Source organism: Impatiens glandulifera, chromosome 1, assembly GCF_907164915.1.
Source record: "Impatiens glandulifera chromosome 1, dImpGla2.1, whole genome shotgun sequence".
Lineage (NCBI taxonomy): Eukaryota > Viridiplantae > Streptophyta > Magnoliopsida > Ericales > Balsaminaceae > Impatiens > Impatiens glandulifera.
The window spans coordinates 158,778,674-158,830,864 of NC_061862.1; the positions used below are offsets into that span (position 1 = coordinate 158,778,674).

Sequence of the window (52,191 nt, forward strand, 5' to 3'; positions counted from 1 at the left end):
ATCGAAACACAATCAGATATTTTTAGTCTAAGGTTGAATAATAGTACTACACTATCAACTTAATAGTACTGAGAGTCTAAATCAGAAAGCATAAAAAGACAAAAGAAACAGACGCAATACTGGCAGGTTGGTAATAAAATACTCCTCCCGAAGATTTTTATTATCTCATTCCAGAAGGAAGACAGAAGCAAATGATTTTTTATTATCTCATTCCAGAAGGAAGACATAAGCAGTTATGGAAGATCAAGTTAAATACTATGAACAAGATAATCATGTTAATAAACATAAAAAAAACATCAGCAGATCTAGAATCATGAATAAACAGAACTAACCAGCGATGGTGCGAACAAGTGTTACTCGTCTAGACAAATCTGTTACATGCTGAAATTTACATATGGAACATATGAGTTTCTATTAAGAGAATCAACATATAAGTACAGAGAAACAAATAGAACTGTACTCACAATGAAGGTATCATTAAAAGATTCGAAGATGTGTGCGACACCCTCACGAATAGCCAAGAGTCACAGTTTCTTCATTGCCCGTTCTTCCTCTTCGACTACACAAATGGGTAATCAAATGAATCATTAAACCTAACAATAATAAGAAAACACAACAAACGGTGAAGTGAAGGATGAAGTAAAAAAAGCACCAAATGGCCAAGCGAAACTGGATGCGGGAGGAGGTCGACATTATTGAAGGATAAGAGGAGGACGGAGGTACACATTGAAAAATCTCTGCGGCAGCACAAAATCGCAAGTTACAAACCCTACACTTTATGCGGCAGCACAAAATCAAGACAGAACTAAGCAGTAGGAGGGAATATAACAGATCCAGAACCCTATAAACTAGGAAGCATGTGTGCTTCGTTTCTATAGCGAACTGCACACCGGGTGCTTTGGGGGTGCGGGGGTGCGGCTAGGAGTGCGTACGGGGTGCACCACGTGGCGTATCCCAGAATCGAAGGTGAGGGGAGCGGGGGGTGCGGGAATGACATTTTCAGTAAATATGAGTTCCAAAATATTAAAAAAAACCCCAAATTAAAAACCCTCCCAAATATTAAATATGACTATGAGCCCCCAACCCCCAAATTAAAAAACCTAATCTCTACGGTGCTTCTCTCTCGGCTGCCTGTCTTCCACTACCATTCTTCCCCTATCAGGTTAGTTCTTCTTCTTCTTCTATGTGAGAGAGAGAGAGAGAGATTATATAAGATGGAATCAATGGCTTCCTCTAACTCAGCTTCAAGTACGACAGTCACTCCAAGCCAACAAAGTTCAGGCGATCTAAATCCTAACAATATATGTATGGAGCAGAATGTTATATTCTTTACTAGAGTCCGAAGTGATGTTGAGCACATTTGGAAGGATATCATTTTTTATGGTAATGCACTCATTCGAACATGGAAGCGAAAACCCACTTGTGAAAAGAAATGGTCGATATATCATCTTAGGGATGCGATTAGATAAATGTAGAACTCATAGCAAGATTTTTTCCTCAATCACGGGCTAAACCATAAACCTAGCTTGTTGTTTTTCCTATGAATCGGGTGTCTATTTTCCCTTAACTGATCTTTTCAAATAAGTGTATGTATGGAGGTTTTATAAAGATTAAGAAAATGCATAAAATTTGAATAAAGAAAGGCATGTGTTGATTGTTTAGAGAGCACGAGTAAAAAAAAGGGCCTACACCAATTGGTAACCAATTGGTTTACCAATTGGTGCTATCATGGTTACCAATCGGTATTACCCTATACCGATTTGGTAATTTAACCAACCGGTATAGACCTTTTATCTTAAAAAAATGGAGATTGGATACTAACCTCTCTTATAACCGGCGACAATAACAACTTCCTTCTTACAACCCAAAGAGTTCTTCTCACTCAGCACACCATCAACCTCACCAACATAATCTGACCTGATAACAGAAGAACAATTTCATCAATTATTTTTAAACTGATTCGAGTTTAGAAAAATAAAATAGATCCAACCTTAATAACTTTGTCACTAGTTCAATATTAAAATTATGTATATCTGCATTCTGGTGCATATTAACCTGTGAAACAAATGTATAAATTGGTAGAAGTAAAATAAATGTAAGGAAAAAGAATCATCATTATATTGAGAAAGTTTCTTAATGAAAGAAAGTTTCACTTTTTCACAAAATGGCAATGCTCAAAATGAACTCTTAACCAACTGCATAATTTGGGAGACTACAAGGCACGGAGAAATACAAAGGCATAAACATGATTAGCAATTACAGGATTGACCGAGAATTGGTACTCCCAAGAAGTCAGCGATTCACAAATGGTCATCAAAGGTAAAAAATGACGAAGATGACAAACTCTTCCAAGCATTGAAACTCTATCTAAAGAAACAATTTTGAATGACGACAAGTTTAATAACAATCTTCACAAGGTTAAATAACGATCTTCACAAGGTTAAAGTTTGAACATTCCATCGAAACACAATCATATATTTTTAGTCTAAGGTTGAATAATAGTACTACACTATCAACTTAACAGTACTGAGAGTCTAAATCAGAAAGCATAAAAAGACAGAAGAAGCAGACGCAATACTGACAGGTTGCTAATAAAATCCTCCTCCCGAAGATTTTTATTATCTCATTCCAGAAGGAAGACAGAAGCAAATGATTTTTTATTATCTCATTCCAGATAGAAGACAGAAGCAGTTATGGAAGATCAAGTTAAATACTATGAACAAGATAATCATGTTAATAAACATAAAACAAACATCAGCAGATTTAGAATCATGAATAAACAGAACTAACCAGCGATGGTGCGAACAAGTGTTACTCGTTCAGACAAATCTGTTACATGCTGAAATTTACATATGGAACTTATGAGTTTCTATTAAGAGAATCAGCATACAAGTACAGAGAAACAAATAGAACTGTACTCATAATGAAGGTATCATTAAAAGATTCGAAGATGTGTGCGACACCTTCACGAATAGCCAAGAGTCACAGTTTCTTCATTGCATGTTCTTCCTCTTCGACTACACAAACTGGGAATCAAATGAATTATTAAACCTAACAATACTAAGAAAACACAATAAACGGTGAAGTGAAGGATGAAGTAAAAAAAGCACCAAATGGCCAAGCGAACCTGGATGTGGGAGGAGATCGACATTATTGAAGGATAAGCGGAGGACGGAGGTACACATTAAAAGATCTCTGCGGCAGCACAAAATCGCAAGTTACAAACCCTACACTTTATGCGACAACACAAAATCAAGACAGAACTAAGCAGTAGGAGGGAATATAATAGATCCAGAACCCTATAAACTAGGAATCATGGGTGCTTCGTTTCTGTAGCGCACTACGCACCGGGTGCTTTGGGGGTGCGGGGGTGCGGCTGTGAGTGCGTACGGGGTGCACCACGTGGCGTATCCCAGAATCGAAGATGAGGGGTGCGGGGGGTGCGGGAATGGCATTTTCAGTAAATATGAGTTCCAAAATATTTAAAAAAACCCCAAATTAAAAAACCCCCCAAATATTAAATATGACTATGAGCCCCAACCCCCAAATTAAAAAACCTAATCTCTACGGTGCTTCTCTCTCGGCTGCCTGTCTTCCACTACCATTCTTCCACTATCAGGTTAGTTCTTCTTCTTCTATGTGAGAGAGAGAGATATTATAGCAGATGGAATCAATGGCTTCCTCTAACTCAGCTTCAATTACGACAGTCACTCCAAGCCAACAAAGTTCAGGCGATCTAAATCCTAACAATATATGTATGGAGCAGAATGTTATAATCTTTACTAGAGTCCGAAGTGATGTTGAGCACATTTGGAAGGATATCATTTTTTATGGTAATGCACTCATTCGAACATGGAAGCGAAAATCCACTTGTGAAAAGAAATGGTCGATATATCATCTTGGGGATGCGACTAGATAAATGTAGAACTCATAGCAAGATTTTTTCCTCAATCACGGGCTAAACCATAAAACTAGCTTGTTGTTTTTCCTATGAATCGGGTGTCTATTTTCCCTTAACTGATCTTTTCAAATAAGTGTAAGTATGAAGGTTTTAGAAAGATTAAGAAAATGCATAAAATTGGAATAAAGAAAGGCATGTGTTGATTGTTTAGAGAGCACTAGTAAAAAAAAAAGGGCCTACACCAATTGGTTTACCAATTGGTTTACCAATTGGTACTGTCATGGTTACCAATCGGTATTACCTTATACCGATTTGGTAATTTAACCAACCGGCATAGACCTTTTATATTAAAAAAATGGAGATTGGATACTAACCTCTCTTATAACCAGCGGCAATAACAACTTCCTTCTTACAACTCAAAGAGTTCTTCTCAGTCAACACACCATCAACCTCACCAACATAATCTGACCTGATAACAGAAGAACAATTTCATCAATTATTTTTAAATTGATTCGAGTTTAGAAAAATAAAATAGATCCAACCTTAATAACTTTTTCACTGGTTCATTATTAAAATTATGTATATCTGCATTCTGGTGCATACTAACCTGTTAAACAAATGTATAAATTGGTAGAAGTAAAATAAATGTAAGGAAAAAGAATCATCATTCTATTGAGAAAGTTTCTTAATGGAAGAAAGTTTCACTTTTTTACAAAATGGCAATGCTCAAAATGAACTCTTAACCAACTGCATAATTTGGGAGACTACAAGGCACAGAGAAATACAAAGGCATAAACATGATTAGCAATTACAGAATTGACCGAGAATTGGTACTCTGAAGAAGTCAGCGATTCACAAATGGTCGTCAAAGGTAAAAAATGACGAAGATGGTAGACTCTTCCAAGCATTGAAACTCTATCTAAATAAACAATTTAGAATGACGACAAGTTTAATAACAATCTTCACAAGGTTAAATAACGATCTTCACAAGGTTAAAGGTTGAACATTCCATCGAAACACAATCATATATTTTTAGTCTAAGGTTGAATAATAGTACTACACTATCAACTTAACAGTACTGAGAGTCTAAATCAGAAAGCATTAAAAGACAGAAGAAACAGACGCAATACTGACAGGTTGCTAATAAAATCCTCCTCCCGAAGATTTTTATTATCTCATTCCAGAAGGAAGACAGAAGCAAATGATTTTTTATTATCTCATTCCAGAAGGAAGACAGAAGCAGTTATGGAAGATAAAGTTAAATACTATGAACAAGATAATCATGTTAATAAACATAAAAAAAACATCAGCAGATCTAGAATCATGAATAAACAGAACTAACCAGCGATGGTGCGAACAAGTGTTACTCGTCCAGACAAATCTGTTACATGCTGAAATTTACATATGGAACTTATGAGTTTCTGTTAAGAGAATCAGCATACAAGTACAGAGAAACAAATAGAACTGTACTCATAATGAAGGTATCATTAAAAGATTCGAAGATGTGTGCGACACCCTCACGAATAGCCAAGAGTCACAGTTTCTTCATTGCATGTTCTTCCTCTTTGACTACACAAACGGGGAATCAAATGAATCATTAAACCTAACAATACTAAGAAAACACAATAAACGGTGAAGTGAAGGATGAAGTAAAAAAAGCACCAAATGGCCAAGCGAACCTGGATGCGGGAGGAGGTCGACATTATTGAAGGATAAGCGGAGGACGGAGGTACACATTAAAAGATCTCTGCGGCAGCACAAAATCGCAAGTTACAAACCCTACACTTTATGCGACAACACAAAATCAAGACAGAACTAAGCAGCATGAGGGAATATAACAGATCCAGAACCCTATAAACTAGGAAGCATGGGTGCTTCGTTTCTGTAGCGCACTACGCACCGGGTGCTTTGGGGGTGCGGGGGTGCGGGGTGCGGCTGGGAGTGCGTACGGGGTGCACCACGTGGCGTATCCCAGAATCGAAGATGAGGGGTGCGGGGGGTGCGGGAATGACATTTTCAGTAAATATGAGTTCCAAAATATTTAAAAAAAACCCAAATTAAAAAACCCCCCAAATATTAAATATGACTATGAGCCCCCAGCCCCCAAATTAAAAAACCTAATCTCTACGGTGCTTCTCTCTCGGCTGTCTGTCTTCCACTACCATTCTTCCACTATTAGGTTAGTTCTTCTTCTTCTATGTGAAAGAGAGAGAGATATTATAGCAGATGGAATCAATAGCTTCCTCTAACTCAACTTCAATTACGACAGTCACTCCAAGCCAACAAAGTTCAGGCGATCTAAATCCTAACAATATATGTTTGGAGCAGAATATTATAATCTTTACTAGAGTCCGAAGTGATGTTGAGCACATTTGGAAGGATATCATTTTTTATGGTAATGCACTCATTCGAACATGGAAGCGAAAATCCACTTGTGAAAAGAAATGGTCGATATATCATCTTGGGGATGCGATTAGATAAATGTAGAACTCATAGAAAGATTTTTTCCTCAATCACGGGCTAAATCATAAACCTAGCTTGTTGTTTTTCCTATGAATCGGGTGTCTATTTTCCCTTAACTGATCTTTTCAAATAAGTGCAAGTATGGAGGTTTTAGAAAGATTAAGAAAATTCATAAAATAGGAATAAAGAAAAGCATGTGTTGATTGTTTAGAGAGCACTAGTAAAAAAAAGGGCCTACACCAATTGGTTTACCAATTGGTACTATCATGGTTACCAATCGGTATTACCCTATACTGATTTGGTAATTTAACCAACCGGTATTGAAAAATGGAGATTGAATACTAACCTCTCTTATAACCAGCGACAATAATAACTTCCTTCTTACAACCCAAAGAGTTCTTCTCAGTCAGCACACCATCAACCTCACCAACATAATCTGACCTGATAATAGAAGAACAATTTCATCAATTATTTTTAAATTGATTCGAGTTTAGAAAAATAAAATAGATCCAACCTTAATAACTTTGTCACTAGTTCATTATTAAAATTATGTATATCTGCCTTCTAGTGCATATTAACTTGTTAAACACATGTATAAATTGGTAGAAGTAAAATAAATGTAAGGAAAAAGAATCATCATTATATTGAGAAAGTTTCTTAATGGAAGAAAGTTTCACTTTTTCACAAAATGGCAATGCTCAAAATGAACTCTTAACCAACTGCATAATTTGGGAGACTACAAGGCACAGAGAAATACAAAGGCATAAACATGATTAGAAATTACAAGATTGACCGAGAATTGGTACTCTAAAGAAGTCAGCGATTCACAAATGGTCGTCAAAGGTAAAAAATGACGAAGATGGCAGACTCTTCAAAGCATTGAAACTCTATCTAAAAAACAATTTAGAATGACGACAAGTTTAATAACAATCTTCACAAGGTTAAATAACGGTCTTCACAAGGTTAAAGGCTGAACATTCCATCGAAACACAATCATATATTTTTTGTCTAAGGTTGAATAATAGTACTACACTATCAACTTAACAGTACTGAGAGTCTAAATCAGAAAGCATAAAAAGACAGAAGAAACAGACGCAATACTGACATGTTGCTAATAAAATCCTCCTCCCGAAGATTTTTATTATCTCATTCCAGAAGGAAGACATAAGCAAATGATTTTTTATTATCTCATTCCAGAAGGAAGACAGAAGCAGTTATGGAAGATCAAGTTAAATACTATGAACAAGATAATCATGTTAATAAACATAAAAAAAACATCAGCAGATCTAGAATCATGAATAAACAGAACTAACCAGCGATGGTGCGAACAAGTGTTACTCGTCTAGACAAATCTGTTACATGCTGAAATTTACATATGGAACATATGAGTTTCTATTAAGAGAATCAACATATAAGTACAGAGAAACAAATAGAACTGTACTCACAATGAAGGTGTCATTAAAAGATTCGAAGATGTGTGCGACACCTTCACGAATAGCCAAGAGTCACAGTTTCTTCATTGCATGTTCTTCCTCTTCGACTACACAAACGGGGAATCAAATTAATCATTAAACCTAACAATATTAAGAAAACACAACAAACGGTGAAGTGAAGGATGAAGTAAAAAAAGCACCAAATGGCCAAGCAAACCTGGATGCGGGAGGAGGTCGACATTATTGAAGGATAATCGGAGGACGGAGGTACACATTGAAAGATCTCTACGGCAGCACAAAATCGCAAGTTACAAACCCTACACTCTATGCGGCAGCACAAAATCAAGACAGAACTAAGTAGCAGGAGGGAATATAACAGATCCAGAACCGTATAAACTAAGAAGCATGGGTGCTTCATTTCTATAGCGCACTACGTACCGGGTGCTTTGGGGGTGCGTGGGTGCGGCTGGGAGTGCGTACGAGGTGCACCACGTGGCGTATCCCAGAATCGAAGGTGTGGGGTGCGGGGGGTGCGGGAATGGTATTTTCAGTAAATATGAGTTCCAAAATATTAAAAAAAACTCCAAATTAAAAAATCCCCCAAATATTAAATATGACTATGAGCCCCCAGCCCCCAAATTAAAAAACCTAATCTCTACGATGCTTCTCTCTCGGCTGTCTGTCTTCCACTACCATTCTTCCACTCTCAGGTTAGTTCTTTTTCTTCTATGTGAGAGAGGGAGAGAGATTATAGCAGATGGAATCAATGGCTTCCTCTAACTCAGCTTCAAGTACAACAGTCACTCCAAGCCAACAAAGTTCAGGCGATCTAAATCCTAACAATATATGTATGGAGCAGAATGTTATAGTCTTTACTAGAGTCCGAAGTGATGTTGAGCACATTTGGAAGGATATCATTTTTTATGGTAATGCACTCATTCGAACATGGAAGCGAAAATCCACTTGTGAAAAGAAATGGTCGATATATCATCTTGGGGATGCGATTAGATAAATGTAGAACTCATAGCAAGATTTTTTCCTCAATCACGGGCTAAACCATAAACCTAGCTTGTTGTTTTTCCTATGAATCGGGTGTCTATTTTCCCTTAACTGATCTTTTCAAATAAGTGTAAGTATGGAGGTTTTAGAAAGATTAAGAAAATGCATAAAATTGGAATAAAGAAAGGCATGTGTTGATTGTTTAGAGAGCACTAGTAAAAAAAGGGCCTACACCAATTGGTTTACCAATTGGTACTGTCATGGTTACCAATCGGTATTACCCTATACCGATTTGGTAATTTAACCAACCGGCATAGACCTTTTATCTTAAAAAAATGGAGATTGGATACTAACCTCTCTTATAACCAGCGGCAATATCAATTTCCTTCTTACAACCCAAAGAGTTCTTCTCAGTCAGCACACCATCAACCTCACCAACATAATCTGACCTGATAACAGAAGAACAATTTCATCAATTATTTTTAAATTGATTCGAGTTTAGAAAAATAAAATAGATCCAACCTTAATAACTTTGTCACTAGTTCATTATTAAAATTATGTATATCTGCCTTCTAGTGCATATTAACTTGTTAAACACATGTATAAATTGGTAGAAGTAAAATAAATGTAAGGAAAAAGAATCATCATTCTATTGAGAAAGTTTCTTAATGGAAGAAAGTTTCACTTTTTCACAAAATGGCAATGCTCAAAATGAACTTTTAACCAACTGCATAATTTGGGAGACTACAAGGCACAGAGAAATACAAAGGCATAAACATGATTAGCAATTACAAGATTGACCGAGAATTGGTACTCTAAAGAAGTCAGCGATTCACAAATGGTCGTCAAAGGTAAAAAATGACGAAGATGGCAGACTCTTCAAAGCATTGAAACTCTATCTAAAAAACAATTTAGAATGACGACAAGTTTAATAACAATCTTCACAAGGTTAAATAACGGTCTTCACAAGGTTAAAGGCTGAACATTCCATCAAAACACAATCATATATTTTTTGTCTAAGGTTGAATAATAGTACTACACTATCAACTTAACAGTACTGAGAGTCTAAATCAGAAAGCATAAAAAGACAAAAGAAACAGACGCAATACTGACATGTTGCTAATAAAATCCTCCTCCCGAAGATTTTTATTATCTCATTCCAGAAGGAAGACATAAGCAAATGATTTTTTATTATCTCATTCCAGAAGGAAGACAGAAGCAGTTATGGAAGATCAAGTTAAATACTATGAACAAGATAATCATGTTAATAAACATAAAAAAAACATCAGCAGATCTAGAATCATGAATAAACAGAACTAACCAGCGATGGTGCGAACAAGTGTTACTCGTCTAGACAAATCTGTTACATGCTGAAATTTACATATGGAACATATGAGTTTCTATTAAGAGAATCAACATATAAGTACAGAGAAACAAATAGAACTGTACTCACAATGAAGGTGTCATTAATAGATTCGAAGATGTGTGCGACACCTTCACGAATAGCCAAGAGTCACAGTTTCTTCATTGCATGTTCTTCCTCTTCGACTACACAAACGGGGAATCAAATGAATCATTAAACCTAACAATATTAAGAAAACACAACAAACGGTGAAGTGAAGGATGAAGTAAAAAAAGCACCAAATGGCCAAGCAAACCTGGATGCGGGAGGAGGTCGACATTATTGAAGGATAATCGGAGGACGGAGGTACACATTGAAAGATCTCTGCGGCAGCACAAAATCGCAAGTTACAAACCCTACACTCTATGCGGCAGCACAAAATCAAGACAGAACTAAGTAGCAGGAGGGAATATAACAGATCCAGAACCGTATAAACTAAGAAGCATGGGTGCTTCGTTTCTGTAGCGCACTGCGTACCGGGTGCTTTGGGGGTGCGTGGGTGCGGCTGGGAGTGCGTACGGGGTGCACCACGTGGCGTATCCCAGAATCGAAGGTGTGGGGTGCGGGAATGGTATTTTCAGTAAATATGAGTTCCAAAATATTAAAAAAAACTCCAAATTAAAAAATCCCCCAAATATTAAATATGACTATGAGCCCCCAGCCCCCAAATTAAAAAACCTAATCTCTACGATGCTTCTCTCTCGGCTGTCTGTCTTCCACTACCATTCTTCCACTCTCAGGTTAGTTCTTCTTCTTCTATGTGAGAGAGGGAGAGAGATTATAGCAGATGGAATCAATGGCTTCCTCTAACTCAGCTTCAAGTACAACAGTCACTCCAAGCCAACAAAGTTCAGGCGATCTAAATCCTAACAATATATGTATGGAGCAGAATGTTATAGTCTTTACTAGAGTCCGAAGTGATGTTGAGCACATTTGGAAGGATATCATTTTTATGGTAATGCACTCATTCGAACATGGAAGCGAAAATCCACTTGTGAAAAGAAATGGTCGATATATCATCTTGGGGATGCGAATAGATAAATGTAGAACTCATAGCAAGATTTTTTCCTCAATCACGGGCTAAACCATAAACCTAGCTTGTTGTTTTTCCTATGAATCGGGTGTCTATTTTCCCTTAACTGATCTTTTCAAATAAGTGTAAGTATGGAGGTTTTAGAAAGATTAAGAAAATGCATAAAATTGGAATAAAGAAAGGCATGTGTTGATTGTTTAGAGAGCACTAGTAAAAAAAAGGGCCTACAACAATTGGTTTACCAATTGGTACTGTCATGGTTACCAATCGGTATTACCCTATACCGATTTGGTAATTTAACCAACCGGCATAGGCCTTTTATCTTAAAAAAATGGAGATTGGATACTAACCTCTCTTATAACCAGCGGCAATAACAATTTCCTTCTTACAACCCAAAGAGTTCTTCTCAGTCAGCACACCATCAACCTCACCAACATAATCTGACCTGATAACAGAAGAACAATTTCATCAATTATTTTTAAACTAATTCGAGTTTAGAAAAATAAAATAGATCCAACCTTAATAACTTTGTCACTGGTTTATTATTAAAATTATGTATATCTGCCTTCTGGTGCATATTAACCTGTGAAACAAATGTATAAATTGGTAGAAGTAAAATAAATGTAAGGAAAAAGAATCATCATTCTATTGAGAAAGTTTCTTAATGGAAGAAAGTTTCACTTTTTCACAAAATGGCAATGCTCAAAATGAACTCTTAACCAACTGCATAATTTGGGAGACTACAAGGCACAGAGAAATACAAAGGCATAAACATGATTAGCAATTACAGGATTGACCGAGAATTGGTACTCCCAAGAAGTCAGCGATTCACAAATGGCTGTCAAAGGTAAAAAATGACGAAGATAGCAGACTCTTCCAAGCATTGAAACTCTATCTAAAGAAACAATTTAGAATGACGACAAGTTTAATAACAATCTTCATAAGGTTAAATAACGATCTTCACAGGGTTAAAGGCTGAACATTCCATCGAAACACAATCAGATATTTTTAGTCTAAGGTTGAATAATAGTACTACACTATCAACTTAACAGTACTGAGAGTCTAAATCAGAAAGCATAAAAAGACAGAAGAAACAGACGCAATACTGACAGGTTGCTAATAGAATCCTCCTCCCGAAGATTTTTATTATCTCATTCCAGAAGGAAGACAGAAGCAAATGATTTTTTATTATCTCATTCCAGAAGGAAGACAGAAGCAGTTATGAAAGATCAAGTTAAATACTATGAACAAGATAATCATTTTAATAAACATAAAAAAAACATCAGCAGATCTAGAATCATGAATAAACAGAACTAACCAGCGATGATGCGAACAAGTGTTACTCGTCCAGACAAATCTGTTACATGCTGAAATTTACATATGAAACTTATGAGTTTCTGTTAAGAGAATCAGCATACAAGTACAGAGAAACAAATAGAACTATACTCACAATGAAGGTATCATTAAAAGATTCGAAGATGTGTGCGACACCCTCACGAATAGCCAAGAGTCATAGTTTCTTCATTGCCTGTTCTTCCTCTTCGACTACACAAATGGGAAATCAAATGAATCATTAAACCTAACAATACCAAGAAAACACAACAAACGGTGAAGTGAAGGATGAAGTAAAAAAAGCACCAAATGGCCAAGCAAACCTGGATGCGGGAGGAGGTCGACATTATTGAAGGATAAGCGGAGGATGGAGGTACACATTGAAAGATCTCTGCGGCAGCACAAAATCGCAAGTTACAAAACCTACACTCTATGCGGCAACACAAAATCAAGACAGAACTAAGCATCAGGAGGGAATATAACAGATCCAGAACCCTATAAACTAGGAAGCATGGGTGCTTCGTTTTTGTAGCGCACTGCGCACCGGGTGCTTTGGGGGTGCGGGGGTGCGGCTGGGAGTGCGTACGGGGTGCACCACGTGGCGTATCCCAGAATCGAAGGTGAGGGGTGCGGGGGGTGCGGGAATGGCATTTTCAGTAAATATGAGTTCCAAAATATTAAAAAAACCCCAAATTAAAAAACCCCCCAAATATTAAATATGACTATGAGCCCCCAACCCCCAAATTAAAAAACCTAATCTCTACGGTGCTTCTCTCTCGGCTGCCTGTCTTCCACTACCATTCTTTCACTATCAGGTTAGTTCTTCTTCTTCCATGTGAGAGAGAGATTATAGCAGATGGAATCAATGGCTTCCTCTAACTCAGCTTCAAGTACGACAGTCACTCCAAGCCAACAAAGTTCAGTAGATAAGGACCCGCTGTGGAAACATGTGACAAAATTAGTGAAAATGAAAGAGAGAGGTGGAAATACGAAAATTAAATGCAACTTTTGTAATCTGGAATTTACGGGTTCGTATTCAAGGGTTAAAGCACACCTGTTGCAGATCAAGGGAGAAAGAGTTTCAGTGTGTCCTAGAGTCACTACTGATATTTTGTTGCAACTTCGAAGGGAGATGGCAGATGCAGAAGAAAGAAAAAGGCAGGTTATGATTCCACTCCCACCATTGAGTTATGCTTCATCAGATTCTGCCTGGGGAGGAGCTGAAATGCTGCAAAACAAGGTTTCAAAAGAAAAGCAGTTGACAAGAACAGTCCTATAAATAAAGCTTTTAATCAGGAGGTGAGAGCACAAGTGGATGGTGAAATTGCAAGAGCATTTTATTCAGGGGGTTACCTTTCCATTTTGCTAGAAATCCCCACTACATCAAGTCGTATACACTTGCTGCCAACAGCAACATTCCGAGCTATGTTCCTCCTTATTATAATGCACTACGAACTACGTTATTAGAAAAGGAGATGGCACATATTGAAAGATTATTGGAACCAATCAAGACGACTTGGAAAGAGAAAGGGGTGACCATAGTATCAGATGGTTGGACTGACAGTTAGAGAAGACCGTTGATTAATTTCATGGTTGTTACTGAGAGTGGCCCTATGTTTTTTAAGGCAGTAAACTGTGAGGGTGAATACAAAGACAAGTTCTATATATCCAGCTTAATTAAAGAAGTTATAATGCAAGTAGGACCACAAAATGTAGTTCAAGTTATCACGGACAATGCACCCGTTTGCAAGGCAGCAGGTATGCTCATTGAGACTATGTATTCTCACATATTTTGGACTCCATGTGTTGTGCACACACTTAATTTGGCTTTGAAGAATATATGTGCTCCTAAGAATATCGAGTCTAATGAGGATGTATATGTTGAGTGTCACTGGATTACAGAGGTTGGAGACAAAGCACTAATGATTAAGAATTATATTCTTAATCATAATATGGTTTTAGCAATGTTTAATCAATTTTCTCCTTTAAAACTTATTTCTATTGCTCAAACGATATTTGCTTCAATACTTGTCATTCTCAAAAGATTTAAATTAGTGAAACGAGCACTTGAATCAATGGTTCTTTGTAATGAGTGGAGTACTTACCGAGAATGTGATCCCTCGAAAGCTCAAACTATTAGGAGCACGATGCTTGATGATTTATGGTGGGATAAACTTGATTATATTATAGAATTCATTGCTCCTATTTATGATATGCTTCGTTTTGCAGATACCGATAGACCTTCACTTCATTTGATATATGATATGTGGGACGATATGATAGAGAAGGTAAAAAATATCATATATAGGCATGAAGAGAAAGAGCTCACGGAGGGTTCTGAATTTTATGATATAGTCTATGCAATACTAACAGATAGATGGACTAAAAGCTCTTCACCGCTTCATTGCTTGGCTCATTCACTAAATCCGAGGTGAACTTTTATTTTATAATATAATACCATACTTCTTAAGATCATTTTTGTCATCTTTGAGCTTTAATTTAATTTTTTTACTTGTTTTTGTTTAGGTATTATAGTGACACATGGCTTAGTGCCGCTCCGAATCGTATTCCTCCTCATCTTGATATTAAGCTATCGGAAGAAAGATATAAGTGCCTCAAACGATACTTTCCATCAAGTGAAGCAATAACAACGGTAAATATTGAATTTGCTCGCTTTTCGGGGCAAATGGATATTTTTGGTTGTCCCGATTCCGTGGAAGAAAGAGGCATTATGGAACCACTAATGTGGTGGATTGTTCGTGGAGCTTCAGCACCAAATCTCCAAAAAATAGCTTTGAAACTATTATGCCAACCTTGTTCTTCTTCTTGTTGTGAGCGAAATTGGAGCACATATTCCTTTATTCACTCAATTCAAAGGAATAAGATACTACCAAAACGAGCGGAAAATTTAGTTTTTGTGCACAACAATCTTAGTCTTCTTTCAAGAACATATGAACATTACAAGCAAGGGCAATCAAGGTTGTGGAATGTAGGAGGTGACCGATTTGATCCGCTTGATGGTGCCGAAGAATTTGAAATATCTAGCCTTTCACTAGATGAGCCGGAGTTTGAAGCAATGTTTTTACAAGATGATTAAGACTGTTGGCAATATGGAAGTCAGATTATAACTTTGTGTACTTATAATTTATATAATTATATAATTATATTTTATATGACGTATCCCCGCACCCGAATCCTTGTTTTTTAAATTTTGCCGAATCGGCGTATCCCCGCACTGCGCACCCGCACTCACGCACCCGTACCCGTGCTTCCTAGCCTATAAATCAATTTACTGAATTTGTGGTTATACCATCTCCAACGGCACCCATAATGGGTTTGGGGTGCCCTTTTTTCCTCCAACCGTACTGTAAAAAAACTCAAAATGAGTTTTTGTACTTTCTCTCCTCCAACCAAACGCATGCGTTTGGACGGTTCATACTGCATTTTGGTCATTTTAAAAAAATGGCCCTTAGGTTATATTTTTTTTAACTTTTAATTTTTTTACATTTAAATTAATCCTTCAACTTATATTTTTTTTATTTTTAAGATAAAAAGTTAAATTATTTTCTAAATATATAATTAAATCATTAAATTTATTATATTTGAAATTTAATCTAATTTATTTTATATTTTATAATTTACTTTATATTTTTAACTTATATTTTATAATTATAATTTTATAAATTATCTTATAATATGTTAACAAGGTTTGTTTTAATATAATATGTTTGTTTATTTAAATGTATTAGAATTATTTTGTTGTTTATGAATTATTGATATATAATTAATTTTATTTTAATTTTATTAAATGAAAGAGAAAAGATTGTGGTTTAATATCTCACGTATTTAGAATAACTAACTAGTCAAATTTAGATAAATTAGTTAAACTAGCATGTATTTTGTGCATTTGCACGAATAATTATATAAAAAATTGTGAAAAAAATATTACGATAAAAATGTGATAGCATTTTAAATTTTATTTTTAACCGTTTTAAGTTTATGGACGGGGTCAACCCATAATCCGACTCAAATAACCATTTACTCTCACATATATATTCAAATTAACCACAGCTCTCGACCCGGCAATCCGGACACTTTAAAAATTAAGCATCATTATATATATATAGATTAGTTAGTTAGAGAGTTGAATTTATATTGTTAAAATGTCTCACGTTCATCAAATTTGGTGTTAAATTTAAAATATAAAGTTTTATTAGCCTAGTTGGTTAAAAAGTAGTACTTGTTTTTGTTAGGTTGCAAGTTTGAACCATACTTATAAGTTTTTTAAATTTTATTTTTAACCGTTTTAAGTTTATGGGCGGGTCAACCCACAATCCGACTCAAGTATCCATTTACTCTCACATATATATCCAAATTAACCACAGATCTCGATCCGACAATCCGAACACTTTAAAAATTAAACATCATTTTATATATATATATATATATATATATATATATATATATATATATATATATATATATATATATATATATATATATATATTAGTTAGTTAAATAGTTAAACTTATATTATTAAAATGTCTCGCGTTCATCAAATTTGGTGTTGAATTTTAAATATAAAGTGTTATTAGCCTAGTTGGTTAAATGGTTGTATTTGTTTTGTTAGTTTGCAAGTTCGAACCATACTTATAACTTTTTTTAATTTTATTTTTAACCGTTTTATGTTTATGGGTGGGTTAACCCACAATCCGACCAAAATATCTATTTACACTCACATATAAATCCAAATTAATCACAACTCTCGATCCAGCAATCCGGACATTTTAAAAATTAAGCATCATTATATATATATATATATATATATATATATATATATATATATATATATATATATATATATATATATATATATATATATATTTTAACGATTTTAAGATTTTACAAATTAATTAATTATTTTGATTAAAATAAAATAATATTTTGTAAAATCGCAAATTTGAATTACATATTAAAACAAAATTATTATTTCATTAAATTGATTATAGTGTAAATTATTTATTTATTATTATTAAATATTAATAATATATAACTATTTTTTAAAAAATAATCTATTATTATTATTATTATTATTATTTGATATAAACCTTTAATTTTAGTAATTTATATTTAAATGTTTTTTTAAAAAAAAAATAATACGTTTGGATTTTGGAGAGACTTAGAGCTTGTTTGATAATGCGGTTAATGGTTTTTTTTTTTTTTGTTTTTTTTTTAAATCATGTTTGATTAAATTTTAAAAAAAATCTGTTTTTTATGTTTAAAATTAAAAAATATCTTTTATTTTTTAAAGATAAATTAATTTTTAATAGTTAAATAAAGGGTCATTTTGGTATTTATATATATAAAGAGTTATTAATTAGATGATGGAAATGATTGATGTAAGGATAGTTTAGTTTTGAATAAAATCTTAATAAACACTACATAAAATGAGCCATTAATAAAGTTTTGAAAATATTTCAAATGTTGTGAAAGAAAAATAAAAAATATCAAACGAGGGCTTGGTTAGTTATTAATCTTACTTTTTTTAGTTACAATATTTTGCATTATGCACCTTAAAAAATAATTTAAAAATAAACTATCAATTATTCATATTTTCTCAATTGTAGGAAGGTGCTTGGTTACCGTGAGGAGTAGATAAGGTACACTAAAATATTATACTTGTTAAAATATATATAAAAATATGACTCAAACAAATATCTACTGATTAATTTTGTTAGAACTCAAGGTTTGTATATCTCTTAAACAAAAGTACACAAATTAGCATTTATAAGAGTCTAAGACTAAACATATAGTACATATGTCCAGATCAAATAAGTTAGATATCCTTAAATTATTTTAAATAACTTATATTTTTTTATGAAATAAAGATTTTAGTAAAAATATATTTGAAAAAAAGCCCTTAAAACAAGCTTCAATATTCCTTAAATTATTGAACTATTTGAAAAAATATTATTTTTTTTCACTAACCATTAGACTTTGCTTGAACAGTTAAGTTAACCCACATGTCTTCATATAAATATTTAATGTTCCGTAGTAATTATTACTTTTTTCTTTAATCCATGTTAGGTATAAAAATTAAGAGGGAAGCGAAAAATTTATAGCAATGGTGCAGCGAAAGAAATGGAGAGGGCTGATTAGATTGCTGACTAGACTAAGTATATATTTATTTTTATCTTTTATTTTCATCAATAATTTTCGTTCCATTCTTACCACTTACATTTTCTCACTCTATCTTAAATAAGACTCATTCAATAAAATAAATTCAATTTTTATTATTAAAAAACACTTAATAATTTATCTCTTTAATTTTATTATTATAATTTTTTTAATTATTATAAACACATTTTAATTATTTCACTCTCTCAATAATTTATTTTCTTTTATTTTTTGAAAAAATTAAAATCAATAATAAAAATAACTAAAATTAAAATAAATAATAATTAATTGTGTTATATTTAATTAAAAACATTTAATTGAGCTAATTTATTATTTTATACTAATAATTGCACAATTTAATTTAAAAAATATCAATAAAATAAATTTACCAAAAAAATATGATCCAAAATATATCATAACATCTACTTTTAAAAATTCAAACAATCTAATATAATCGATAAATTATCTTTAATCATCAACGAGTTTTCTATTCGTCCAACATAGTGAAATGGAAAATTTCATATCTACAAAACAAATTATAAACAATATATAATTTATAATAAAAATATTTGTCTAAAACATAATAAATCAAACCTTTTAATTCATCTTGTACAAGAAACAACTGAAGACCATTGTGTATAACTCCCTTATAGTTGATGAATGTGATGAGAATTGACAGATGAATTAAGATGATTTGAAGTAGTTGAGACTATGTTGGGACAAATTGAGAACCCTTACAAAAAAGTTTGTTTTGTGGTACATTACACTAGATTAGACTGTCAAGTTAAGTGTTTATGCCAACTATTTGAGTTTCGAGGAATTTTATGTAGACATGTGATCTCCGTATTGATAATGAATGAGGTGTTTGAGGTTCCTATGAACTATATTATGGAGAGATGGTGCAAAAATATAAAGCGTGAATATCAAAGTAATGATCATAGTTGTGATGATGTCAGTTATCGACGCAAAATTATCACTCCATTGATATATGAGATTCAACAACTTCGGGAGAAAAATGACGAAAGTTGTTCTGTTTTAGTGGATATTTTGAAAGATGTAAAAGACAAACTAATTGCAATTGATTTTGAGCATTCAAGGGCTGAAAATGATTGTAATTTGATACCAATTACCAACGATTGTGAAAGGCTTAAAGGAGTGACAATATCTAGTGTAAAAATAATACACTCTCCACTAAAAGTACAAGCGCGAGGTCGTCCACCCACAAAGAGAAAACAATTTGTTATTGAACAAATTGTTAAGAAATCGATTACAAAGGCTCGAAAAAATGTTTGATTTATTATGTTTTAGACAATTATTTTTAGTATTAAATTATATTATTTTTATTCTAAATTATATATTGTTTCAAATTTGTCTAGTAGATATGAAGTTTTTGATGTCACTATTTTGACACTATATTGACGATAGAAGACTCGTGAAAACTACTATTGTGTGATGATTAAAGACAATTTATAGATTATATTATGTTGTTTGATTTTGTAAAAGTAGATGTTATGATATATTTTGGATCATGTTTTTTTAGTAAGTTTATTTTATTTATACTCTTTAAATTAGATTGTGCAATTTATTAATATAAAATAGTAAATTAATTCAAGTAAATGTTTTTAATTAAATATAACCCAATTAATTATTATTTATTTTAATTTGAGTCATTTTTATTATTGATTTTAATTTTTTCAAAAAAATAAAAGAAAATAAATGATTGAGAGAGAGAAATAATTAAAATGTGTTTATAATAATTTTTAAAAAATTATAATAATAAAAATTTAAAAGATTAATTATTAAGTATTTTTTAATAATAATGAAAATTGAATTTGTTTTATTAAATAAGTCTTATTTAAGATAGAGAGAAGATGTAAATAGTAAAAAGAAAGAAAAAAATATTAACTAAAATAAAAGATAAAAATAAATATATACCTAATATTACTAGTGATTAGGGTTGTCTCATTTGCTACAAATCTTTTACTCCTTATCATTACTCAAAAATTAAAAACATCACAATTTTGTATAAACAATGGCTAATAATCAACCACAAAAAATGGTGATGCCTGTCAACCATATATCAGCCATATATAGTATGTTCCAATTATTATTATTTTTTATTATAACAATTAATTTACTGTACTTACCTCAACCTGTGGAGGGTGACATAAATATAATATAATAAATTATAGTAAACAACCACAAGTTTTTAATAAAAACATAATAACCTCGCGTTGAATTTTTGGGCTATCTTAGATTTTCTTAGGTCATAGAAAAGAATGCAAAACTAAAATTTAAGTTTGAAAAAGTTACTATATTTATATTATATCGAAAACACTTAGCACAAAATACTGCAAAAAGAAAGAAAGTCTTATTGATCGCTCTAACATATTAATTAAATTTTATTTTTAAAATATATAGTCATTCAGCAATCACAAGTTTTAAGTTGATGTGGTGTTTTAATTAAACATTTAATAATATATATAAGAAATTTAATTATGGGCGCGCATAAAATATAAAATTTATTTAAACCGGATTAGAAAATAAACAGTTTAAAATAAATTGAATTATAAGAAATTTATGATTTATTAAAATGTTATTACATTAGGAACACTTCTGGGTTTATCCGACAATATTAGACTAGTTTAATATTAAAATTTTGTTCACAATACATTTCAAATCTCTATTTAAAATTTTGAATTCTTAACCATTTAAAAGAATTAATTAGTTTATTTAAATACAATTATAATTAGTTAAGTTTTAACATTTTTAAATTTATAATATTAAAATTTATAACTTAATAAATTATTTTAATTAAAATGAAATAATATATAATAAAATGCGTAAAATTGAATTATAGATTTAAAAAAAAATATTATTATAGAACGTGTCTATTATATATAAAATGCACTATTATTTCTTTCTTTCTTTTATTTATAGCCCATTATCAAAAGTCTTTCTTGTTCTTTGTGAGTGTTATTCTAGTTTTTGACTTAATCATTTCTGTGCGAAATTCGGTGATTGTGATTCATGTACTTTTGTCTAGTTCACTGTTGTAGCGATTTTTCTGTGTTAAATTATTGCAGGTTTCGTTGTGCCTTAAAAATCAACCACCGGCGAAACTCTCAAGCACAAATGGGAGACGATGAAACTGTTTTAAGAGAATTGTGATTTCAAATACCAAGGTTTTTATCTCATTAAATAATTTATTGGATCTTTTCTATTATCATTGCATTTGTGTAATGGTTAGAAGATAAGATTACTAATGACATCATACAACAACAACTAGGCAAAGTGAGTGAAAATAAATATGGGGAATTTCAGCAATAAACGGTGATGATGATGATGATCCAATCCAAGACAATGAAGAAGAGGGTGTGGTAAACAAGCCATAAACAAACACCTCCCTATCCCATACAATTATTATAGAGGAGACCAGGTGAGAGAGCCAAGCATGGATCATCATGGTAATGATGGGTTAGTTCGATGCTACCTATACAGGTAGTGCCTGTATCCATTAAGGCACTGCCATTTGTACAAAGAGAAAATAATCAACAAATAAGGAAGGTGATGCTTCACTTTTATGTATAGGTGTCATTTTATGAGTGGAATACAGGTACTGCCTGTATGGGTAGCATCGAAATAACCGTAATGATGATGGTGGTGATAATCATGATGAGGATGACGTCCCATCTTCTTCTTCTTTTTAATTTTACCTCATCATCAAAAATAGAAACATACCCAGATGTCCAATTGGTCAAATCAAGAAAACCCAGATGAGAAACCTAGCTAATCAAATGAGTAAAAACGGCCGAGAATTACCTTAATCTATGAAGAAAGACGGATTATAAGATCCAATAAATATATATATATATATGGGAAGAATGTCAATTTTACACACCAAGTTGTAAATAAGTGTCAAATTTACTTATTAAGTATTAAAATTCTATTTATATATATTAACTTGTCAACAAGTGTCAATTTTGCTTAAAATAACGAAAAATATTAAACACCGTCAATTTTTTTTTGCCAAATTTAATATCCACCTATTTTTAATTTTATTTTTATATTGACATTACTTTATTTATTTTTTTATTCAAACAAATCATTAAAATCTTCCATTATTCATTCTTTCTCTCTCTTTATCCCACAACTATTTATTTTTTCTTTTCCCTCTTATATTAACTCCAAGTTCTTTTCAGTTTTTATTTCTTTTTCTTCCAATTAACCCCAAGTAAAAGTGAAAGCTCCCTAAACTAAATATTTTTAACATTGTCATTGTCATTGGTGGGAGTTTTTGTTTTCATAATAGTTACACTGATTAAGGTTTTGACTGAAATGTTTTGACCAATAACGAATAGTTTAAGGTTATGTGAGAAAGACTTAGATTTGGTGGTTACAATTGCGAGCTGATAAAGTTTAACAGTGTAACTATTATGAAAAAAACTCTCACTAACAACAATGACAGTTTAAAGTTCAGTTAGAAATATTTAGATTAAAAAATTTCACTTAAGGGTTAATAGGGGAAGGATGAAGGAGGAAAGAGAAAGGAAGAAGAAGGTAAATCTGAAAGAACTTGAGAGTTAATAGTAAAAAGAGGGAAAAAAAATTTGATAGTTGTGGAATAAAGAGAGAAAAAAAATAGATAAATGAAGATTTTAATGTATTATTTTAATGGAAAAATAATTAAAGTAATGTCAATTTAAAAAATAAATAAATAATAGTTGGATATTACATGTGACAAATTTTTTTACGGTGTTTAACATTTCCGTTAATTTAAACTAAATTGACACTTTTTGACAAGTATATATACATAAATAGAATGTTGATACTTTATAAGTAAATTTGACACCTCCTTACAATTTGATGTGTAATATATATATATATATACTAGCTCACCATATTAAAGATAAGCTCTAGAATGATCACATTAAATCATTCATTTCATTTAATAAAGGGATATATAAAACCATCAATCCTTTATTTTTTTTCTTCATAATGCTCATATTTTTACCATTTTTAAGAGATATATTGAATTATATATTTTTCATTCTAATATCTTACAACTAGTTTCTTAACTAGTTTCTTATAGCTTGTTACATTCATTTGAAGAAAAAGTAAATTGTCTCAAGATATTTTGAAACTTAATTGATGTGAAATCACAAAATTGTGATAAAATAAAATAAAGTGAGCAATAATAAAAACAAAATCGATTGATACTCTAACTATATACTACTCACGAAACTACAATGCATAAAGAGACACAAATGTTGTTATGATAATGAAAAAAAAAAAGAAAGGTAAGAAGATAGTTTGTAAGTTAGTTATCTATATGTATTAATATTGTAGCCTATTAAATATTATTTAAGGGCCCTAAATATAATGATGGTTTTGAATCGGATTGATTTGGATTATATTGTAACCTACAATGCTTTATATATATATTTAATGGAAAAATAATTAAAGTAATGTCAATTTAAAAAATAAATAAATAATAGTTGGATATTACATGTGACAAAATTTTTTACGGTGTTTAACATTTCCGTTAATTTAAACTAAATTGACACTTTTTGACAAGTATATATACATAAATAGAATGTTGATACTTTATAAGTAAATTTGACACCTCCTTACAATTTGATGTGTAATATATATATATATATATATATATATATATATATATATATATATATATATATATATATATATATATATATATATATATATATATATATATATATATATATATATATATATATATATATATATATATATATATATATATATATATATATATATATATATATATATATATATATATATATATATATATATATATATATATATACTAGCTCACCATATTAAAGATAAGCTCTAGACGATGATTAGTTATTGCATCATGACTTCAAAATTTATTTATTTTTATTTCATTTTTAAATTTGTATTTATTGTTCTTTTTGGATACTTCAAATTTATAATTGCAACTTCTAGACTATTAGATTAACAGTAAAAAAAACTCTTGTATAATATATAATCAAATATTTTGTTTTTTTTAAAACATTTACTTTTAAGTTAAAGTATAAGTCACATGGTTCGTGCTAAGTTTCTAATTGCAAAATAAATAAAATAGAACAATCCAATATTTATTTTTATTAATGCAAGATCTTAATTTCCAAAAAAAAAGTTGATACCTTTTCGTCTTTTTAATTTATTCTAGTACACGATTTTCCTTTTAATAGTCAAAATGAATACATCCATTAATCCTTAAAAAATGGCTAAGAATGAATTTCATTTTACTCTAAGAAATAAAATAGGACAGATATATATTTATTAAATTAATTAATATTACTTTTCACATTTCTCATCGTCATATGACAAATAAACGAATAAAAATAATCTCAATTGATTGTCGTGTTATAAAATACGTAAGCTTTTACCCATCATAATTAAATCGAAACGATGTCATAAAGCATATTAAAATTTCTTTGTCAATGTTTAAAATAAAGATAAACAATAATAAAAAGTAAGGATAGAAAGGGAGATGTTTGAAAAATATTATACTGTTTTTTTAAATAATAATTTATTTTTTTTTAATTATTATTTTTTTATTTCAACCCATAAATTTAGTTTAGGTATATTTTATATATTAAACTTATTTATTTAATTTATTTATATAATTTATTATTTTAATTTATTTATATAATCTATTTATATAACATAAATTTATAATAATGTTAAAAAAAAAATTATAATAATGTTTAAAATATATATATATATATATATATATATAATAATGTTAAAAAATTATAATAAATAATATTTAATGATGTTTTTTTAATAATGTTTATTTGATCAAACAATATTATTTTGTACAATGTTTTTTTATAATATTTATTTTTGTGTATTATTGAATTTTTATAATTAATTTACAATTAAATTTAAAATAATAGGGTGATATTAAAATATTATGGTATAACTTATAACATTATAAAATATATGGGTAATATTAAAAAGTTATAAAAGTTGATGTAAGAAAGAATATTACTGTTTTAGAATGATTTTTCGACTGTAAAAGAATTATTGTTTGATGTGACATTTACACCAAAATGAGTTTAAAAATGGATTTTTCGGTTCGAGATGGTCTTATGCCATTGTTCGAATCTTCGTGACAAACTAAATTTTGAAAAATTAATTTAATATATAATTTTTTCATATAAATAGTTTTTCTTTTTTGGTTATTACAAAAAAAAAATGTTTAATAAATGTTTTTAAAGGGATGAAATTAGGATAACAATTTAATATGTATTGATTGTACCCAATTCAAATTGTCTTATATAGATGTTTTTTGGGGTTTGATCAAAAATTTGGGTGGGTTGCTATTTGAGATCAGTTTTAAACATTAAAAATATCGCTAATTAGATTTTAACTTATAAGAGAAATAATTACTGATTCAATGAGCATGAAACTAGAAAAACCTAAAATAATTATGATGTGTAAATGGGCAATTGAAGTCAATGATCCAGTTAGTCCGAGTCCAACAAAATGTGAAAGTCCAAAATGAATTTGGAGTGTAAAATAATGAAGTATGCAATATTCATGTTCCTTACAAAAGTCCTAATGGACTTTGCACAAAATCCAAACATGTAAGCAATTATTTTATCACTTAAAAAATAACAAAAATTAAATAAGCTCAAGAAGTTCTGGGCCGAAACTCCTTTGCTAGCTACAAACTATCTTCCCATCAACGTGGCCCAGTGACTTTTCGCAGGTCATAAGTAACGATGAACAAAAATACTACGTTGAGATCCTATAAAGGGAGGTAACACGCTTACTTTGATTTCACGTCTTTATTAAAGCGTTTATTGTGCAAACTGTAAAGTGAACAAGTATCAAAATTTTTATTCCTTAAACAATTCTTGGAATTAGAATATACCTAAACACGGTGTTTAAGACTTATTAGGCAACCTGAGTTTCGAGGTTAATACTAGAGTAAATGTCTTCATAACCATTTTTTAGGTATTCTAATGTTGATCCGAGATTCACATTCCCAAGAAATCTCGCGTTCATTTCACACGTTAGAAAAAAAAGTTACGTGGACACGTGATTACACAATCTTGTAACTAGCAACGAATATTCACCCAAAAACAACAACAACTTGGTCAATTTAATTTTTGTGATAAAATTACTTACATGTAAAATCCTAGGACTTTTGAAACCAACATAGATTTTGCATACCTCATTATTTTACACTTTTGTTCCTCCATTAAGATTCCCTCAAATATATAGTTTTAAAAACTTAGGTACTTTTACTATTTTACTTCTTCTTTTTTATTTAGAAAACACGCATCAAACTTAATTCAACTATCAATTTAATTTGAAATGTTTTTAGTATGATATTTTTAATTTATTATTTAAATATTATCATTAAATTAAAGATAAAATTAATAATAATAATAATAAAACATTCAATTAAAAATGTATTTTAATAAAAAAAACCATTAACTATCCAGCTTCATAAATATACATAATTTCACAAAATAAAAGAAACAAGTAATCCCAAAATCTCTATTAAAGTTATGGAAATGGGCTCATTCAAAAATGTTGTTTGGGCCTTGTTATTAAAAATATAAAAAATATAAATACTCATATTTCCTTTATTAATCATTATATTTCCGGTATAAACATAAAAAATTATCTTATTTATAAATATTATACTTATTCACTCAACAAGTGAATAATTTATTTACTATTTATTATTCATCAACAAAACTATAAAGTTTAAATTTATTACCTCTATATACTATAAAGTTTAAATTTATGACACTATATAGAGGAAGAGGAAGAGGAAGAGGAAGAGGAAGAGGAAGAGGAAGAGGAAGAGGAAGAGGAAGAGGAAGAGGAAGAGGAAGAGGAAGAGGAAGAGGAAGAGGAAGAGGAGGAGGAAGAGGAGGAGGAAGAGGAGGAGGAGGAGGAGGAGGAGGAGGAGGAGGAGGAAGAGGAAGAAGAAGAAGAACGGGCGACAACAAATAAATCCAGATGCGATTTAGAAGGCGTTGGTTGAGCACTATTATTCCACATTCGATACGAATCGATCCAGTCTCGCTAACCTCTATGATCAGGATTGGTCCATGTTAACCTTTGAAGGTCAGAAGATTCACGATTGATTTTACTAATGAACTGTAGATCCATTTATCTTTATACATTTATCTGTATTTTACCTAATATTTGCATTTCTTTTGATGCCTTTGTGCTGATGATAGATGAAGAAGAATAGAAATCAATTGATTTTACTAATGAACTGTAGATTCATTCATCTTTATACATTTATCTGCTTTTATACTTAATATTTGCATTTCTTCTAAAGCTTTTGTGCTGATGATGGATGAAGAAGAATAGAAATCAATTGATTTTACTAATGAATTGTAGATCCATTCATCTTTATATATTTACCTACTTTATACCTAATATTTGCATTTTTTCTGATGCCTTTGTGTTGATGATGGATGAAGAAGAATAGAAATCAATTAATTTTAGTAATGAACTGTAGATCCATTTATGTTTATACATTTATCTGCTTTATACCTAATATTTGCATTTTTCTGATGCCTTTATGTTGATGATGAATGAAAAAGAGGAGGAGAAAGATGAAGAGGAAGAGGAGAAAGAAGAGGAAGAAAAAAAGGAGGAAGAGGAAGTGGAGGAGGAGGAAGAGGAAGAGGAAGAGGGAGTGGAAGAGGGAGTGGAAGAGGAAGGAAGAAGAAGAGGAGGAGGAAGAGGAGGAGGAATAGGAGGAAAAGGAAGAGGAGGAGGAAGAGGGAGTATAAGAGGAAGGAGGAGTAGAAGAGGAAGAGGAAGAGGAAGAGGAAGAGGAAGAGGAAGAGGAAGAGGAAGAGGAAGAGGAAGAGGAAGAAGAAGAAGGAGGAGAAGAAGAAGGAGAAGGAGTAAAGGAGGAGGAGAAGAAGGAAGGAGAAGGAGTAGAGGAGGAGAAGAATGAAGGAGGAGAAAGAGGGTGAAGAAGGAGAAGGAGAAGAAGAAGAGGAAGAGAAGAGGAAGAGGAAGAGGAAGAGGAAGAGGAAGAGGAAGAGGAAGAGGAAGGGGAAGGGGAAGGGGAAGGGAAATGGGAAGAGGAAGAGGAAGAGGAAGAGGAAGAGGAAGAGGAAGAGGAAGAGGAAGAGGAAGAAGAAGAGGAAGAAAAAGAAGAAGAAGAGGAGGAGTAGTAGGAGGAGGAAGAGAAAGAGAAAGAGGAGGAGGAAGAGGAGGAGGAGAAGGAGGAAGAGGAGAATGAGGAAGATGATGAAGAATAAGAAGAGCGGGCGACGACAAATGGATTCAGATGTGATTTCAAAGTCGTTGGTCGAGCACTACTATTCCACATTCGATACGAATCGATCTAGTCTCGCTAACCTCTATGATCAGGATTGGTCCATGTTAACCTTTAAAGGTCAGAAGATTCATGATTGATTTTACTAATGAACTGTAGATTCATTTATCTTTATACATTTATCTGATTTTTACCTAATATTTGCATTTCTTCTGATGCCTTTGTGTTGATGATTGATGAAGAAGAATATAAATCAATTGATTTTACTAATGAACCGTAGATTCATTCATCTTTATACATTTATCTTCTTTATACATAATATTTGCATTTCTTCTGATGTCTTTGTGCTGATGATGAATGAAGAAGAATAGAAATTAATTGATTTTCTAATTAACTGTAGATTCATTCATCATTATACATTTATCTTCTTTATACCTAATATTTGCATTTTCTGATGCTTTTGTGCTGATGATGGATGAAGAAGATTAGAAACAATTGATTTTATTAATGAACTGTAGATCCATTCATCTTTATACATTTATCTGCTTTATACATAATATTTGCATTTCTTCTGATGCCTTTGTGTTGATGATGGATGAAGAAGAATATAAATCAATTAATTTTACTAATTAACTGTAGATACATTGATCTTTATAAATTTATCTGCTTTATATATAATATTTGCATTTTTCTAATGTCTTTATGTTGATGATGGAGAAAGAAGAGGAAGAAGAAATAGGAGGAAGAGGAAGAAGGAGTAGGAGAGGAAGAAGGAGTAGGAGAGGAAGAGGAAGAGGAAGAGGAAGAAGAAGAAGGAAGAAGGAGGGAGAAGAAGTAAAAGGAGTTAAAGGAGGAGAGGAAGGAGGAGAAGAAGGATGGAGAAGAATGAAGGAGGAGAAAGAGGGAGAAGAAGGAGGGAGAAGAAGGAGAGGAAGAGGAAGAGTAAGAGGAGGAGGAAGAGGAAGAAGAAGAGGAGTACTAGGAGGAAGAGGAAGAGGAAGAGGAAGAGGAGGAAGAAGAGGAAGAGGAAGAGGAGGATGAAGAGAAGGAGGAGGAGGAAGAGGAAGAGGAAGAGGAAGAGGAAGAAGAGGGAGTAGAAGAGGAAGAGGAAGAGGAAGAGGAAGAGGAAGAGGAAGAGGAAGAGGAAGAGGAAGAGGAAGAGGAAGAGGAAGAGGAAGAGGAAGAGGAAGAGGAAGAGGAAGAGGAAGAGGAAGAGGAAGAGGAGGAGGAGGAGGAGGAGTAGGAGGAAGAGGAGGAGGAAGAGGAAGAGGAGGAGGAGGAAAAGGAGGAGGAAGAAGATGAAGAAGAAGAAGAATAGCGGGCGGCGACAAATGGATCTAGATGTGATTTCAAAGTCGTTGGTTAAGCACTACTATTCCACATTCGATACGAATCGATCTAGTCTCGCTAACCTCTATGATCAGGATTGGTCCATGTTAACCTTTGAATGTCAAAAGATTCATGATTGATTTTACTAATGAACTGTAGATTCATTTATCTTTATACATTTATATGTTTTTTACCTAATATTTGCATTTCTTCTGATGCCTTTGTGCTGATGATTGATGAAGAAGAATATAAATCAATTGATTTTACTAATGAACCGTAGATTCATTCATCTTTATACATTTATCTGCTTTATACATAATATTTGCATTTGTTCTGATGTCTTTGTGCTGATGATGGATGAAGAAAATAGAAATCAATTGATTTTACTAATGAACTATAGATTCATTCATCTTTATACATTTATCTTCTTTATACCTAATATTTGCATTTCTTCTGATGCCTTTGTGTTGATGATGGATTAAGAAGAATAAAAATCAATTGATTTACTAATGAACTGTAGATCCATTCATCTTTATACATTTATCTGCTGTATACCTAATATTTGCATTTTTCTGATGTCTTTGTATTGATGATGGATGAAGAAGAAGAGGAGGAGGAAGAAGAGAAGGAGGAAGTGGATGAGGAAGAGGAGGAGAAAGAAGAGGAAGAAGAAAAGGAGGAAGAGGAAGAGGAAGAGGAAGAGGAAGAGGAAGAGGAAGAGGAAGAGGAAGAGGAAGAGGAAGAGGAAGAGGAAGAGGAAGAGGAAGAAAGAAGGAGAATAAGAAGGAGTGAGAAGAAGGAGAATGAGTATAAGGAGGAGAGGAAGGAGGAGAAGAATGAAGGAGAAGAAGGAGGAGGAGAAGAATGAAGGAGGAGAAAGAGGGTGAAGAAGGAGGGAGAAGAAGAAGGAGAAGAAGGAGAGGAAGAGGAGGAGGAAGAAGAGGAAAAAGAAGAAGAGGAAGAGGAGAAAGAGGAAGAGGAAGGAGGAGTAGAAGAGGAAGAGGAAGAGGAAGAGGAAGATGAAGGAGGAGTAGAGGAAGAGGAAGGAGAAGAGGAAGAGGAAGAGGAAGAGGAAGAGGAAGGAGAAGAGGAAGGAGGAGGAAAAGAAGGAGGGAGAAGAAGGAGAAGGAAAAGGAGAAGGAGTAAAAGGAGGAGAGGAAGGAGGAGATGAAGGAAGGAGAGGAAGGAGGAGATGAAGGAAGGAGAAGAAGGAGTAGGAGAAGAATGAAGGAGGAGAAAGAGGGGAAGAGGAAGAGGAAGAGGAAGAGGAAGAGGAAGAGGAAGAGGAAGAGGAAGAGGAGTAGGAGGAAGAGGAGTAGGAGTAGGAGTAGGAGTAGGAGGAAGAGGAAGAGGAAGAGGAAGAGGAAGAGGAAGAGGAAGAGGAGTAGGAGGAAGAGGAGTAGGAGGAAGAGGAGTAGGAGGAAGAGGAAGAGGAAGAGGAAGAGGAAGAGGAAGAGGAAGAGGAAGAGGAAGAGGAAGAGGAAGAGGAAGAGGAAGAGGAAGAGGAAGAGGAAGAGGAAGAGGAGGAGGAGGAGGAGGAGGAGGAGTAGGAGGAAGAGGAGGAGGAAGATGATGAAGAAGAAGAGCAGGCGGCGACAAATGGATCCAGATATGATTTCAAAGTCGTTGGTTGAGCACTACTATTCCACATTCGATACGAATCGATCTAGTCTCGCTAACCTCTATGATCAGGATTGGTCCATGTTAACCTTTAAAGGTCAGAAGATTCATGATTGATTTTACTAATGAACTGTAGATTCATTCATCTTTATACATTTATTTTCTTTTTACCTAATATTTTGCATTTATTCTGATGCCTTTGTGCTGATGATTGATCAAGAAGAATATAAATCAATTGATTTTACTAATGAACCGTAGATTCATTCATCTTTATACATTTATCTGCTTTATACATAATATTTGCATTTGTTCTGATGTCTTTGTGCTGATGATGGATGAAGAAAATAGAAATCAATTGATTTTACTAATGAACTATAGATTCATTCATCTTTATACATTTATCTTCTTTATACCTAATATTTGCATTTCTTCTGATGCTTTTGTGCTGATGATGGATGAAGAAGAATAGAAATCAATTGATTTTACTAATGAACTGTAGATACATTCATCTTTATACATTTATCTTCTTTATACCTAATATTTGTCAACAAGTGCAAAATCATTATTAACTGGATGTTTTTTTTGTATGTACGCATTTCTTCTGATGATAGTAATCAATTGATTTTACTAATGAACTGTAGATCCATTCATCTTTATACATTTATCTTCTTTATACCTAATATTTGTCAACAAGTGTAAAATCATTATTAACTAGATGTTTTTTTTGTATGTACGCATTTCTTCTGATGATAGTAATCAATTTATTTTAATAATGAACTGTAGATCCATTCATCTTTATACATTTATCTTCTTTATAATTAATATTTGTCAACAAGTGCAAAATCATTATTAACTGGATGGTTTTTTGTATGTACGCATTTCTTCTGATGATAGTAATCAATTGATTTTACTAATGAACTTTAGATCCATTCATCTTTATACATTTATCTTCTTTATACCTAATATATGTCAGCAAGTGCAAAATCATTATTAACTGGATGATTTTTTTGTATGTACGCATTTCTTCTGATGATAGTAATCAATTGATTTTAATGAACTTTAAATCCATTCATCTTTATACATTTATCTTCTTTATACCTAATATTGTTCAATAAGTGCAAAATCATTATTAACTGGATGGTTTTTTTTGTATGTACGCATTTTTTCTGATGATAGTAATAAATTGATTTTACTAATGAACTGTAGATCCATTCATCTTTATACATTTATCTTCTTTATACCTAATATTTGTCAACAAGTGCAAAATCATTATTAATTGGATGATTTTTTTGTATGTACGCATTTTTTCTGATGATAATAATCAATTGATTTTACTAATGAACTGTAGACAGGGCCGGCCCTGGGGTAAGCCCAGCAAGCCCTCGGGCTAGGGCAGCCCACTCCCCAAGGCAGCCCATTTGTTAAAAATATTAAGGTATTTAATAAAGTCTATTGTAATTTTAAATGTAAAATGGTGTAGTTTAGTGGTTCAACATACAAACTTAAATTTCATATGGTTATGGGTTCAAACTTCACCAAGAACATTTTTTTTATCAATTTTTTAAACTTGACCTATCGACTTTTTTCTACTGAGGGCTGGGGCAGCCCAAACCTTGGGGCCGACTCTGACTGTAGATCCATTCATCTTTATACATTTATTTTCTTTATACCTAATATTTGTCAACAAGTGCAAAATCATTATTCACTTTTTTCTACCGAGGGCTGGGGCAGCCCAAACCTTGGGGCCGACTGTGACTGTAGATCCATTCATCTTTATACATTTATCTTCTTTATACCTAATATTTGTCAACAAGTGCAAAATCATTATTAACTGGATGGTTATTTTGTATGTACGCATTTCTTCTGATGATAATAATCAATTGATTTACTAATGAACTGTAGATCCATTCATCTTTATACATTTATCATCTTTATACCTAATATTTGTCAACAAGTGTAAAATCATTATTAACTAGATGGTTTTTTTGTATGTACGCATTTCTTCTGATGATATTAATCAATTGATTTTACTAATGAACTGTAAATCCATTCATCTTTATACATTTATCTTCTTTATACCTAATATTTGTCAACAAGTGCAAAATCATTATTAACTGGATGGTTTTTTTGTATGTACGCATTTATTTTGATGATAGTAATCAATTGATTTTACTAATGAACTGTAGATACATTCATCTTTATACATTTATCTAATTTTCATTTGTAGGTTATATTTTTGTGTATGTGTGTTTGTGACATGGCTCTAGCTTCTCATCCATTGGCCTTTGCTTTTGGCATCATCGGTAAGTATTTTAATTTGTCTTAAATATTGTTGTGATTTTTTAAAACTAATTAATTAATAATAATGCTGTGCTTTTTTTCTTTTCTTTTTTTAAGGTAATATTATATCTGTTATGGTCTTTCTCTCCCCCATGTAAGTAGTTATATCATTTCTTAATTTTGCAAACCTTTTTTTTTAAATATCAAAAGTTTGTTTGATATAATAATAATAATATGTCTTTTATGTTGAATGTGTATTGAAATTGTTTTCAACCACACTTTTCTTACTATTAGAAATAGAAAGTCTACGCAAGGGTTCCAAGTGGCCCCTTACGTCGTAGGACTGATTAGTGCCATGCTAATATTGTATTACGCGTGGCTAAAGGTCGACGACGTAATACTTTTGATTACGATTAACGCATTTGGATGTTTGGTGGAGTCGATCTACATCGGCATCTACATATTTTATGCACCCAGAAAGGTATTATTTAAGTTAATGACGTTTCATAAAAATTGTTTATAAAATGTTTGTTGAATACTTTCTGTGCAGGTCACCTCTGTGGGATGTGTTATAGGGACTTTGAGAGGATTTTGGGTTATTGTTATGCTAACACAAGTTCTGGTAAAAGAACACTTCTTTCAACTGAGAGTTGTTGGGTGGATATGCTTAGGCTTTTCCGTTTGCCTTTTTGCATCACCCCTTCTTATCCTGATAATATATGATTATCATTCATATGTTCTTTTTTTTTAATATATGTTATAATTTTAAATCTCAACAATCTTTATTATTATATTTTATTTACAGAAACAGGTGATACAGACGGGCAGCGTGGAGTTTATGCCCCTCACCTTGACTCTTACACTCACCTCGGTAAGTATGGACTATTTATGAAGAATGTCGTTTGGTTTTTTTATGGACTATTTATGAAGAATGTTATCATCTCAGTAAGTAGCTTAATTAACTTAGTCATTTATATATATATATATATATATATATATATATATATATATATATATATATATATATATATATATATATATATATATATATATATATATATATATATATATATATATATATATATATATATATATATATGACTAACTCATGATTTGATTTTTTTATTTTTAGTTCCCAAATATTTTGGGGGTAGTATTTGGGATTATTCAGATGATAGTTTATTGGATATATAGGTCTGTCTCGTCCAATAATGCTACTGCTGCTGGAGGAGTTGGATCGGTAAATTTACCCGTGGTTGTAGGGGATAATATTGAAGAGTTAGTATAATTTCCTATTTTATTTTCTGAACGGATCATTGTAGTTGTTAAGAATGATCTGAACTAATGTTATATTATGATATTATTCCACTGCATTATTTTGAGTTTGGTTGAGTTTCACTGTAATACCTAACATGTATATTTATGGTACGTTTTCATTTTTCCCCCTTTTCCAATATGTCAACAAAATGTAGATTGAAGAACACTGGTATGTGTAAAAAAGTTTGTAACCGTATGTACCTAGAGGTTTAGGATTTGTAGAAGAAATATACCGCCTACGCCTTAGACAGATTAACCAGATTTCATTCATTATTACTATTTATAAACTACTAACCCATATAACCCCCTTCCATTCACTAACTAACTGTCACATTTTGTTGTTCTTGGTCTGAAAATATTATAGGTGATTGGTTTGGCATCAATCCCGGCAAAGAGGTAATACAAGTTAATATTGTTGGGAATATATTCTTGTCTTGTTTTTCCATCACAACATATTTAATATTGTTGAAAAAACAATACAAAGATATACAAACAATTGAATTCTGAAAAGATTGAAGTTTGTATCACAAACATTTTACATTTAAATAAAATAATAACATGATCAATTCAACCTCAAAGATTATGCAATACCAACAAAACAAAATAAATAATTGCAAAAAGCTTGGTCTTTAATTGTATTGTTATTCAATAAATAGCATTTGACTATTTATACAGAAAATCAGCTTAAAAATTCATATAGAACCCACCAACAATAGTTAAACAAGAAAGATAACTAAATAAGATTACAATCTATAACCAAATGTGAAACAAAAACAGTTCCAAATATAGCTGTTAACAACATATCAAGATATTAATCTAACGGTTAAGTCTACAGATCAGCCGATCACTTCTCTTCTCCATCATCGTCGTCATCATCTTCATCATCATCCTTCTCGTCTGCGGAATTGGATTCTCCTTGATCATCACCTTCTTCTTCATCGTCTGTCATATTGTTTATGACTTCAGTGATTATCTCCTTCACCCCGGCTTTTCTATGCAAAAGATCTAGCTCAAAATGTTTGCCTGTCAATAAACATGTGTTATTTATGTCAAAAGGGTGTGAAGGGTGTGTTAAACTAACTAAAAACAACTCAAGCATGAAACTAACCTAGTAATTTGATAATATCTGCGACTGCCAGAGTTGCCTGCAAAATGAACAAAGACATGGCCATGTCAGTTCATTCAGGTTGCCATGTATAATATAATTGCCGCATAACCAAATGCAACTTTAAAAGAACATGGCCATGTCAGTTGCTAAATAATCTTTACAGAATTCTGACTTTTAAAATTGTAGAGAACAAACCTTGGAAGGCCTCTCACGAGATCTCTTTTCCACCCTTGCCTTTCGCTTTTTGCTTCTCTGTGTATGTAAAGTAGCATGATAAGGTAAAATGAAAAAGAAAATCATGAACACTGAAAAGGGCAAACGTATATCTAAAAAATCAAGCCACAAAAAATTTAACCTGCTCTTTTTCAGCAAGCAAGGTATCAGTGGTATCTTCTGGAGCTTCCAAAAATTCCAACAATTTTATTGAAAGTTCCTCCTGAAAATATCAGTCAAATGAAAGAAAAGATTAATCCATTATCCCAGTAAGCATGTACAATCATCATCTAATAACACTTACCTTCTTAGTGGAAGTCTTATTAACTGGAATGTTAAGAACATCGCAGAAATCCAATAGCTTCTCCTTAATACATTTGTCAAGTTTATCCTTAATCTTACCCTTTTGCTTTTCCTGTTGAAAACTTAATTAGTAAAGAGTGCCAAGGGTTCCAACACTAGTTTGACTGGTAAATATAATATAACATCATAATCTAAACCTGTTGCATGCATATTCAGGTTGCAAAAGAGACAACAAAAAGAATAATTGCAGATAAGTAAAAACAAGTCTTTCAATGTTGAGCAATGTACCTCGTTCTCAATCCACACATAGCCAGAAAAGTTGCCAATGTTTTTCTTTAATGTGTGTATCTGCAAACAACAAACAAAACAAAGGTACTCTTATAATACAATCTAGCACATGAAAATGGATTATGTAAGCATTCCTGATCCATCAAGTCAAATCAGGAGATAAAAAATACAAATATAGATTTAGACACTGCTTAAATCATTAATAAAGAAGGCACAATAAAAAACAAATAGACAAACTAAGAAGTATTACCTTTGTTTTCTTTCCAAACAGGTTTGAGTGAAGAACCTGCAAATTGTCATCAGGCTTTCTCTTTGATAACTTGTAAGCCACAGGAAAATTCAAATTTTTAGATCTTAGTGACAAAAAAATACCACCAGAATGCTAAAAAATATCATTATTAAGGCAACAAGCAAGCAGAATTTTATGTATTATCTTATTTTCCAGCTTTGTCACTGATGATAAGTTTAAAAATAACAGAGGCACATATGAAATCTACTTCAGAACAAAACTGCAAATAACCCCTAAATGCCCAGTATAACATCATTAACAGAGTTTCAGGATTAAATGTCGAATCATGGTTCGAGACCGGTGCCATTTGCAAGGTATGTGAATCAGCTTCTCAACTCAACTTGAATCACCCAAAACCATCAACCATAACTCATGTTACGTATTTTTAAGTGAAAGGATGTTCAGATTAAATCTCTCAAGAACACCTTTCATTTATGACGATCTTTCACCTAGATCGAGGAAACCAATGGGAAATTGGGATGAACACGATGAAAGGGAACCCATTTCTATTTTCAAAACATCCGAGATCATCGAATTCCATCTAGTATTGGAGTCATAATGAATTTATGAAGCTTATGGACTCATTGGCAATTTGAGAGGATTCCAAAGGTGGAAATTACTCATTTTCTTTTCAAATAATCCCCATTTTCAAATAATCTAATTTTTCAACTTCAGAAGACCGGTCAACCACTTCATCCATTAGGTTGACTTGTGTTTGACCCGCCTTTGACCCGGGTTGACTCGTCGATTGACGAGTTGACTCGGGTTCGCCTCGTTCTTTTGTTTTCTCCTCTTTTGAGCACAAATTTGTAAACAACAATATTATACTCAAAATTCAAGATTTTTCGTGCCGGTTATTCTAAAGGTATGAAGGGACTCGGGACTTGAGAATTTTTGAAACTTGTCATTTGGATCATCGTTTTTTAGGTTTTTTTGGGTCGGTTTTTAAAATATTTTTTTTAGATATCTAAGGTGTAAAAATGGGGTGTCTACACTAATGAAACACTTTATTATCGAAAATATGTATTTGTCTTGATTATCACACTTTACAAAATTGGTCATTGAAAACAAACATCATAATTAGTTAAGATATAAGTAACTCAATGTCATTCACATATTAAAAACAACCATACTCCTATATTTGACTTCAATCCATGACACAATATTTTGTTTTTAATTTTCCAAGAGATTAGGGAATCACCACCTAAACTAGTAAGAGATTACCGTGAGTCTAAACATGAAGCACAATCAACATCACAATAAATCTGTAATTTTATAGAACTAAAATCACAATAAAAAAAAATCAAAGAATAAAGTACTTTTAAGACATTTTACCAATCTAAGAGTTACTTCCCATTTAGATAATGATGGAGTATGCATGGTCTAGTAAAACCAAGGTATATATTTATTAATCATTATATTATGTATTTAATCATGTATTGTAACCCCCACGTACTCATCAAGTAAAACAGCTAAAACATATAATTCTATCTATCTTTTATTTCTTTCTTGGTATCAGAGCATCTCTTGGACTACTCTTTTCTTTGTTCGATCCTATGACTGATTCAAACAAAAATCAGTTGTTTCCTAACTTTCTTCAATCGATCTCTGTTAAACTTGATCAGCACAACTTTGTAATCTGGAAAAATCAAGTTATACTAGTTCTTAAAGGCAACCGTCTTTTCTGATTTGTTACTGAATCCCACCCAGCCTCCTGTGCAACGATTACTTCTGTACAGGACGATGAAGCTGTTGTTGACGATGACGAAGAGAAACCCACTGTCGTCGCAAATCCTGAGTTTGAAGCATGGGAGGAGAAAGATCAGTGAATCATAAGTTGGCTTCTCTCTACCTAATTAGATTCCAATCTTGCTCAAGTTGTTGGCGACGCATGTGAGACCTCTTCGCGTCTTTGGGCTACACTTGAAAGAATGTTCGCAACACAATCTAGAGCTCGTTTGGTTCATTTGCGACTACAACTCTAGACTCAGAAGAAAGGTAATAAATCAATGAATGGATACCTTCAATATATAAAATCTATAGCAGATTCGCTTGCAACAATTGGTGAGAGAGTTTCTGAACTCGATTTGTTCACTCATACCTTGAGTGGTTTTGGACCAGAATACGAGGCCTTAGTGGTTGCTGTAACCACCCGTTTCGAACCGGTAAGTGTCGAGGAACTCACTGGACTCCTACTCAACCACGAACAACGGCTAGAACTGGCACATTCTGTTGCCAACAATGCCTCGGCCAATCTTGCTTTCGGATGACATAGAGGAGGTGGAAGAAACTCTCGCGGGAATCCATCACCGCGGGGAAGGGGATCAAATTCAGGACCCTCTAAATATTATATGGCTAAAAATTCTTATGCCAATGTACCTATTCCGAGTCCGGTGGATGCTGGAGCGGGACGCCTTTATATAGGTCCAACAATAACATAAATAATAATTCGAGTCGAGCTGGATCGAATTATGGGCCCAATAATCTTCAATTTGGAAACAGTTTATTTTCTCGTGACGGGAACCGCCGTAGAAATAATAATGGTGGTAATCAACGTCCGAAATGTACCAATTGTGATCAATTTGGACATTCATCAGATAATTGTCGCTCTCACCAACAATGTCAACTTTGTTATGGTATTGGACATCTTATCAATACTTTTCGGCGTAGGTTTGATCATAACTTTTAACCTTCGGCTCCGCCTGCAGCTATGATGGCCAACCCATCAGTGATCTCAGATTTTGCTTCGTATCCAGACTCGGGTGCTACTGATCATATTACGGCTGGCTTAGAAAATCTCCATACTCACTCGGCATATCAAGGTACTGAACGAATTTCAGTTGGTAACGGTAACCCTCTATTCATATCTCACATTGACAATTCTATTATTAATAGTGGAAATCAAACTCTACATCTACGAAATATTCTGCATGTTCCACAAATTGTCAAGAATTTGATGAGTGTTACTCGATTTACCGCTGATAATAATGTATTCTTTGAATTTCATCCTTCTTACTGTTTGGTAAAGGATCGCTCTATGAAGATGGAAGTTCTTCGAGGCAGACTTAAAGACGGTTTATACTATATTTCTCCATCAACAATCCCTAAACATGCTCTTACAACCTCTCGAGCTTCAACATCTACTTGGCGTCATCGTTTTGGACACCATTGTGCTGCCACCACATCTTATGTTATTTCTCATTTTTAGTTATCTATGTTAGGAAACAAGAACTTTAATGTTTATGAAGCATGCCAGATTGGAACAACTCATAAATTACCTTTTCCAATTTCTATATCAAAAATTTTCTCCACTTGATTTAATTCATTTTGATGTTTGGGGACCGGCTCCCATTTTCTCCCGTTTTCTCTACAAATGATTTTCGTTATATGGTCATTTTTGTTGATGATTATAGTCGGTATACGTGGTTATACTCACTTCAAAAGAAATCAGATGTGTTATCTATATTTGTGAAATTTAAGGCACTTGTTGAAAACCAATTCAACCGGAGTATAAAAATGCTCCAGACTGATTGGGGTGGAGAATATCGTAATCTTGGCTCATTGACAGAACTTCATGGTATACAGCACCGACTCTCGTGCTCATATACGAGCGAACAAAATGGAGTTGCTGAACGAAAATTACGACATATCACTGAAATCAGTCTCACCTTAAGGGCACATGCATTGGTACCTCCTCAATATTGGGATGATGCGTCTCTCACTGCAACATATTTTATCAACCGACAACCATCAACATCTCTAGATCATCGCTCTCCATATGAAATATTATTTCGGTGTGTGCCTGACTATATTTTTTGAAGACTTTTAAGTGTGCCTGTTACCCTCTCATAAGACCCTACAACCAACACAAGATGGATTTTCGGGCCATCCGATGTACTTTTCTTGGGTATAGCTCGGTTCACAAAGGCTATAAATGTCTCTACCTACCAACCGGTCGTATATACATCTCTCGACATGTTACCTTCAATGAACAAATGTTTCCCTTTTTTACAATATCACCTTCAGCACCTACTCACACAACCCAACAACCATCGCTATCTATCCTCACATATTCTGTTCCACCTACAACCTCAACAGTTATTACTGCACAACCAACCACACCTACCACACTTACCACATCTATCCCTCATAATAATCCAATTAATCCAATCACTACCCCACCTCAATTTTTTTCTAACTCATCTACTCCCACATTGGTTGAATCCACACCTATTCCTAGAAATCCTCTTCCTCGTACTTCACATGTTCGTGTCCCTACATGCTCCATTCATCACATGGTCACTCGAGCCAAAAATCGGATTCATTCCTTAAATATCAACTTTGCCTCTAGTGTTGAACCTACATGTGTTTCATCGACCAATAAAGACCCTGCTTGGAGGGCTGCCATGACATCTGAGTATAGTTCTCTACTCCAGAACAACACATGGACTCTTGTTCCGCGAACTCAGGCTCGCAATGTAATTGGATGCAAATGGGTTTTTAAACTTAAACGGAAAATTGATGGGTCAATTGAACGGCACAAAGCACGACTTGTTGCAAAAGGTTTTCATCAACAATCTGGAATTGATTATGAGGAAACCTTTAGTCCGGTTGTCAAACCAACTACTATCTGAACCATTCTCTCACTCTCTGTTACACGATAGTGACCTATCCACCAACTTGATGTGAGTAATGTTTTTTTCTTCATGGTACATTACTTGAAGAAGTTTATATGGCTCAACCGCCTGGATTTATACATCCTGATTTTCCACATCATGTATGTCGTCTAGAAAAGGTCATTTATGGACTAAAGCAAGCCCCGCGTACTTGGCACTCCACGTTATGTAGGGCTTTATTATTCATTGTCTTTATTGAATCCAAATTCGATACATCGCTTTTTATTTATCACAAATGCGATATTTTGGCTTATCTACTAGTTTATGTGGATGATATTATATTTACGGGAAACTCTTCACCCCATCTTATGTCTACGATATCTAAATTGTGTAAATTATTTCCTATTAAAGACATGGGTGATATTCATTATTTTCTTGGAGTTGAAGCTACTCGAACTCCTACCGGTTTATTTCTTAGTCAAGTTAACTATATTTCCACAATCCTTAAGAGAGTTAATATGGTGGATGCAAAGCCACTTCACACTCATGTTGCCACTGGGTATTCTCTTTCCAAACATGATGGTGAACCCTTGAGTGACCAACTTCTCTATCGAAGCATTGTTGGCGCTCTTCAATATCTTACTCTCACACGTCCTGAGCTCACCTTTTCAGTTAATCGAGCGTGTCAGTTTATGCACTCTCCCACCACTACTCATTGGGCAGCTGTAAAACAAATATTTCGTTATCTTCGGCATACACCGTATCATGGATTACAAATTCGATCATCATCACAACTTTCTCTTACAGCATATTCTGATGTTGATTGGGCCGGATGTCCCGATGATCGTCGATCCACCACTGGCTATTGTGTATTTCTTGGAGACAATTTCATTTCCTGGAATTCCAAAAAGCAACAGGTTATTGCTCGTTTTAGTACATAGTCTGAATATCGTGCCTTGGCTCATGCTACTATTGAACTTTGTTGGCTCCAATCTTTTCTAGGAGAACTTCACGTCACTCTGAATTGTCCTCCTATTCTATGGTGTGACAACATTAGTGCTGTATTTTTCTCTGCAAACCCTGTCTTTCATGCTCGTACCAAACACATTGAGATTAATTTTCATTTTGTTCGTGAACGTGTTGCTCGTAAGACACTTATCATTCAATACATCTCAACTCGTGATCAGATTGCAGATATCCTTACTAAAGGTCTTTCATCTAAATGCTTTTCATTTTTTCGTGACAAGCTCACAGTCTGTGCCACTCCGTTTCATTTGCGGGAGGATGTTAAACAACAAAACTCATCATCGGTATCAACAACAGAAATTAACAACAATAGTTAATTTATCTATAGTTACTTACTTGGGTATATCAAATGTCATATTGATTAATGTATGTATATTTATTGATCATTATATTATGTATTTAATCATGTATTGTAACCCCACGTAAAACAGCCAAAAGTTATTTACGGCTAAAACATATAATTCTATCTATCTTTTATTTCTTTCTATCATAAGAGCGTAAAAAAATTATCATTTTATCATTGCACACCATTTAAGAAGAACCTTGATTGATCGTAATAGTTCTAGTAGATTATTTTATGCTTATTTATTGTTCCATCAACATTTAACTTTAACTTATATACCCATTTTGAACTAATTGTTTTTTTTTTTTTTTTTTTTTTTTTTGGGAAAACAGCTTAGTGCCATTTCATTAAAAAAAAACCCAAAAGAGGGAAAAAAATACAAAAGTTTAAGATCAGATCTAGACAATTTGTAGATTTGACAATGAAACAATAATTGAATTACAGACAATAAATCTATAGGCAAATCAGTAAAAAAATCCAAGTATTATTTTTGTCAAATGCATCTAGCTATTCTTGCATTGCATCAATCAATTCTTGAGATTTGTATGCCTAATCAAATGTGACTGGTTTTGTAAAATAGACATGTACGAATGATCTAAAATGAAAAAACAATATATGGATACGTGGTTGGTGTATGACTAGAGATAAATCTTGTATAATTAGAATGAAACTGTTTCGGTTTTTGTCTTAGAGACAATTTAATTTGTCAATCAATGATTATTAATGTAAACTTTATAATCATTCACACCCAAGTTGGTGTTTTCTTCATTATAGTACTTTGTCTTACTATGTCATTCAACTCAATAGACAGACTAGATAGTAAAGACGAATTTCCAGGAATTGGTGAATTTCGAGACAAAGATAAATAATTATCTATAGGAAGATTGAATGGTAAATAACTAATTATGTAGTATTTGACAAACTAGATTGATCATAATTGTGAATGAAAAGTGACCTAAGAGTTATTTTTTATTCAGATTTAGATTAAACAAAAAAAAAAAACACATCTTCATACAAAATAATACTGATGGTTACAATTATTTTATCCGTATGCTTTATATCTATTTTGTCCATCATTATAACTTAGTTGTTTATTTTAAGTTATATTGAAATAAACTCAATGATCATCTTGCTGCCTCTCAGCACTCTTCCTCCTCGTCCTCAAGCATTCAGGTGCATCATTTTTGTCTCTGTTATGTAATTATACATTTATGTATAAATATGGTAATAGCGAAGTGTACTAGTATAGACGAAGCCAACACAAAATCTAGTGATGCCGAAGAACAAGAGCAGAAGCTGCTACAAACAAAGCCGACTCCCAATTTGAGATCCAGTCGCCTTCATTGTTTTTGGTTAGGAATCGAGTCGTATATTACTAGTCATCTTCTCCGTCAATTAGTGTTCTTCCTCTTTTGACGAGCTTATGCAGGCCATACAACTATTCTCATATTAAAGCCTCTTATTTCTTATATTGGTTTGAGATTTTTAATCTAGGTTGGTAGTTTCTTCTCCATTCATTTTCTATTATAAGTTGCTGAATAATGTTGGGTTGTCTCGGTTTGGAAACTCAAACGACAGATTTAATTACATCTAGGTTATGTAAAAAAATGAAAAAGAGGAGAAGGAAAAAGCACACTCTACAAATGACAAGGACAACCTCTAAGTATTCGAAGAATGAAGGTTATAATAAGATATTTTCAAACAAATATAGTGTTTTAGTCCTTTATTTAAAATATTCAATTGATTTTTAATAATGAGGTTGGTTGATATTTTATTGATTATTTTGAAAGGTGTCATTGGCTTTTAGATAGCATCAGCTACTCATGATAGCTCAAGTGGTTGAGATCTCAAGTGTCATTTCCACCTATTGAAGTAGGAAGTTGGGTTAGCCTCTCAATTAAAAATATTGGTCTCAAACTAAAAAAAGAAACTTATGGGTAGCCTATTGACTTGTTCTTTGTATTCTCTTAATTTGTGTTGACATGGACATAGTGGATATACAAATTATATGTGTAGTTATTGCCAATATTTTGTATCAACTCTATCCATATCCATGTCGCCATAAATGAGCTTGAAGTTGGAAAAACAATTGTTATTGCATTTGCGGTAAATGACCCATGTTTTTTGGATGATTATTTATTTGTTGTTTGTTAATAATGATAAATAGAAAAAGTATTTGAGATGTTTTAGAGTCTTTGCAGATGTTGATAAAACGATGGTATGCAAATATGCAAATTGGATTATTTTCTAATTTTGAATACAAATCAGCACGTGTATTCTCAATTACCCACAATTTTCTTGACTCTACTTTCTTTTTCTTTCCGCTAGTAATAATAATTAATGATGCCTATTCTTTATATTAATAATTTTGAACTCCAATCTTTAAAATTTTATTTGATTATAGGTATCTTTCCTCTGTTTTTGTAGGCAACTTGTACATAGTTTGCTGGAATAACAATGACTGTAGCGGTTATTTTTAATCCCTTTGGTAAGGTTTTTTCAACCCTTATATAATAACATAATTCCTACCTTTTGTGTTGTATTGAAACCCATATTATTCCCCAAGTTTGAACTTCCTCCGTTACTCAGGTCAGTAATAAATTTATCTCAGTTCATTAATTTTTCAATTTTTTGCTGAGTTATACCTAATTGTCCGATCAATGTGAGTTTTTTTTCATGATTTAGGTTTCAACTCAATCATTTTCATTTGAGCATTCTTAAAACAAATATGTAATATTGATGTTCCTCTTGTATCATACATCCAACAATGTAGATATGATTCATATCTACATAGTTTAAATATTTGTTTTCTTTTCTTATTAAAATAAATGTAAAATACATTTTACAAATAAGAAAATAATATGGGATAAGGGTTATTAAATAATGAGGAAGAAAAGTAACAAAAATACACAATAAGTAAATAAGGTAGAGATAGATTATAAGAGGCGAAGATGGTGACAAAACAAATCTTACCAATATGTTTCTATTCTCATTGTTTTCTTACTAAAATCAATTTTAAGTTGTTAATATGAATAGAAATGTCTGACGACGAATTGGAAGCATGATTGTGGGGTGTCAGACAAGGTCTTCTTAATTAAAAAATATCTTATGATCATGTATGTTGCATATCGAGCCACTCAAGTATTTTAACAAACATTTTCAAAAATGTATTTTAATTTATTCATAAAAATTATATTTTTCTTTTAAGTTTGTTATTCTAAAACAAAGTACTTATTGTCATCACTTTCCCAACTTGCCGGATAATACAGAGCCATCCCCATATGTAAGTTGATCACTTCTCTTATAATTAATTAATATTCAAGGTTTTCTAAATACGTGTCACATAATTTGGGGGAAAAAATATAATTCTTTTAAAATGTAAGTGATTCTTACCATATATATGGTTGAAGACAAATCATCCATATTTGAATACAATATCTTTCCTGTCATATATCAGAGAAATGTGATGTTGGACTAAATCAAAATTCAAATAACATTAACATTAGAACGATAAAATTAGTCAATTAATTCAAATCATTTCACTTCAAAAGATTCTTAATTATACTGAAACTATCAACTTAGAGTAATGATGGAGCTCTCAATTTAGAATAATTACTAGACTAAGTGTGTGCCATACATTATTAAATAACCGATATAAGTAGTTACAGACATGGATAAATCTAAATCATGACCAACAAATCAATAAGATTAATGTATAAAAAAAAAATATCGTGTTTGTAGTTTAGAGAATATTAATAATGAATAACTCAAGATTTTAAAGAAAAGGAGCAAATGATAGTGATAACAGATATCTCATAGAAATTGATGTGTCTTCGATATAAATTTCAAAGGATAAGTTATCTTTTATATATATAAAAAAAAGATTTGTATTCATTACTCAAATTAGATTACTCACTTTGAAAATTCATCTTGGCCACATTTGATATTGACTAATGTATCTGGGCCACCTCTAGTATTGACCAATGCATTTAGGACACCTCTAACATTGATTAATGTATCTGAGCCACATCTGACATTGACTAATGCATCTAGGCCACCTTTGGAATTGACTAATGCATCTAGGCTATCTTTGGAATTGACGAATGAATCTGGTCCATTCGGTTTTGACTAAAACATATGGGCCATTTATAATTGAATAATGTATCAGGACCATTCGACATTGACAAATTCATTTTGTTAGGATCGGGATGGCCAATAGGGGACCGGGGTCTGACTTATTGGTAATCGCTTACAACAACACAACACAACGCACTTGTACTAATCCAGTTAGATATTAGAACCGCTCTTAACACTACACAGATTGTCACGAACTCTTGAACCAAGTTCAATGACGAAATATCTGTTTCAATTTGAAGCAACGTACATGATTCGGTTTGGAAGGTATTAGGAGAAGTCGGTTAAGGTGGAGAGAAAGCCGGTTCGGTTGAGGAAAGTGTAAGTTATTTTGGTTTAGAGTAACAGATGTTTCGGTTCAGTTGAGGTGAGGATAAAGCCAGTTCGGTTAGAGACAGAAAATAAATGAAGAACACAAGACAGATTTTTATGGATGTTCGGAGCAAACTCTCCTACGTCACCCCTTCTTCTCAAACAATGAGAAGAATATTCCCTAACTGGAATATTTCAACACACACTCCGACCGAGTCTTATTTAGTGTTCGTCGGTTACACCACTCACAATATGATGTAATACTTTTACTCAAGGTAAAATACACACAATACAATTACAATTTCGAGAATTTCAATCACTATTCGAGGTCGCGCGTAAGATTTCTTTTTCTGTAAGTTCACACTGTTCTCCTCTGTATCTGCAGAAATCTGTATGTTCTTCGTTGCCTTGGGCTTCTGTTTATATGAGAAATATGACAATGGTCATATTTTTCTCTCTTCAGAGGATTGGTCATCTGAAGCCGTGCCGGTTCAGATAAGGTGGCGTGCACGCCTTGCCATTTTGGACACATGGAAGACATTCACTAGGCAGTCGCCTGTTTCAGAAGATTGCTTGTGATCTTGGGTAAGGTCAGGTAATCATTATCCTGCCCCATGCTTCATGTCACAGCCCAATCTTCCTAGCCCAAGAAGAGGAGGCTTAAGGAGAATGTCACGGCCCAATCTTCCTGGCCCAAGAAGAGGAGGAGGCTTAAGCCCTCTTAAGCCCAACCCAAAAAAGATTCTAGACTGGAAGGAAGCTGGAAGGAAGGTCCTTGATTAGCGCATCTAATTGAGAGTTAAAAGGAATTCCTTGATTAGTGCATCACTAATTGACATATAAAAGGAATGTCCTTGATTGATAATTATAAGGAATCCCTAAATTAGTGCACAATCAATGTAACAGCTAGAATTAGTCCTATAAATACCTGTGAGAGTTAATATAATACTATTCTTTGTAAGAGTTACTCTCTCTCTAAAATTCTTGTGTCAATTATATTAAACGTCGAGTGTTGCGTCGAGTAAGGCTGACTAGTTACTCGTTCTTGAGAAGATCGTAACTAGTGCCGCACAGATCGTTAGTGAAAAGACTGAGCCCATGAAAATTGGTATCAAAGCTGAAATGACGAGGAGATCGGAAGAAACTTCAAAGGTCGTGGACGAAGTAGAGAATCTTCCCCACGGGACCGGAGAAGATGGTAGGAACTCTCGCAAAGTTCAGGCGGGAGGAACCAAATCTACCAAAGAAAGAGAAAGATCAAGAGATGTTATCGTTGACATTATCGCCAGGTTGGAGAAGGTAGAACTCACTGTGGCGTACGGACAAGATAATGACGGGGACCTAGAGGAACGCATTGCCGAGCTTGAGAAGGAGAGAGACGAGCTCCGAGGAGGAATGCAAGGTGCCCTGAATGAAGGCTTGTCCAAATGTCAAGAGCAAGCTTAGATCGTGGAGCAGACCCTCCTTGGTGAAATCAGGACCTTGACTGAGAAACTCGAGGTAATGATTTCTAAGTTACAAACTACCGAAGAGGATGTAGCGTTACTCAAGAAGGCGGTTGCGCAAGAATGCGGACGCACGCCTGTAGGAGTCCCCAATCCAATAAGGATAGACATTCCAAGGCCTAAAGTGTATTTAGGCGAGAGGAATGCGAAAGAGATCGACAACTTCCTATAGAGTCTAAATCAATATTTCAAAGCACTCGGCCTAGTAGAAGAGGCGAGAAAGATAGATACTGCCACGACATACCTGGAAGACACTGCGATGTTGTGGTGGAGGCGAAGGAGTAGCGACATTGAAAAATGTATGTGTTCTATCAATACTTGGGGTGAATTCAAGGAGGAACTCAAGAGACAGTTCTATCCTGAAAACGCTATTCGAGAAGCAAGGGCCAAGTTGCGGTGGCCCTCACAAAGAGAGAGTATCAAGGAGTATGTCAAGGAGTTCATCGCTACTCTCCTTGAGATCCCTAACTACTCAGACGACGAAGCCTTGTTTGCCTTCACTGATGGTCTACAAATGTGGGCGAAGTTGGAATTGGAACGACGTAGTGTCCAAGATCTAAGCTCCGCAATTGTCGTGGCTGAATCTCTTGTCGAGATGAGAAGGCAAGAGAAACCAAAGTCGACCTATGAGAGGAATGACAATTGGGAAAATGGTGGAGACCATCTCCATAACAATGAAGACCCAGTTAAGTTTATCAAATCCAATGGTAAATGAGATCAAGACGAGAAACGTGGAGAGAAACCCCGGATAAAGTGTTTCTTTTGTGAAGGGTCGCACAAAGCAAGAGAGTTCCCAATGAAGTACAAACTATCAGCATTGATGGAGGAGCAAGAACGCCTTCACGATGAAGCTCGATTGGGGTCGTTAAACCTACTTACTGTCGTTACAGCAAAGTTTGATAAGTCAAAGTCCGTGAAGAAAGGACGACTATTTGTGGAAACTAGAGTAAGAAACCACATGGTTAAAGCTTTGTTGGATACGGGAGCCAACAACAATTTTCTAGAGGTAAAGGAGGCGAGAAGACTGGGGATTAAGTACACTAAAGAGAAAGGGTGGCTTAAAGCAGTCAACTCGGCACCAAGTGCGACTTATGGAGTTGCTTGTAATGTAAAGATCAACTTGGGGGTGTGGACCGGCCTTCTGGATTTCTCCATTATCGACATGGATGACTACAAAATGGTTCTCGACATAGAGTTCCTAGACAAGGTAAATTCCATCCTACTCCCTTTTGCCAATATGATATACATTCTAGAGAAAGGTAATACTCGCACAATACCTTTAACAAGAGAGGGCAAGAGAGAAACTAGGCACATATCTGTCATGCAACTCTCAAAAGGTGCGGAGGACACCTACCCATCATCTTTTGTCGTTATGAAAGAAGATGAGAAAACTGAGTCTAAAGAGAAGATACATCCAGAAGTTACAATTGTCCTAGAGAAAGGTCACTATGTAATGCCCGCTGGAGTATTAGAGAAACTCCACCATAAGAGAGAGGTGGATATCAGAGAAGAGTTAGTCAAATGTACTAAACCATCGGCGACGGTTCTTTATCGCATTAAACCTCCCAAATTGGAGGAATTGAAGAGGAAACCAGAGGAGTTTCCATTCAAACAAGAGAAGTGCGAAATAGCCAAGACCGCCAAAAGAATGAAGAAATGAGAGGAAAAGAAGAGAAGACTTGGAGTTCGGAGGAAACCGAGTGATAGTAAAACTTCTCCTCCATCAAGAGAGACAATTTTCCAAAGTTCATAAGGGGCTTGTGAGGCAATACGAAGACACTTTCTTAGAGAAGAAACGGGTTAGAAAGCCAGCATGTCGCTCAAAACTTTTATCTCATGTGGAGACATCATCCAGGCCTACCAGGAGGAAGCGACGAGGATGTCGCCAAATTGAGTGGGGGAGAATGTCACAGCCCAATCTTCCTGGCCCAGGAAGAGGAGGCTTAAGGAGAATGTCACGACCCAATCTTCCTGGCCCAAGAAGAGGAGGAGGCTTAAGCCCTCTTAAGCCCAACCCAAGAAATATTCTAGACTGGAAGGAAGCTGGAAGGAAGGTCCTTGATTAGCGCATCTAATTGAGAGTTAAAAGGAATTCTTTGATTAGTGCATCACTAATTGACATATAAAAGGAATGTCCTTGATTGATAATTATAAGGAATCCCTAAATTAGTGCACAATCAATGTAACAGCTAGAATTAGTCTTATAAATACTTGTGAGGTATTACATTGTAAATCACCAAGTATTCGAGTAATATAATACTATTATTTGTAAGAGTTACTCTCTCTCTAGAATTCTTGTGTCAATTATATTAAACGTCGAGTGTTGCGTCGAGTAAGGCTGACTAGTTACTCGTTTTGAGAAGATCGTAATTAGTGCCGCAGGGATCGTCAGTGAAAAGACTAAGCCCGTGACATTCAAGCCTGGTTTCTTCTTTTACATATTTCCA

At 33.2% G+C, this 52,191-nt stretch overlaps 2 protein-coding genes, 2 long non-coding RNA genes and 1 pseudogene across 4 annotated transcripts; 3 read left to right on the top strand and 2 right to left on the bottom strand.

Moving 5' to 3' along the window:
- Positions 1-11,610: 11,610 nt before the first annotated feature.
- LOC124919146 lies at positions 11,611-12,778 on the bottom strand. Its single transcript, XR_007097557.1, has 3 exons — positions 12,682-12,778; positions 12,550-12,598; positions 11,611-11,676 (listed from the first exon to the last, which is right to left on the bottom strand). It is a non-coding gene; the product is annotated as an uncharacterized LOC124919146 (long non-coding RNA).
- Positions 12,779-14,152: 1,374 nt separating this feature from the next.
- LOC124913102 lies at positions 14,153-15,660 on the top strand. The gene is made up of 2 exons (XM_047453725.1): positions 14,153-14,994; positions 15,090-15,660. The coding sequence occupies exons 1-2, from the start codon at positions 14,153-14,155 to the stop codon at positions 15,658-15,660; spliced, it is 1,413 nt and encodes a 470-aa protein (XP_047309681.1).
- Positions 15,661-19,592: 3,932 nt separating this feature from the next.
- Positions 19,593-30,379, top strand: LOC124913109 (annotated as a pseudogene).
- A 3,888-nt stretch (positions 30,380-34,267) lies between these two features.
- Positions 34,268-35,578, top strand: LOC124913118 (bidirectional sugar transporter N3-like). Its single transcript, XM_047453737.1, has 6 exons — positions 34,268-34,313; positions 34,408-34,444; positions 34,585-34,771; positions 34,841-34,912; positions 35,096-35,161; positions 35,462-35,578. The coding sequence occupies exons 1-6, from the start codon at positions 34,268-34,270 to the stop codon at positions 35,576-35,578; spliced, it is 525 nt and encodes a 174-aa protein (XP_047309693.1).
- Positions 35,579-36,847: 1,269 nt separating this feature from the next.
- LOC124918642 lies at positions 36,848-37,851 on the bottom strand. Its single transcript, XR_007097494.1, has 5 exons — positions 37,770-37,851; positions 37,520-37,579; positions 37,233-37,343; positions 37,071-37,151; positions 36,848-36,967 (listed from the first exon to the last, which is right to left on the bottom strand). It is a non-coding gene; the product is annotated as an uncharacterized LOC124918642 (long non-coding RNA).
- Positions 37,852-52,191: the final 14,340 nt, after the last annotated feature.

What these genes read in the sequence shown, in the direction of transcription:
- LOC124913102 (XM_047453725.1), top strand. Translation starts at nt 14,153, where the DNA reads ATGGTTGTTACTGAGAGTGGCCCTATGTTTTTTAAGGCAGTAAACTGT. An exon ending in GCTCATTCACTAAATCCGAG is followed by an intron (nt 14,995 to 15,089) that starts GTGAACTTTTAT and finishes GTTTTTGTTTAG; the next exon opens with GTATTATAGTGACACATGGC.
- LOC124913118 (XM_047453737.1), top strand. Translation starts at nt 34,268, where the DNA reads ATGGCTCTAGCTTCTCATCCATTGGCCTTTGCTTTTGGCATCATCG. An exon ending in CTTTGCTTTTGGCATCATCG is followed by an intron (nt 34,314 to 34,407) that starts GTAAGTATTTTA and finishes TCTTTTTTTAAG; the next exon opens with GTAATATTATATCTGTTATG. An exon ending in TATTTTATGCACCCAGAAAG is followed by an intron (nt 34,772 to 34,840) that starts GTATTATTTAAG and finishes CTTTCTGTGCAG; the next exon opens with GTCACCTCTGTGGGATGTGT.